This window comes from Hemibagrus wyckioides, linkage group LG14 (genome assembly GCF_019097595.1).
Source record: "Hemibagrus wyckioides isolate EC202008001 linkage group LG14, SWU_Hwy_1.0, whole genome shotgun sequence".
Lineage (NCBI taxonomy): Eukaryota > Metazoa > Chordata > Actinopteri > Siluriformes > Bagridae > Hemibagrus > Hemibagrus wyckioides.
In genome coordinates this window covers 17034435-17106523 of record NC_080723.1, presented here as the reverse complement: position 1 = coordinate 17106523, position 72089 = coordinate 17034435, and the positions used below count along the sequence as shown (strand labels likewise).

At 37.4% G+C, this 72089-nt stretch overlaps 1 protein-coding gene across 2 annotated transcripts; it reads left to right on the top strand.

The window, feature by feature from the left end:
- Nucleotides 1–36003: 36003 nt before the first annotated feature.
- On the top strand, nt 36004–52199 carry LOC131364395 (kyphoscoliosis peptidase-like). Of its 2 annotated transcripts, none has more exons than XM_058407539.1 (9): nt 36004–38953; nt 39850–39972; nt 41871–42042; nt 44164–44823; nt 44952–45066; nt 45834–45951; nt 46858–47049; nt 48311–48501; nt 50323–52199. In XM_058407539.1, the coding sequence occupies exons 4-9, from the start codon at nt 44188–44190 to the stop codon at nt 51624–51626; spliced, it is 2556 nt and encodes an 851-aa protein (XP_058263522.1). In that variant the 5' UTR covers nt 36004–38953; nt 39850–39972; nt 41871–42042; nt 44164–44187; the 3' UTR covers nt 51627–52199. The 2 variants fall into 2 exon arrangements, with proteins under 2 accessions (XP_058263522.1, XP_058263521.1); XM_058407538.1 differs by having other exon boundaries at nt 36004–39654.
- The last annotated feature ends 19890 nt before the right edge of the window (nt 52200–72089 follow it).

Here is a 72089-nt window from a genome sequence, read left to right as displayed (position 1 = left end):
AAGTATTATTTGATGACCTGAACGGTTTAGCTATATTTCATATCCCAAACTCCATCCTTCTAGAGGACAGTCCCCGCTCCAGTGCACCATCATGCTGCTTATGCAATGAACATCAGTAGACCAATTAGACTCCACCGCTCACGCTGAAGATGACAGGAGGTGTTATTCTTCACAGAGAGACATTCTTTGCCTGCATTTGAAAAGCTATAAAAGCAAATTATTAGGCTTTCAAGTCTTATGAAGAGCAAACTTCAGAGAGGGGAGGGGGGAAAAAAAATGAGACCACAGATCACTTTGAGCATCTATTGATTTTGGAGCTGGCTTTATGTTTCCCTTTAAACAGATTGCTTACAGCAGGAAACCAAGCTCACCGAGTCAAACAGAAACAAAAAAAAAAAAAACAGGCTAAATATTCCAACAGCTGTCGTTTATATTCCACAGAGATTTGGGATGCTGAGCAGTGATGGACAGAATCAGACTACAAAAAAGCCCAGCAATGTGGTGGAGGTAAAAAAAAAATACATCTAATTTACATGTTATCTTCATCATCCTACTGCTCTTACTAATTTATTACAAAAATGTCATTCTTTAATCAAACAACACATATGGCGTCCCATAGTCCTGCAACATTTCAACTTGGCTTTACATTTTTAATAAAAAAACAACAACAGACTTTTTTTGTACTGTGAGCTCTGACCAACTGCTGATGGTGGCATGGTGGAATCGATAAACACTTCATTGCAGTTTATTGACTCAAAAGCAGAACAGAAATAACCTCTGTGATATCTTACAGAAAACCAGGAGCTCAAGAACCGCCGGTGCTACCTACTACGAAGACCATGAGTAAAATGATGTATGGATGCATTCATGACATGTTCTGTTACATCCATACTTACATACTTTGCTATAATTATTTATGGGAAGACGTTCGAAATTGATGGCAGTGTTTAAAATGCATTTGTAGACTGTAATTATGCATTGTACTCTAAAATGCAACAACACTAATACTACAGAAATTGAGCTTCGGTTTGCATAGTGTCATCATTTCTAGCATTATTTCCTGATAAACACACTGGTATAAGTCATTTATTAAAGAAAAATATTGCAGACTGGGTTTCTTTGATTGCATAAATGTGTCAGCTTATCATTCAAGTTAAAGATTCATCACGCATAATATGGAGCTTGTCGTGAAGCAGGCACTGAGGGTTGGATTCATGTGCAGGGCTTTAATGACAGAAGTCACAAAATTAGGAATGGGAACAGTGAACAATCCACAATTGTCAGGCAATAATTAGGTATGAAGGGGCGCAGGTCAACACATCCATAAGGGATAAGCAAAGTCAAGGTCGAGATCAAAACAAAATAATAATATAAACAGAGTAATAATCAACAGGCTTAGTAGCGTCACAAATACAGATGGAACAGTGCGTATACCAAGCAATAAGGAACTGAAAGCATGGTGCTTATAAAGAGTCCAAACCAAACATACATAATTAAACATAGATCTGAAGGATGGTGTACGGAGCGTGGAAGTCTTGGTGGTTGCTTGGAGATTAAGTCTATGGATGTCTATTTTTCTTAAAATGATTACAACAATATACACGATACATTATGGATCCTTTACTGAAGGTGTTAAATCTTATTTTTCTCATCAACCAAGAGTTCATCTTTCAACAGGTTGTACAATAGAGCCTGGGAAATCATATTATGTTTTTAATATTTTTTCTAATAATTTTTTAATATTGTTTCTATTTAGTTATCTATTTTTTTTTATATAACTATGAGTTTTAAATGTTTTCTAATAAGTGTTTATTCAAGTATTCAGTGAAGAGGTATGTTTTCATTCATGTTGTGTATAATAAACACCAAAAAAACATATACCAAAAAAGAAAATAGAAAGCAAATATTTCCGCTCATCAATGTGAAAGAGTTTTATATGACATGGCCCCGGAATGTAGATTTCACAGCATCCCCATTCATTAAGATTTCATTAACTCAAGCAGCACTGATTGCTGCTTTAATTTAAAGCTGCTACTGATGGAGTGTGAGTTCAATTCAAAAGCAGTCCAAAGCTTCAGTCACATTCAGCTTGTGTTAGTGCCATACTGTGGCAGGTTTATGTCATTTATTTGAATATAATACATAATGCAATATTTAGTGTTGAGCAACAGCTAAGAATTGACATAAACTAAACATAACCACAGATGGTCATATGATAAGTAGAACCATAACCATCGCCACCATTTCCTTCAGCATTTGACAAGACACAAGAAAAATGGTCATGGATTCCTGTCTTAGTGTTCATTGATCATGAAGCTTCATCCCTCATCCCTCCCTGCTTTCCAACAGAGATCCTGAGTAGTATTAATCATCTCACTTCTCATGAGTCCAGCACTGAGATATAGTATGACTCGATAGAAGAACCAAGACCTAGTATGTGCCTAGCATGGAGATACTCATTCACCCGGCAGTTACAGCAGGTTTTTTTGATGTCCTTATTAGTGAAAGGCATGAATGCATGTAAAATAAACAAATTATACCAAGATCCAAAATGGTGTCATATTATTAAGCAGCATTCTGAATCCTAACAGCGGAAAGCTGAAAGAATCAGAAATACCTTGATAACAGATAAAGTTAAGGATGAACTGGCAAGTCTCAACTGATTCTTACTCACAATATACACACCGTACACCTTCAACCATCTTGTACTGTGACATACATTAGAAGAAGACAGTAGAATAACAACATAGTGTCTTTCCTTCTCAGCTTTTCATTCTAGTGTAAAACTGAGAAGGAAAGACATTTGATGAGTAGTGTAAGGTCCCAGAAGACCCCCTGCTCAACTCTAATGCCGTGATACTTTGTCCTGCGGGAAAATTTCAATCGCTGTCCTTTATGGGAATTTGGAGCAGTGGTAAATCTCATGGACATTGCACAAGCGCAGCACCTGAGCTTTGCTGGGGATCCAAGTTTGCATACCTTTAATGACCAAGCCTTTAAATGTCACCTCAAGATGCTTTCAGGAAAGACTGGGTTTTTAAACCATGTCTCTGCAATTTATCATTATTTGCTAAAATCTCCCAGTGATCTTGTATAAATATGCTTGTTCTTTCTTCAGGACCTGAAAGGATAAATAATTAAAGATATCTTATATGCTAAAAGACATGGTTCACAATTCTAGCGCTCCTGAAAATACAGTATTGTACAGGGGTTCAATTACTCTTTAAAATCTGGAAGTCTGGGCATTGTTTAATACATCTATCATGATTTGGTGAAAGTATAACCAAGAGGTTAAATCATAAGTCAAAAAAAAACAAAAAAACAAACATACAACAACAAAGCAGACTGAATTATTCAGTCTCACAATCATGTGGAGATGGAAAAGTCCAGTTGGCATTAACCAGTACAATTTTGTTTTCATTTTTAACAATAGTCTTTGTCATGAAGCAGCTTTACAAAATGTGCATTACAAATGACATGCTACAATCTACACACATACACTAGAACTACGTAGTACTCAATCATGTAGTGTATGAAGGAAATTTAGAAGGGTAATATTATGTCATATGGAAATCTAACAGTTTTTTATTATCCAGATATATAAGCCATCACCCAGTCGATGCCATATGACATCAAATGCCGCTATCTTTAGCAGAATATGGTGAATTTTTTAAATAAATCGCACAACATTTGTAAGATGTCTTGTGTCGTCAGCCATCTTGAAAATGTTCTCATCCAGTGTTCTCATCCAGTGTCAGCTCCTGATAGCCCCACCCCTCTTCCTGTAAGCAGGAAAACCTGCAGAAAGTATCCAACATTCCACACTTTGTTTTATTTTCCTGCAACATACTGGTACTTTTGGGAATTTTCAGTTGAACACATTCACACCCACAATATTTATACTACAAAATGGCTTAGAATAGTGCATAGAGTATTCAATTTGGGACACACTTAAAGAAATCTCGATAGGAACCAGACTCAAAAGGGACCCAATCTTCATTTAGAGACAAGGCAAAGTGTGTAATAGGATATGATCTTACAGTGAATAGGAGTCCAGGGATATGTATAGGGATCTTTATGATTATAGTAGCAATTGTGAGACGGTAGAAGGCTATAGTATCCACGTGAGATTATCCCAGTTGGCATAAACTAGAACATCCTACCATGTTACTATCTTGTCTTTTTCCTAGATAATACAGTAATTTATTTCTCTCCTGTCACTTTAGGAGGATCAGTATATCCTTTCCAGAGCCTGTTAGTCTCTTGGGGACCTGGACAGGAATTTCAGCATCATAGTGGAACAGACCTGAGTGCCTTCTCATCACATTTTGTATAATCAGAAAGTTTCACCTGTCGGGTTCAAATTAATGTCACACCCAAAATGCCCACTGGGGACTGTCTGTCTAGGGCGATATGGATCCCCATAGCAATGTCAGAGAGCTGATCACTACAATGAGAAAAGATGACAAATGCATGCTGCTTATTCAAACTCTGATGCCTTTACTCAAGTTTTAACTACTGGTTGTTTTCTTCTTGTTGATAAAGTCATGGACACTCACTTTTTTTTTTAGCTTGCTGCAGTCATGCTCATCCTCGCTCTGTAACCACTCAAATCTAGAGTTTTATCTCATTTACAGTGCAAAATGTCCAGCGATGTCTTGTCATGGACCTAGTAGCTGAGCCTTCACAGACAGACTAATGAGCTGGTGAGAAGGACAGCCATGTGAAAACACAGACAAGGTCAATACACTAATGTATTACTCAATATGGCCATTGTAGTGTCCCTAACCCTGACAATAAGTCCAGTTTCACAAAGAAATAAATTAGAAATAGACATGCTTTTAAATACTGGAGTTTTAGTACCTTTTTTTTCTATCACAAACCTGGCAGATTGGTCCTACTGAAAATTTAATTATTATAGCTACAGTCTATTTCATGCTCTTTCATCTCTTACTGGCAACACACAACAATGAAACATTATTCCAGTCCAAAGCTGAAAAGGGAAATCCATAAATGAAACAACAGAAGAATGTTGGCAGTAATAGAGAGTTGAATACAATGACAACCAGCGCTAAAAACTCTCTATTACCGAAGTGATGAATAGGAATCTTACAATATTGTATTATATTATAATCCATCCATCCATTTCTTTACAACACTTATCCTACTCGGTCACAGGGAACCTGGAGCCTATCCCAGGAGACTCAGGGCACAAGGCAGGATACACCCTGGACAGGATGCTGGTCTATCGCAGGGTACAACCCCCACCACACCCCCCAACACACACACATACACACACTCATTCACACAATACGAGATTTGAGAGATGCCAACAACACATGTCTTTGGTCTGTGGAAGTAAACCGAAGTACCTAGAGGACACCCCTGAGGCACAGGAACATACAAACTCCTCACACACATGGAAGAGGGGGGAATCATACGCCTTCTGTTTACTATTTATACAATATTAAACCTGTTCAAAATTCATGTCCATAACATAGATCGAAAGACAAAGGCATAGATAGAAAGACAAACAGAATGCTTTACCTCCATATTATATATACATGCCTTTCGAATGTAAGGAAATTATTTTAATTAATAAATTAACATCATATGGAATTATAGAACATCTACAGCTTGATAAAATGAGATGAACATTAAGAACAAGATCAGTTAAGACTCATGGCTAATTTGGACACACATTATGCCTATGATAGCACCCCAAAAGGTTCTTCTGCGTTCCTTCATCCCTTGATAAGAACACAGAACAGGGCATGAAATCTAGCTCTAGCTAAAAACATTAATACGATTGTAAGCTTTATGATTGTGAAGCTTCTTAGTCAGGCTATTAAAAAAAGAAAGAAAAAAAAATATGAATGCAATAATTCTGACCTTGAAGTAAATGTCATTTAATACACTAGTAAAACAGAAAGTAATAAATGAGCAGCATCTCTGAGGAGATAAGCAATCACATATTGTCTCTTTCTTCCTACTATGAACTTTATGTAGGCTTCATTTAGGTTGAGATAAAGCTGAATTTTTGTGTTTTCTAACCTCTGCAGTAGCACTAACACAGTGAATGTGCTATAATCTTTTAAATTAGGATACAATATGCTTCTGCGAGAGTTAACCTGACATCTGCGTTCATGAAACACTGTAAAATGAGCCATTATAAAACATGAATCTCTCTCCATCTCTGTCAAACATTGGGCACAACATTACACTTATTCACACCAACACTTAATTTAGACAACACAGACAAAATGGAAAGTAATTAAAGCCGGTATTCATCACAGAAAGAGAGGTTAGAAAGGGCACTGACCTTCTGCTGCGCTACTGTGTAATTAGAAAAAAAACACAAAATAACCTCTGATTACATATAAACAGCTATTCATCAGCTCCTTCTGTGTGAGCCTCTTAACTCTCAGGCTCTAAAACAAGCCTGCTTTTTAATTTAGCATGCGCTGCTAGGTTGCGAAAGGTTTCAGGTGAATCAGTGTTGATGTGATGTTTCATAAATCCTGGAATTTACAGACTCTGAATCAATGCGTATACCTAAAAAAATTAAGTAATGAATGTGCGATCTTAAAATCCTTTCACAAAAATGGAAGTCAGGAGAGTTTCATTTATCATTTATTTGTGGATATGTCAGTAAGTTACGCAATATATACACTATATTGCCAAAAGTATTCGCTCACCCATCCAAATAATCAGAATCAGGTGTTCCAATCACTTCCATGGCCACAGGTGTATAAAATCAAGCACCTAGGCATGCAGACTGTTTTTACAAACATTTGTGAAAGAATGGGTCGCTGTCAGGAGCTCAGTGAATTCCAGCGTGGAACTGTGATAGGATGCCACCTGTGCAACAAATCCAGTCGTGAAATTTCCTCGCTCCTAAATATTCCACAGTCAACTGTCAGCTGTATTATAAGAATGTGGAAGTGTTTGGGAACGACAGCAACTCAGCCACAAAGTGGTAGGCCACGTAAACTGACGGAGCGGGGTCAGCGGATGCTGAGGCGCATAGTGCGAAGAGGTCGCCAACTTTCTGCAGAGTCAATCGCTACAGACCTCCAAACTTCATGTGGCCTTCAGATTAGCTCAAGAACAGTGCGCAGAGAGCTTCATGGAATGGGTTTCCATGGCCGAGCAGCTGCATCCAAGCCATACATCACCAAGTGCAATGCATACATCACCAAGTGCAATGCCAGGAGAACGGTACTTGTCTGACTGCATTGTGCCAAGTGTAAAGTTTGGTGGAGGGGGGATTATGGTGTGGGGTTGTTTTTCAGGAGCTGGGCTTGGCCCCTCAGTTCCAGTGAAAGGAACTCTGAATGCTTCAGCATACCAAGACATTTTGGACAATTCCATGCTCCCAACTTTGTGGGAACAGTTTGGAGCTGGCCCCTTCCTCTTCCAACATGACTGTGCACCAGTGCACAAAGCAAGGTCCATAAAGACATGGATGACAGAGTCTGGTGTGGATGAACTTGACTGGCCTGCACAGAGTCCTGACCTCAACCCGATAGAACACCTTTGGGATGAATTAGAGCGGAGACTGAGAGCCAGGCCTTCTCGTCCAACATCAGTGTGTGACCTCACAAATGTGCTTCTGGAAGAATGGTCAAAAATTCCCATAAACACACTCCTAAACCTTGTGGACAGCCTTCCCAGAAGAGTTGAAGCTGTTATAGCTGCAAAGGGTGGACCGACGTCATATTGAACCCTATGGATTAGGAATGGGATGTCACTTAAGTTCATATGCGAGTCAAGGCAGGTGAGCGAATACTTTTGGCAATATAGTGTATGTAAGTACATTTTTCTCAAGATTGATCCAAACTTTATGTTTTTGAACTCTTTTTTTCAAAAGGAGGTGTAAACACAGGCTACCGGAGGCTATATACAAAGCACCCCCTTCAATTTCTCCAAGAATATTTAAATAATTGACATGTCTTTAAAGACTGTGGACTGTGGAAGTATCAATCTCTACTTTCTGGCTGAAGGACATAGGAGGAGCGGAGGATCAATCATTGCAAGGATCGAGGTAAAACCAAATAAATTTCAATGTCAGAATGTACATGAAAGAGTCTTTGATAGTTGCTTGATAAGGTAAGCATTCTAAGCTCACCTGTTCCTTCTTGCTTCTTGCTAATGCAGCAGACTTTAGCAATTTTGTGTCTCTGTCTGCTTTGCTGGCTACGGTTGATCCATTCAGATTTTTACTGCCAATACCTATTGTTAGCTCTCTTTTGCATGAATGAATGTGGTGGCACACAGCTGTCCAAGAAACAAATCAGCAGCCAGATGTCCAGTTATTTTTAGCCCCTAAATGTCGAGTGTAGAAAAGGCTGTAAATTATATTGTATTAAATAAATAAAAAAAATCAAAAAGTTTTAAGCACATCCAGGATTTCGCTCTCACAGAAATTAACACAGAATCAAAGCAAACTCCACAATAATACTGCAGAGTTTCCACAGTTATGGGCCAAAATGTGTCTTATGATGTCTTCACAACAACAGATACTGTACAGCCATAACTCTTTTTGATTCACGTGCATCTAACACAAGTAAGTCATTACATGTGAGTTTTCACTGGTAGGAGTTTAAATTAAGAATCCCGTGCTTGCAATTTCATAAGTTCAAGAAGTTTTCTGCGGAGAAAGGCACAAAACTTCTGCAAGTTGCATCACAAAGTTTGAAACAATGGATTTTGCAGCAAAATCAAGCATTGTAGTGACAATAACAACAAAATCAAACATCGGCATTCTATAGCAGACCAAAAAATGTAAAAGGTAATTTTGAGCACCACAAACACTTTAATATCTAAAGCCATGACCTATGTTTTAAATATTCTCAAATAAATGTATAATCTGAGCACTAGAATACTTGATTGTGATTGGTCCAGTGGTGGAAAAATCACATCTATCTATCTATCTATCTATCTATCTATCTATCTATCTATCTATCTATCTATCTATCTATCTATCTATCTATCTATCTATCTATCTATCTATATTATATTATTATTATTTCTATTATTTTTTTCAAGAAAGCTCATTTCCGTTTGATTAACTTACAGAAAGAAGCTTCTCAGGGAACCATTATTTAAGTGATGAATCTAACAATATTTCATTTAAGTGATAAAAGGTAGGTGTTGCAAATTCAGATGCAAATGCAGGTAGGACATTTTTATTAAACAGTACAAATCTCAGAATAAAAGAAACAGGTAACTGACAAGCTGGCAAAGACACGGGAACCATAGGGAAAAAAAACATTGTTAAATCAGATAAACAACTTCATTTCAGTAGGAATGAAAAATATGTCATTTCATTATCAAATTATTTAATTAAAATATTATTTAATTCCATCAAGTTATTTTTAATTACCCTTTTTTTTAAAAAATGAAAACACAAAATGATTTTAAACCAAAGACAAACCTCCAGCACACATTTCGGCCCCCCTGAGTATTCACATGTTATAAGCATAATATCATTTCCCTGCATTGTTGATTTCAGTCCAGTGGTTCGAAGAAATAGATCATCATTTACTCGTGAGGCATTCGAGTCAACCAATGCAAGGCCATCGATTTGTATAAACTCAGCTAATTGCATTTTGCAGCATGAAACAGATCATTTGAGGAGGAAATAAATCAACCTGTCAGCTTATTATATGAATCAATTGCACAGAAATATAGAAGAGAATATAACTGACGCAATGCTAATGGCATTGAAAAATCCAGAAATGATACAGGAGATTTATAAGCAGCGCCATTGTTACCGGTTTCGTGTCACGCTTACAGGTACAGCGTTTTTGTTGTTGTTGTTGTTTTTCTTTTAAACTCTCAATTAGTCTTCACATACATTGAGTGTATTTGATGTCTAAGTAATAGGCTTCAATAATTTTGGCAAGAAGCTCTTCTTAAAAAGACAAGTGTCATAACAAATCCTCATCTCCCTGCTACTGAACACAGTGAGTCACAACACAAAATGAAATATCGCACCTTTGCTTTCCTGTGAATATGCTGTCCTGTCAAGAATTATTACTTACACATATTTCCTGGGCATCATAATACAGCTCTAATATAAAGGGTGACTCCGGGAGTCTTGTAAATAATAAACCAGCTAATAAGAAGAGCTGGCTGGAACCTGACAGGATTGAGGCGAATTATTTTCCTCTAAGGTAAAAGAAACTTTCCAAAGGCATATAAAATGATAAGCTGGATCAGCTGTAAGCCGGTGCAGTAGTGAACTTTCCTTCTGTGGCCCTTAGCAGATGTTGTGTGTGGGTGGATATGACGTCTAGGGAACAAACCAAGGACGGAGCGAGACATGAGATTCCTTGTGTACATAGATGATGGCAAATAAAGCCTTTTAGATTACACATGTAATGAGCTGTGTTGGGATTGAAAACAGACAGCGAGAGCAAGATCGTCTTTACACGGTAAATATAATTCAGTTACTTCTGACAAACTATAATGATGGAAGAAGAATAGTGAAACATCTTGCACTCGGGAAAGTGAATAAGCTCAAGGTTGGACAAGTTGAAATATTGCTTTATTTTATTACTTTACTTTCATCTGTTGCTTTAAGCTTTATAGGCCCTGCGAGAATAGTGTCCATTTGCTGTTTAAAGAATGTACAGTAGGAGATAATACAGATTACAAACAAGGGCACAGAAATTCTTAGTAGTGGGAAAAGGATTCGGACATTATAAATGCTGAATCAACAGGCATGAAGACTGGATTTCTTATAACAGTTTCTTATAATAGTTCATTCTGTGTAGACAAATTTATGGGTTTCTGATCCTCCACCTGATCCTCAGATAACTGCAGGTTAACTTGTAGTCACATGGGTTTCTCTCAGAAGATATTTTAATGTACAATGCTACACTGAACACACTTTATTAATGTTTTGAATGAATTTTAAGGCATAGGTTAAAGCTACATCCAGCAAAATAAGCCATACTGTAAATAAATACTCTAAATACTGTAAAATTTCTATTGTAAGATTTTCTATTAATGTTTAAAAATGGATGATAACTCGAAAAGTACAGTGTTACAGCTGATACCAACACTGTCTAATATCTTCTCTAATGTCTTATAATCACTTAGTATTAAGTATTTAGAGTCACAATAAAGTCTGAAACTGGGAAATGATTATAAATTGGTATTTTATTTTATTTTATTTTATTTTATTTTATTTTATTTTATTTTATTTTATTTTATTTTATTTTATTTTATTTTTTTATTTTCTCTTTGTGTCAAGGTTTCTGTCTTGGAAAACAGCTAAATAAATAACTATCTATTATAATAGATATCTATTATAATTCTATAATCATTTTTATAATTAGAATCAAATTCCACCCATCTATCTATTTCCTGTCTCTCACAGGGCCCCATGCACACACATTTACACATTCGCTCACATCTGGAAGTAATGATACACTAACCAATCCAATCATGACTGTGTAATCTGCACATGACCCAATTAAGCTCAGGATCCAGTCAGAGAACATGAAGCTGTCATTTCTGAACATGAAAATTAAAATAGTTTAAAATATGACAATTTATTCAACAATATAAATGTATTTTAATGTTGATATATATATATATATATATATATATATATATATATATATATATATATATATATATATATAATATATATATATTTTGTATTTATTTAATGCATTTTAATATTGATTATGTAATTACATACAGGTTACTGTTTGCTCTCTGGTGGTTTCTATCTTATAACTGCTACACATATCTTACATTTGGCAGATACCCTGATCCAGAGCAACATACAGTTTATCTCATTTTATACAACTGAGGGTTAAGGGCCTTGCTCTGGGGACCAGTGGTGGATTGGTGGACGTGGAATTTATACTCACATCCTTCTGATCAGTAGTCTAACACCTTAACCACTAAGCTACCACATTTTTAGTAGCTCACATTCCACTGAAGGGTCCAAAGCCCGAATAAAAAGGGAGGGCTGCATTATAAAATCTGTGCCAAAATCAAATAGGTGATCTGCTGTGGTGGCCCCAAACAGGGCAGTTCAACAACAACATATACAAATTACTATTTGTTTATTTATCTATTTACCTATTAGGAATATGGAGTATTGTGGTAATTAAACACTGCAGCTGTGAGTTGTTAGAGAGGAGGTGTGGATAACAGATATATGTAAAGTCTTATTATTTCATAGCACAAGTTCAGATTCTCTAATGGCTCATAGAAGCAGAATGATTTAATAATATGTTTATAATATTAGTTTGGGGAATTAGACCGGAGCAGTCAACCTCACCGAATGCATTAATGGAGACTGAAAAATAAAGAGACATTTAATCAAGTGCCTCTTATGTAATAAGTAAGTGCTCAGGATTTGATATAAACACAAACACAAGAGCTCACAAATGAGTCAAGAACCACAGAGAGGGGCAAAGCGCAGCATGACCCTCTCATGCCTTTCTTATGTTATTAATCCCACAATTTTATAGCAGGGCAATTAAAGTGTATTTATGGAAACTGGGGCAGGACATGATTGAGAATCTAATAAATAACAGATGGAGAGAATATGATGAAAGGCATGAAGATGGCATTTATTTTCACTATATTGCTCTAAAACATTTTTAATGATTTATAATTCTGCATTCTGCTCATTAGAAAACTCTCAAGATAAAAATGTGATCAGTCTTTTAAAGATAATTTGAAATGGAAACCACAATGCATTCATTTCGTCCATGGAGTAACACAAACCTGGATGATAACAGGAAGCAGGGATAGGAGAAGATATGGGTCAGAAGGTATTGAGTAATTATTATAATAGCAATAAACAGAAGATCTGGCCTTAAGGTTTTATGTATATTAGTGCACTCATTTGAATGGATTATGATTTCCATAGAATCATTTTAAACAGGACCTTGTATTGGAAAATTGAGTGATTTTAAAACACTTTTATGCGTGGAGATTTTTGAAAGTAGTCTCGACTGTCGGTCTTTTGCAACAGTCAGAAATAAAAACTGATCCCATAAGTTTTCTTAAGGACCCTGCACTTTCTTTTTTATACCATACCAAGCTGCATTTTATTTTTTTGGAGTTTTTCTTCTTCAAAAGAAAGAAAAAGGAGAAGGTGTAAAGGGAATGACACTGATAATAAGAAATGAATTGTTTAATTTAATTAATGTTTTTGATCGATTAAATTAATTTAAATATATTGCCCACATTACATGGAACTAGAAATGGACAAAATGTACCATGTCTTGTTGTTCATAAATCATTAGTGTTGTCATAAATTGCTGTGCTGTCATTGATTGTTTTTCACACCATGCTCTGTCATAGTTTATTCCTTACATATAGTATTATCCTCTGTATTGATTTAGTGAAATATCACAATACAGTGACATGTATTGATTTAAGTTATGGAAAAATCAGTTCACCCTATGTGTCCCTGATAGATAGATAGATAGATAGATAGATAGATAGATAGATAGATAGATAGATAGATAGATAGATAGATAGATAGATAGATAGATAGATAGATAGATAGATGCATGAATAGATGTCCCACGGTCACACTGCCATGATGAAAGAATAGTGGGTATAGTTGTCATATTTGTGCCCAACATGACCAATGAGATGAACTAACAGTTAGATTAGTTCTGATTTCATCTTGAACAGAACATGCCATGCTCTGATGAAACAAGACACGAGGGTATACATTTTTAATGAGAATGGCAGTTTCCAGGAACTGTTGGTGATGAGAAACTGTAAATGGGTCTGAAGAACAGAGTTTTATTTGTCAACGAATGAACAAATTCTGACCTAGTCAATGACAATGATGCACTACACCGTTGAAATCGACCTAAAATCAGTGTTAATAACACTTGTTTTGGTCAACCAGGTGGATTACGTCGCAAGTTACGTCATTTATCATTGACGCATCACAAGTAACTTGAAATTTTGGCAGCTTGGGGGTAAAAGATAAAATTGCTGAATGTAAGGTGAGGTTTAAACCTACAGTACAAAGCTAGAGAAATTAGAAATCTAACACAGTCTACGGCATTGAGAACCTGTCTCAATAAACCTGTCTCTATATTATTTTGATATGTTTCATTTTTTTTAATCATGTGGAAATCAAGATATTCATTTAATTTCAAGTGTTTCTATCAACTGAGATTACAAAGCAGCTTAACAGAAGTCCAGATGTGGACCTCCAACTTCACTATACTTTAATCTTGAAGTATCAAGAAATACCTCTTTACTTTAGAATTAAGATTCTTAATCTCAGACGTTTTTAAACGTATTTATTAACATCTCACTGTAAACCAGCAGTCTGACAAAATGCTGACCTTTGCGGAAACATCTGCAATAAACTTAAATTACCATGAGATAATGAATGCTATGGTTAAGTGCCCTTGGAGTTACCTCTTGTTGATGAGGGGGGAAAATGGCTATTAAACAGAGTTGCCGGCATGAAAAGCTGGGTAGAGAAAAGGATAAGGCGCTCCCTGGTGCACAGATTCGGTACTGCAAGTCCAAATAAGTGAGAAAGAAAGAAATATAGAACACGTCTTGCAAGGCAGGTGCACACAACTGATAAGACCCAAAGCAGTGTTAAAGTGAATATGTGGTGCTCTCATTCCAGAAATATAGTGTATTAATTGTGATGTGCGTTTAAGAAAACATTATTATCTAGTAGCAACAAGTATGAAGTAGCTGTAGTAGGTGGCTAGACTTGATTTAATCCGAAACTAATTTTAATTTCAGTCACTACACAGTAAATAAATCACGACTGAGTGAGTGAATGTGTCTAATACTTCTCATTATACGATTATCATAAAAGAAATATAATGTGATAACATTATAAACCTGTTCGAAGACATTGTTATACATTTCAAGCTGGAAAAGGGTATTCCATTAGCAGATTGCTTTGCTGCTAATTCTTCCAAATCATTCGTTTCTAGAAAACAAAATGATTTTCAAATGGAATAAGAGGAAGAGTTATCTGGTCAAGTTCCAGCTATATATATATTGAATGGCTCCTTATAAAAAATCCTGCATACTGTTTCAGACCTAAAGTGTCTGTGCTTCAGTTCAAGGCTGTGAAACTTGAACAGTGTTCAGAAGTTCAGTTTTTATCAATCCATTAAAGAAGATAGCCAACCATCAGAAAACCATCTGAATGATTTGGACTCACTTTTGATGGTTCCTTTTACATTGCGCACAAAAGCAAATGAAAAAAAAAAGGCACTTCCACTATAGAGCTAAATGCTTATAGCACATAACTGGTTATTTTCTTTTATCCAAGCTTTGAGTCACATGAATACATAACAAGGCACCCAGAAAGCTGACTGAGAGCAGAGATGACGTGAATGATAGAACAGAGTGGACAAAGCACTTCACATGGTCAAACTGACATTTTCGTTTATATACATTTACATTTAAGGCGCTTGGCAGACACTCTCATCCAGGGAGATTTACAGAAGTGTTTTAAAGTCTCTATTAATGAATATATCCTGGTGATATACTGGTTCAGAAGGTCAGATACTAAGAATACCATCAGTATCCATCAGTAACTCTTTTGTCGAGGTAATATAGCAACAAAAGCACACTTTTTTCAATTAATTACTCATTTTATTTTTAAAAGTAATTACTTAAGAAGGGCAGCATGGTGGCTTAGTGGTTAGCATGTTCGACCTCACACCTCCAGCGTCCTGGGTTCGAGTTGCGCTCCCGCTCACTGTGTGTGTGGAGTTTGCATGTTCTCCCCATGCTTGATGGGTTTCTGATTGCTCCGGTTTCCTCCCACAGCCCAAAGACATGCTTCTAGGCTGATTGGAGTCTCTAAATTGCCCGTAGTGAGTGACTGTGTATGTGTGCGCCCTGCGATGGGTTGGCACTTCGTCTAGGGTGTATCCTGCCTTGATGCCCGATGACACCTGAGATAGACTCCCCATGACCTGAGGATAGATTGGAAAAGTGGTACAGACAGTGAAATGAAATTAAAATGACTTCAGAAAGAGGTCTTTAGACATTGTTTGAAGACAGCCAGTGACTCAGCTGTTGGGACATTTAGGAGAAGTTTATATTCTCCCACCATGGAGACAGTCTTGATGTATATCTTCCTTGGACCCTGACAGATGGTGGGACCAGTTGAGTGGATGCTGAAGATCACACAGAGCATGAGGCAGAGCAGACTGTGATACATGCTTTAAGGTAAGAGGGTGCCGGTCTGTTTTTGGCAGTTTTTGCCACGAAAAAACAACTGTATTGAAAGATTTAACTGAAGCATAGAAGTAGAAAACATATCAAATTACAAACTGAAATGGTTAGGCTTATTTCTTATATTTCAAATATCTTATATTCGCTCTGGCATTCATCCAACACTTAATCGAAGCCTGATATGGACCTTGTGAGCAAGTCTTATCTTAATGCAGGTGAATTCTTTCAATCATCTGTAGGATTCACTCTTTCATAAAGCTAATATTGAAAAATAAACCTAAACATATTCAGTGAAAAGAAACCACTTGATCAATAACTACATCATTTCTAGCTCTCTTTGTATGTATTCCTATTCACCATCATAAATACAATGACACTGAAGACGTCTTCCTGTTTAAGGAACAAGTTGTTCCAGACACTGATAAAATGCAAGCGTAAAACAGAAAACAAGTAGAGAGAGCTAACTTGATCAATTCGAAATTGATCACACTTCCTACACCCCAGCCCCACAACCACACCTCCTCTACCCCAGCCCTATGATGGTCTTCTGGACATCTGTGATACATGCCACGTTCGAATGAAAATGTTATGTAATAGGTGTCTTCAGTCCTGAAGGGCCACAGCACCGCATAGGGATCGAACATTTCAGCTTATTACCAAGACCTTCTTGAGTTGAATTTGGCTTATTAGAAGAGAGAAAACATTCATCAGTGGTTGGCCTGTAGCCCTACAGGACTTTGAATGAATACCTTTGCTATAGACAAATACACACTCAGTGAGCTTCACAGATAAACACAGCAGATGGGGTTAGGGATTTTTAAGGTCATGAACTTCTTGTAATAAAGTTGAGTGCAAAACTTTGGATACCCTTAGGACAAAAATGAAGACATACTACTTCTCAGGAACACATATCTTTTCAGAAACAGAAAAATTTCAGTTTCAGACACATTTCAGCTTTTTTTGTTCTTTACAAAAATTGTACTTAAAATAAAAAAGAGGCAAGAATGTTATTGTACATTTAAAATAAACTAACACAGATCAAGGTTTTTTTTTTTTTTACAACGGATTCATCATGATTAACACAAGCGACGATAGTGACAATAAAAATCTATTTTCCTTTCCTGGTTATGTGTACAATAAAAGTCATATAGTAAGTTTTTTTGTGTACATATAGAAATATAAAAATGTTTCTCCGGTAATTATTGAAACATTTGTTCCTGTGGATAGCTGAATTACTTTGTAAATCCTTAACACTTAACTGTATCTTAAAACAATGGAAACACTTGTATCTTATATAGGTGGTTCAGGAAACCAGCTCTGCTCTCACAGGAGAAAGATGGATGTATTGAAATAGAGTTTTTCATACTAAAAGAATGCATCTATGCAATAGGCAGGGGGTTTGAGAATGAAGAGCAAACCAGCAGACTCGGCTGACTTGTTGCAGAGGTGCTTTTAAAAAATGCAGCTGCTTGCTATTTCTCTCTCTCTCTCTCTCTCTCTCTCTCTCTCTCGCTCTCTCTCGCTCTCTCTCTTTTTTTTAATATGGGTACGAAACATTCTGGATTCCAAGGTGCTGTGGAGTAGCTCCTTTTAGATGCTATATATATAACATTATGGCCACCTGCCTAATATAGTGTTGCTCCCCCTTTTGCTGCCAAAACAGCCCCCACCTGGGGAATTTGAAGGCCAAGTCAACACCTTAAATTCCTGAACCATTTTTGCTTTGTGGCACAGCGCATTATCCTGCTGAAAGAGCCCACAGCCATCAGGGAATACCGTTTCCATGAAAGAGTGTACATGGTCTGCAATAATGCTTAGGTAGGTGGTACGTGTCAAAGTAACATCCACATGGATGGCAGTACCCAAGGTTTCCCAGCAGAATATTGCCCAAAGCATAACACTGCCTCTACCGGCTTGCCTTCTTCCCATAGTGAATCCTGGTGCCATGTGTTAAGGTAAGTAACGCACACGCACCCAGCCATCCACGTGTTGTAAAAGAAAACGGGATTTATCAGACCAGGCCAACTTCTTCCATTGCTCGATGGTCCAGTTCTAATACTAACATGGCCATAGTTGCCTCTTTGAGTGGTGTACAGGGGTCAGCATGGACACCCTGACTGGTCTGCTGATGTTCAGCCCCATATGCAACAAACTGTGATGCACTGTGTATTCTGACACTTTTCTATAAGAACCTTCATTAACTTTTTTAGCAATTTGAGCAACAGTATCTCGTCTGTTGGATCGGATCACACTGGTCAGTCTTTGGTCCCTACGTGCATCAGTGAGACTTGGCCGTCCATGACCCTGTCGCCAGTTCACCACTGTTCCTTCCTTGGACCACTTTTGATAGATACTGATCCAGTGGTCTAGCCATCACAATTTGGTCCTTGTCAAACTCGCTCGAATTCTTACACTTGCCCATTTTTCCTGCTTCTAACACATCAACTTTGAGGACAAAATGTTCACTTGCTGCCTAATATATCCCACCCACTAACAGGTGCCATGATGAGGAGATCATCAGTGTTATTCACTTCACCTGCCAGTGCTCATAACGTTATGGCTGATTGGTGTAGATGTACAGTATATTATGCAGAGGACAATATAAGTATTAGTACCATATTTTTTTTTTTTTTAATGAGTGCTAGAGGAGCAAAGAGCATACAGTAAAGGAGTAAAAGCTAGCATGTTATTTATTTATTCTAAAGTTAGGAGTTAGTGAAATGTTCAAGGAAGAGGTGGGTCTTTAACTGTTCTCTAAAGATAGTTACGGACTCTGCTGCCTAGATGGAGGTTGGAAGTTCATTTTATCACTGAGGGACAGTCAGGTGGAAGGTTCTGGAAAGGAAGCTCATGCCTCGCTGAGGTCTTTCAAATCAGTTCTGATGGATGAATCATGAATATGTTTGCAAATCTTCAGCTATGAGTGTGTAGGTCTCCCATCACATGGAGAATATGAATATGCTCCTCAAATCTGTCTAGCATCTTTATATTTCTCTTAATACTCTGGATATTTTTGTATGTGAGGTGAAGGTGTGAAGTATGGTAAGAAACTGGGGGTAGTCTAGGGTTTGGAAGTTAATTCCACCAAAAAAGCAAACATTTTCAGGCAATTTTTTCCCTTTTAGTAAGAGCTCTAAGTAGAATACTTTTAGGAAGCAAAGAAACTCTACCCATAAAAAATATCTCTAAAAGTACCTTTATGGGTCCTTTTTTTGAAAGCGTGTATGATTGTCATCCATTAGTGTAATGACAGTACAGTAATGATACTCATTACACCAACATGAGGAAGCCTGAATAAGCCAGAATATGCTGTTTATTCTTTGTTCCAATGTCTCAGACCTTGTTTGAGGTCTACTGTGTAGGTGTATTGTTGTACATATAGACATCAGTTTGCTATATTCCTGCCGGAATACAGAAGGTGATATGGAATTTATGGTGTCTTGCTTAAACCTCATACCCATTTCTAGGTGAAATCATGGAACCAGAAAGTTACATCCACAGCACAAATCCTTATTATAATTCTATATTCTACTTAGCTAAATATTTCATTAAAGCTTGGAAGATTCCAACTTAAAACCACATAATCAGCAAAGTATATAATTGAACCCATTTCAGATTAAAGCTGGCTGCCAGAGGTGACCAAACACAGGTAGTCACTCACAGCACACAAAGCCAGGACTGCAGAGGATGTGACAGCTCCCTGAATGGTCTTGCTTAGATATGCATGAGCTATAGATGGAGTGTAAAACAGGAAGCACACACAAGCCACTGTGGAGTTCGCAAGAAATAACAATCCCTTTAAAAAGAAATATCCCCTTAATAAAATCAATTTAACCCATGAGTGATCCTTAATTGAAATCCGGTTAATTCTTTTACAAGCCTGTCTGAGCTTCCATTAACAAACCTCAAATCAAATGGTGAGAGGTAATAGTAGGCTTTGGCACCGATTTCTTTTTTTCAGCCATTGCTTAATATGGCAGGCTGCTTGACCTCCTCCCCCAGCACTGGTGAACAAACCACCCGTGACCTCATCCTGATTGCAGATACCTGGCCTGTTCTAGGAAGCTGTCCATATCCACATGAACTGCCTACTCAAAATGCATCAGCTTTCTTTAGTATATTGAAGCGAGAGCATTTACAGAAGAAAAAAAAGTGCCTGAATTTGATAAGTAACTAGATATATATAAAAATATTTATAAATATAAAAATATGGATAAAAAAAAAATGTACATGAAAAAATCATTGATATAAATACTGATAAACTTTTTTTATTTAGAAAGAGGACTAGGATAGTTCAAGTTGACAGAAACCAAAAAATTTAATTACCCACTCATATAACCATTCCTGAGCGGTTATTTCAGGTGGTGAGCAGTAAAGCATCATATAATGCATATCAAACCTGGAGATATATAGTTCTGTCAGCCAAGAACTGGAACATGGGGCTACAGTGGGCACAGAAACTGAACAGATGATATATTTACATAAAACAGATTGTTGAACCATAGCATATTCAGTTGAAGTGATATATTTCTATATTTCTCACATTTGCCAAATGCTAGGAGTGCCCTTTACTATGCTTTCCTGGTTATAAATAGGCAGTGGCTCATCAAGTGCCAGAGATATATAAAAAAACAAAAAAAACAAAAGCTCACTGGAGTCCCTCACCTCTGCCCCGTCTTTTTTCTTTTCTTTGCTAGTGCGCTCCAAGTGTACCCAGCGACAGGCTGCACTCCAATTACTGTAAACATACCTTCCTAAATATGAGAACAATCACATTGTTTCTAAGGGCTGAATCTAAAACAGTGTATTTCTGGCAGATCCTGAGAGTTCAGAGAAGGTTTGGGTGTTGTGTGTGTCAGGAAAGAAAGTGTTGCCAGGATGAGTGATGTGTGGGTGGTATACTATTGGGGTTCCCTGAATACTTCAGGCGATATTCACAACTTCACACTCCTGTAATGTTGAACTGTGTGGGTGGGAGGCTTATAGACGTGCCTGTCTTCTGTGTTTGTTGTGGGTGAGTATGGCGGTGTCTCCTACATGCCCTTCTCTCCTTGTTCCCTGTCCTGCATCTCTGAAACAATGCCACAGAGGCTTTCACATAGATTTTATTCCAGGTTCCGGCAGTTATTCAGTTATTCTAATTTCATTCCAGCTGCCTGTGTTTGCTTCATGACATTTCATGACTTTTCATATCGAAATTCGAGGCAAACGCAACACCATCATAACCACTTCAGGAGATCGGAGATCACAAGTGAATCATAGATATTTTTCATCTCAAGGCTAGATATTGTATGTGAATGTCACAAATGTTGTGAGAGCAATATGTGCCATCTGGTTGAGAGTGCACAGCCATGCTCAGAAGCCAATAAAAAATCCATTCAAAACCAGACACTGGGCAATATAAGAGTAGACAGTCCTAATAAATTCTTTCTTTGCATGAACGAGCATAGGCATGAAGTGAGGTTATGTACTAGTGATAAGTCAAGGCATCTGGCCATGCGGAATAATTCTGCGTTAGCGATTATTGATAGAGTTGCTCTTACAGGAAATGAATCAACACCTACTGAGTAATTAGATTTGACAATGTTGTGCCAAATTTTCTATGACGTCAAACACTTTTGTTCACCTACCAACTGCATTTCTGATTTGGGTCTTGTATTGACTCCATTACTACTGGATAAACATCCCTGCCTAAGCAGTCAGCATTTGCTCAAATTAAAGCACTCCATGACTGACATTTTGGTGGTGTGCCTCTCTGTGAGTCTCTGAAATTATGTTTACCCATAAACCCCTTTTCAAAGAATCCAAATCTTCAAAAAAAATGTCCAGGAACATAATAAAAACATTAAAGAACTTCCAGATTGGCAGTCCCTAAACCTATCAGCATTAATGTTCAATAATAGACCAGTTTTAATAGGGGTACCAAAACAAATGGATATACACAGATGGTATCTTCTTTATGTCAATTCTCTGAGAAAGGTAAAAGCTAAAAATATTATCAGCTTAAGATGATCACAAATATAGTTTTCATTTTCTCAGCAGGCTACAAGATGAAATCCAATTTGCAATGTTTAGCATGTATTTAGCAAAACTTAATATCATTTGTGTTTAATATCTTCATTTGAGAGCTAACTAATTCTTACACAGTTAATACAGGTGCAGTTATGTAGGAATTTATGGTAAATGGTAGCGACAATCCCTTGAGATGGAGAAAATCGGCCTTGATGGTCAGCCTGGAGCGTCTAATAACAATTCACAATTCCTCATAAAACCACAAGCTCAGCTGCAAATCCAGTGCCATCAAAGGGACAAGGGTTTAATGGAAAATTTTCATCTCTGCAATTTATACAGTCCACGTATATACTGACATTTCCAAGCCTGAAAGTCTTAAAGGCCTTAAATATTCTTCACGGTGGAAGAAAATGATTGAAAGCCACTGAAATATTACCTATCCAATATTCACCAGCATTCCCCTCTTCCAAAGTCCAAAGTCCATTTTTAATCTTTGAGGATCTTGAGAACTACAGAAGCCCTAGCAAGTGATAGAGCATGTCATTGTTTCTACTTAATGTCTTATTTTCTCAACTTAATATCTTATTAGTTAGTCTTAATAACTCATAATGTCTAGTTAATACCATGCAATTTCAAGTTCTCATTACTGTGACTGAATATTTAACACCCCAGTATTCAGACTAATTTATTTAATATCAGCTCATAATTCTGATTCATCATGCTGTTTCTCAGATAGCAAGTAAATCAGACATTGCTTCAGCGGAAATGAGTTGACATGTATATTGTACGTTTAATGACTGTAAATTCTGCTATATGCATTCAGGAACAGTCATGGTTTTGACGGTTTGAATATGATATACTATATAATATATATATATATATATGTATGTATGTATATATATATTATATGTCTAAACTGTTTTCAACAAAAGTGAGTACACCCCTATGTGGAAATGTCCAAATTGGGCCCAAAGTGTCAATATTTTGTGTAGCCACCATTATTTTCCAGCACTGCCTTAACCCTCTTGGGCATGGAGTTCACCAGAGCTTCACAGGTTGCCACTGGAGTCCTCTTCCACTCCTCCATGATGACATCACAGACTTGGTGGATGTTAGAGACCTTGTGCTCCCCCACCTTAGGGTTTAGGTCTGGAGACACGCTTGGCCAGTGCATCACCTTTACCCTCAGTTTCTTTAGCAAGGCAGTGGTCGTCTTGGAGGTGTGTTTGGGGTCGTTATCATGTTGGAATACTGCCCTGCGGCCCAGTCTCCGAAGGGAGGGGATCATGCTCTGCTTCACTATGTCACAGTACATGTTGGCATTCATGGTTCCCTTAATAAACTCCCCAGTGCCGGCAGCACTCATGCAGGCCCAGACCATGACACTCCCACCACCATGCTTGACTGTAGGCAAGGCACACTTGTCTTTCAACTCCTCACTTGGTTGCCGCTACACACGCTTGACACCATCTGAACCAAATAAGTTTATCTTGGTCTCATCAGACCACAGGACATGGTTCCAGTAATGTCCTTAGTCTGCTAGTCTTCAGCAAACTGTATGCGGGCTTTTTAGTAAAGGCTTCCTTCTGGGATGACAGCCATGCAGACCAATTTGATGCAGTGTGCGGCGTATGGTCTGAGCACTGACAGGCTGACCCCCCACCCCTTCAACCTCTGCAGCAATGCTGGCAGCACTCATACATCTATTTCCCAAAGACAACCTCCGGATATGATGCTGAGCACGTGCACTCAACTTCTTTGGTCAACCATGACAAGGCCTGTTCTGAGAGGAACCTGTCCTGTAAAACCACTGTATGGTCTTGCCCACCATGTTGCAGCTTAGTTTCAGGGTCTTGGCAATCTTCTTATAGCCTAGGCCATCTTTATGTAGAGCAACAATTCTTTTTTTCAGATCCCCAGAGAGTTCTTTGCTATGAGGTGCCATGTTGAACTTCCAGTGACCAGTGTTACAACCTGCCACATGTTCGTCGCTGTATGTGTTTTGTATGTGCATGTGTTGCTGTGCTTTGTTGCGCGCGTGTGTGTATTGTGTCCAGGTCGTGCGCCGCTCCAGACTCCACTCCAGGTTTTCCAACTGTCGCTACACCGGCATCTACCTCACCTTCCACACGGTCGCTTCTGCCCTGCGAGTGACGTCATCAATCAGTGACCATTCATAAACCGGAGAGAGACGCGGGAAGGCGGAGGCGTGTAGGCGAGGTGTTGGTTGTGCTGGAGAGAGAATTTGTGATTGTGATTTTGACCTTTTGATCTTGGACTGTGTTATCTGGTTCTGACTCCGATTATTGCTTTGTCCCTTTGTTTGGTTGCTTGGCTCTTTGTATACATATATGTAGATAATCCCATTATAAATAACTTCACTATAGGTTTGTGCACTCACCAGTAGTAGGGGTGTGGCTGCCATTTATTTTGGGGAAGAGGGAATTTCTTCACTGTTTTGGTTTAGGGAGTTAGGGAAGGTACCTGTATTTTTGTTTGTGTTTTTTTTGGTAGGTAAGCTAGTTTCTAAAATACAGACACCTTTTGTTTATTATTTTGGCCTGGGTCCACCCTGAAGCCGATCCCGGTGTTGTGTGTGTGTGTGTGAATTTTTTTGTTCATGTGTATATTTTGTAAAGCAATACAAACCTCACTATTTTGTAAGCTAACGTTTCAGTCTAGTTCTTCCTGCTATATAACACCATTGTGTTCCACCTTTTCCATACAGTTTAAAATAGAACCCCGATCCATTCTTTTGCTGTACAGCCCAAACCTAGACTGGGACGTAATACCAGTATGAGAGAGTGTGAGAGCGATAACACCAAATTGAACACACCTGCTCCCCATTCACACCTGAGACACTGAAACACTAACAAGTCACATGACACCGGGGAGGGTAAATGGCTAATTGGGCCCAATTTGGACATTTCCACTGTTATTTTGAGGGGACATCAAATTGACATGTCATTTCTTCATGTTGTCACATGAAAAGATATAATAAAATATTTACAAAAATGTGAGGGGTGTACTCACTTTTGTGAGATACTGTATATACAATAGCACAGTAAGAAACGCTCTATTATTTAAATGGCAAAAATGGACTATTTGACCATATCAGTAAATTATATACTGCTTTACATTAAATGATATGTTATGTTTCAAGCTATGAGAGGCTAAAGGCTACTATCCAGTGAATTTCAACTATTAGCCCCATAATAGGCTTCATATTAGTTAACATAAATATTTACATATGACTTCACTCACCTGTGTTCAATACAGCAGGTTTGTTTCCTGTCAAAGGATTTAGAGCTGCAGCTTATCTCAAAATTCAAACATAGATAGATAGATAGATAGATAGATAGATAGATAGATAGATAGATAGATAGATAGATAGATAGATAGATAGATAGAACTTCATTGTCATTGCAAAGTACAGGTACATAGCAACAAAATGTTGTTTAGCATCTACCAGAAGTGCAAATAATTGAAATTGTGCAAATGAACAAGTGTAAATATGTACAACAATGAGATATGAGATAAGGCTATGTCAGAGTGTGCATAGAGAGGTATGTGCAAGTTGTATTTACAGCAGATAAAGTGTAAAGTATAATTATAAATTGTGCAAAAATGTGTGCATTATGTACATTGTATGTACAACATTAACAGATAATATACAGTGTTTATACAGATAGTATATAGCATATATAAATATAGTATATATAAATGTATATAAATAGATAGACAGATAAACTAGGTGTAATCTATGACGTGGACAATATGTACATTAATTTTATTACACAGAGAAAATATTATATTATAACAGAATGTACAGGGTGGAGCAGAACTGCAAGGTGGTAAGTGAAGTAAGACATGAGTGTCCTAGCGGTGTAGTGTAGAGTTCAGTATATTGATGGTTGAAGGAAAAAAACCGGCCCTAAACCTGCTGGTTCTGGTGCGGATGGACCTGTATCTCCTTCTGGATGGAAGGAGGTTGAACAGTTATAATTTGGTTGAACAGTTATAATTTCTTTTCATGAGACTGTACATGCGATCAAAGTCACCATGGTGCACATGTATTTCTGATGTATGGACATAATTTGACTCCATAATCCCGCCTTTCACTGCAATACACTGTATTGTGCTTGTAAGTCTGCACTTATGCATTCTATTTAATTTATGGAGATTTCTTAGTTTAACTCCAGGTTTTTAGGTATTTGGTGTTGACACAGTATTTCCACTAAAATCTACTGAAAATGTTATTAAAATGAGAGTGGTGCAGTGTGATTCTTTCCCCAGTGGGACTCTGTTGGTGCCTGAAGTGTGAATAAACATATGCATTGTGGTAAGACGTGTACTCACCTGTGTTTACTCACTGCTGTTCACTTCACTTACAGACATTGTAATACTGCAAGTTACAGCCTAAAGAAACATGGAATTACCGTTAATGGTGCCACGTAGAAACCATGAAGATGGCTTGGGAGTGCAATTGATATGAACAGTTTTGCTATGGCGGTTTAGGCTATGATAACGTTAGGATGGCACTCAAGACTCCATCAATGAACAGTTGCTAACTTCAACAAAATAGACATCATATTAAAACTACAATGAATTTCCAAGTTACGTAATTTGACCATATAGTTAGGGATAAAAGGGAAATGATTAAATAATCACACTCTCTGCTGTCACCCAGATGAGGATGAGTTCCTTTTCAACCTCTCAGGGAATTTTTTCTGGCCGCAGTTGCCTTTAGGCTTGCTCATAGGAATGAAGTAAAACATCTCAAATTTATACATTTCTGTAAAGCTGCTTTGTGACACTGTCTCCAGATAAAAGGCTATACAAATAAAATTGAATTAAACTGATCCTGAATTCTAATCCTTAACCTCCATTCAGAAGACCAGCGGACTTTCTGTTGCTGTTTGTGGTACACAGTGCTACTTAAAATATTTGATCTTATCTGGATATCACAAGCCTGGCAGGAGATAGTGTTGGTACCTCACAGCTTTGGCGCTTGATCATAAGCTTAGTTTACTGTGTATACAGAGTTTGGCATGATATCCTGTATGTGTGTGTGTGTATGTGTGTGTGTGTGTGTGTGTGTGTTTCCTCCATATCCTCTATCTACCTCTCAAAAGAAACTGGCCCTTAGGTATGAGTCAGTTTTTAAATATAATGTATGTGCGATGACATGCAATAGACTTCAGTGGTGTATGCCTGCTTTGTGACCAGTGTTGTGTATACTGAAAATAATATGAAATGAATGTTATGCTTTGCTAAGCAAATTTCACACTCACACACCAACCTATTACTCCAACTGAACATCCGACAACTGGGAGCTGTATTATAATTATGTTAATATGGAATATGATTCTGCCAAGCCTTCATTAGCATTGGGATTCTTCAGCCACTGCATGGCTGCTATATGATCCTGAATTTATCACCTTGGAGCTCCAATAATGCCTAATATTCATTCAAGGGGCACACTGATGCCTTTTTTGCTTAAAAGGATTAAGATCTGTTATTGCCAAAGCAGCAGATAACATCTGTGTTGTAAGACACAGATGTGGCTGGATTAATGTAATCACATTTAACACACATGCACACTATGATTAGCCTAAAAATACTATAATGTTGTTTCTATAGCAACAACACATTTGCAGGTTGACGGATGTTCCAAATAATTTAATAGTAAATAGAAAGCATGTTGTTATTTAATAATTCAAAAAAAAGTATAATTCTATATAGTGAAGTTTTCTGTTTGATGTTTAGGTAACATTTATGGAAGGAGTCTCCAGTTTCAGCACTTTGTAACAAGTCAGTAGTTTTCAGACATATGAAAGTCTGCATGCTTTCCTATTTCTCAGTAGCTGCACACTTTCTCCTATTCCTATTCACGACAAATAAAATAGCCTAAGCCCTCACCAGCACAGAGACTCCCATCCAACCCTGAATTTATCACCTCGGGATTCCCAAAAGCCTTGTAATCTTTGAAAGGCCACACTGATGTTTTATGATTAGAAAGGATCAGGATCTGTTATTTCCCAAGCAGCTGTTAATATCTGTTTTACAGCACAGACAGGTCAGATAGCTGTAATTACATTACACACACATTCACTCTATTTTTATCCCTACGCTCTGTAAAGCCTCTTGAGGAGAAATAATTAGAAAGTTCTGCATGTTCGACAAGAGGTTGTAGTTGACACAGACTTTCACGCTTCCACTTCAAGTGTCCTCAAACCCCAAAAAACAAGTCTTCCATTCAAAGGCTTATTAAGACTTCACTGACTTCTTTTCATAATCTACCTGCAGTCGCTAGATAATTCCTTCACTAGGACGTCATTAGCTGTAATAATTGAAGGACACTGAGAGACATTTAAACCAAAAGAATACAATATTATTCAATTTAAGTCTTTTCATCCAAAGCCAAATAAATCTGATGGATATTTACTGTGTATTCATGCATCTAGCAAAATAGTCAAGCCATAGATGTACAACATTGTATCATAACTGCTATTTTATATTAATCCATAATTGAAAAAAAGGTTTAGTTCCTGGCTTCCAAATCAGGTGTTATTTTTGGATTTTCTTTGTAAACCAAGTGCAACAGCACCACCAAAGGTAATAAAGAATACACTGAATGGTATGAAGAAGTGAGGCAATAAGAAGCAAGATTAAAGGAGATGTGAGCTCCATTTGGGCTTATTTTTCCATCCCATTTCATTGGCACATGATTTGTAAAACAGTGATTGAGAAGACATCTGAAAAACACTGCAATCAACATGAAAAATTTAGATTATTTACACTAGCATGCTGCCAAATTCCCACAGATCGGAAAGGCCTAGGGTGAGTGCAAGAACGATATTAATTTAAGATTGTGGTTAGGTTGAATGATAGTGATGGTGGATGTAAGTAGGACGGGAGATATGGTTATAGCTTTTAAGTCCAACATGCAACAGCAGGACCGGCATTTAATAACAGTAAGAATAGGACAACCAGGAAGACAGGGAATCTAATTTCACCTAGAACAAAGAAGGTGAAAAGTCCATACGAAGAATTACTGTAGCAAAAATGATGATTCTAGGCTGTATTTTAGGTAGCTAATCTGACTGCCAAAAACAAACAAAAAATACAATAGGCTAAGCTAAAATAGATAGCACTCACCCTCTAACCTAACACGTCTAGACATTCACGTTAAGTCCTACACCATGGGATGTAGGTGTACACAATCTTACCTTACTTCTCAAACCAAGGTATCCAACAACCAAAACAACTGAGTAACAGGAAGCCAAGAAGTAACAGCTGCTTTGAGACAATGTCTGTTGTAAAAGGCACTATACAAATAAAACTGAATTGAATTGAATTGAATTGAACAAGAGGGCTACAATGTGCTGCTTTTAAACCGATAGATCTGTTCTTATAAGTTGGGCTCTTGTCTTCCCATTGGTCAAGTCCTGCCACTGAATTAATGGTGACTGCCACAGGGATCCACTTATAAGAGGAAAAACACACAGTGGAAATAGGAACAGACACAAATGCAACACAATGAAATGGTTTTTTTTTTAGAATTCTACCATATATTTAGCCATTTTTAATGTGAATTAAAGAGCCACCGCAGTTTATAATATTTGTTATGCAAAGAAAACATGACATAAGCCTCCTAGTCGGGAATTACATGATGTGAAATCATCAATGCTACTGTCTGTCAATCTTTACATGCATAATTATTGCACCATTAAAGAGACCTTGTCATAAAAGTCATAATTATTTTGTGATATTCATTTTTTATAATCTTCTTTTAACACACCCTACAGATCTTACTAAAGTTGGTACAGCAATAAAAATTTCTTTATATTATCAATATTTGCTGATTTATATCACACCAATTAGTCTATCCATCTATTCAAAATTAGTATTCTCGTATTATAAAGTCTTTAATACCTTTATGTCTAACAGAGTTGAACAGCATCATGTCTAGCAAGGACAATTACATGTGACCAGTATTCCGGTCTGCTTTAAAAGACAAAAGCAAATCTGTGAGGTCACTTATGAGCCGAACTCATGAGCTTATAGCAGTAAACCTAATGGTTGGTGAAATAGCTGAACTTCACAACCAACTTCTTTCCACAAGACAGCAGCAAGTGAAACCCTTCATCATACTTGCCTGGTTTTTAGTAGTTTTTGTTTTGTTATGTTTAGTTTTTTTTCTAAAATGAAAGCAAATATTCCTTCACACAGCTGCATTTGACAGTCTTGATTGATGCTTTAAAGTTTTCTTTACTCTACATCATATTTTGCTGTAGGAATGACACGGCACACCCGAAACATAGCTTGAAATAAATGAGAAAAACAAAAACACATGCAGAAAATAAGGTCGTCTCTCAAGGGCTTTCATTTGAATGAAAGACAAGAAAAATGAAAGGGAAGAGGAAAAAAAAGTAAGTCTGAAATGAATAGCAAACAAACTTTCTTTGCACATCCCACATGCGAGCATATGGCAGGAGCACACCCTTCACACCAGGTCTCAAAAACTCCATCACACACACACACACACACACAGCCACAAATTTAACTTTAGAGCTTCCCATTGTTTTCTCAGTTTTTCAAGTGTGAGATGTTCTGGGATCAACCCATTATGTTTTTGCATACTTGCACCATCACCTAGCAGCTTGCATTCACACAAGCGACACACAAGGTCTACACACGTTAGCATGCAGCGCAGCATGTGGCTAACCAAACTCTGGCACATAGGGGAAGAGTGCAAAGAGCGGCTGGGACACTGTGAAGATCTCGAAAAGCGCCACAACTTAAACTAGTAACGTGAAGGAGCCAACTTTTTGTCCAGCTTATTGTCCAGTTCATCATAAAGCATGTTATTAAATAACTACAGTGAATCATTCAGTAGTTTTCTTGCACCTTATGTCAGAAGGTATTAAGCTAAGGGAGTTGTACTGCATGTTTAATAGATGGATCTTACACTGATTTTTCACATCTCAGTTCTGATTCATCAGAACAAAGGTGTTGATTATTATGTTGTTATTATCACCAGCCAAAATATTGAGTTTCCGCCTGTTTTGTTGCGCTCTTGTTCAGCACCGAATGTCTTGTCACACAATGATTCATATGAAAACAGACACTCAGGATTTTTAAGAATTTGTAGTTTTTATAGGTATTTCTGTTTTTATCCAGCCTACTAGAGGAAAATATTTTCATAGAAAAGTTCTAGAGTAAAAAATCTCTGTAATATTATCCACCAGAGGGAAAATCACACATCTCACACTGAATGGCAACAGAGTCCTGACTCATTTTATATCAAAATTGTGGTGATAAAATAACTCATTTGTTTATACTGATTGAAAATTTCTGAGAAGTCGATCTATCCTGCTGACAGAATGTAACGCCACTGTACTGATAAAAACCGTTAAGATAGATAGATAGATAGATAGATAGATAGATAGATAGATAGATAGATAGATAGATAGATAGATAGATAGATAGATACTTTATTGATCACAAAGGAAATTCCATATATCCAGCAGCAGTAGAGACATTAACACAAAGACAGGCTCTAGATTGCACACTATATATCTTACAAATAGTCAGTATACACAGGGTAATGTGATAACTGACCAGAAGTTACTATAGTGCAATGCTAAGAACAAAAACTACAAGATATATAAGAAGCATATAAATACAGCATATGAATCACAGCCCAATCTATGTCTAATCTATCTAATTTAATATCACCACAATCCAGAGTAATAAACGCAGTTCTTATGGACAGAGATTTTATGAACACTAAATACACTAATAATTTGGTGCATGCTTTGTAAGTAAGAGATGGAAACTGGAAAACTCTTTAACCTTGTTAATCCCAGGTCCAGTCTGATCTCATGAACATTTTTTTTAACAGTGTAAGATATGATGGGAATTCATTCATAATAGGGAAAGGAATGAATCTTAATTCTGCCCCTAACCTTAATCTTAATATCTTTCAGAAAAGTAGCTTACCATAATCTGATTTTTTTAAAATTTTTTTCCAAATGCATCACTGAGATCGGAGTATGTCTGAGCCAAAAGGAAATTGTTAATAAATTTATTAAGCAGCTGTTTAGCTGGTAGACAGGCGTTCTTGTCCAACATCTGTCAGATCTGTAATGTAAAAGTAGTATAAAATGCCAAAGCTGCTGACGTACAGATCCAAAGTGAAAACTGTGCGAGAAAAATAAATAAATAAATAAACAATCACTACTGAGTCATTAAATAATCTCCTTGCCTCTGAGCAGATTTTAAAGAGCAATAATATGAATATGAAATTAATTAATGCCGAATAAGTCACAGTAAAGTCAAATGCTAATTAAATTATGCTGTTGGGTTAATGTCACTGATCCACAGAGAGTTACGCACGCATGAATATATAATAATAATAATTCAAACCTGCTCAAATTGACAAATCTACTCTAAGGGACATGTAAATATTTCACACAATATGTTTCAGTGTTCTGCCCTTTAACCCACGATTAACTATTCAACACACGTCATTAAGAAATATGAGCCAGTTCATTAAAATGATTCATCACTCACCCACATTTGGAATGAACATTAATTGAATTAGACAAAAGATGATTTTATCGAATATTTTTACGTACATGTGTTGGTTTTACTCATGTACAGAAGTGCTCAATGGAAATAAAATCAAATCGCTGAGTCAAGAAAGGAAATAAATATCAATTCAATTCATTTGTATAGTGCTTTTAACAATGGCCCGAAGCAACTTTTTACAGAAATATAAAAATTCTGAATAAAAATGAAGCCTTTTCAAATTAAAATTTCAATTTATCTCTAATGAGCAAGCCAGGGGCAAAAACTCCCTGAGACAATATGAGGAAGAAACTTTGAGAGGAAACCCATCCTCAACTGGTTGACACTGGAGTATGTGATATAAAAATAATAACATAAAATAATTTCCTTCTATAACTATTTAAACAGGAAATTCATTCTAGTTTAAACATTGCTGCTCAATTATTTTTGTTCTAAAATGGATATTAACATAACATACAACACAAATTGCCAGTAGTGTGTGATTGCGTGAGTGAATGAGTGTGTGTGTGTGCCCTGTGATGGGTTGGCACTCCATCCAGGGTGTATTCTGCCTTGGTGCCCGATGACACCTGAGATAGGCACAGGCTCCCCGTGACCCGAGAATAAGCGATAAGTGGTACAGACAATGAAAAAATGAAAGTATAACATACAACACACACACACACACACACCAGCAAAGGTCGACACTCTACTGAGTTGTTAACAGACACGTCCTAGTTACACCTGCATAACGCTATTGTTTAGCCTTTGCCTTGTCTCTTTGTAATATCTTGTTATCTTACGTTTAAACTTATTCTGCCTATAGTTCATGTTTTGCTTCTGTCAGTAAGCCTCCTTCACATGGATCATCAATCTTGTGTATCCTGTATGTGAAATGTAGACGCCATCTACTATATATGAAAGTTCTGAAAATGACACACTCTGAGCTATATTTCTCTATTGCATGTATAACAACCATAAAAGTTCTAGTATTAAACAGTTTGTTTGCCCAAAGACAGTGTGGCTCTGGAGCATTACAGACATTTGAACAGTCAGTATGCATGTTGATTTTTTTTAGTAAGATTCAAGATTCTGCACTGTTCCAAGGAAGCTATTTTAATGTAAGCAAATATCGATCATTTCACCTGCTTTGTGCAAAATGTCAGGATTGGATTGGATTGAGATCTGGGGAATTTGGAGGCCAAGTCAACACCTCAATCTTCTTGTTGTGTGCATCAAACCATTCCTGAACCATTTTTGCTTTGTGGCACGGCGCATTATGCTGGTGAAAGAGGCCACAGCCATCAGAGAATACCGTTTCCATAAAAAGGTGTACATGGTCTGCAACAATGCTTAGGTAGGTGATACGTGTCAAAGTAACATCCACATGGATGGCAGGACCCAAGGTTTCCCAGCAGAACATTGCCCAAAGCATGACACTGCCCCTGTCAGCTTGCCTTCTTCCCATAGTCCATCCTGGTGCCATGTGTTCCCCAAAGTAAATTTTCCAAAAATTCAGCTTCAGTCATATCTAACAGATTTTTCCAGGATACTACACAAATGTCCAATATAATCAACGTTCTGTGATTAATTACAAAGATTAAGTTTATAAAATAAAAATGGCATTTCCAGCCCTTAAGCACTGATCAACATCGAAAACTCTCAGGAGGTACGCACTCCTGACTCCTTTTCACTCCTTATGTTTTGATAATATCTACATTGTAGATAATCATTTATACTAATTACTGAACGCTGTGCAAATATTGCCATATAAAACATTCTCTATACCCACAACACTTTTTAAAATGTTGTCTTATTGTGCTACTGCCTGTTATTCACTTTTCTCCTTAGGCTACTCATTTGTTTTCCTCCTCCTCATGCCTTATAGATATCTCCAACAGAATTCCTGCATAATAAAAACAAAGATTCAAGGGTATTTCTGCTAATTGTTTTTTCTAGAATAGACGCCTAGTAAAACTTTGCAACACCAAAATGTGCTTTCATTAAACACTCCAGGCACTCTCTTAGATTTTCATTCTAATTTGTCCAAGTCACGTTCAAAAGCTGCTGGATGATCTTAGGAAAACAAGACATGTTGAAGTAAAACTTCAGGCTTCTTGTAATTAGGCAATCTGGTGTTCAGCAGAGAGTGATATACCTCACATCAGCACTAGAGGGCAGCAGATGCAAAGTTCCAGCATAATGATCCTGTATCTAGTGCTTGATCAGATGTGGAGTTGAATGCAATGCATTGTGTAGCGGCTAACTACGTTTGCTGAATTTCTGGGCCACCAAACTCTAAATGTATACTTAAAGGTCAATGGAGAAAGGAACAGAAAAGAACACATCATCAGGATAAAATCCATCAGGTCTGAATAAAGTCCATGACTTAATAATATAATAACAAAGGCATATGGTACTTAATCCCACTAATATTTGATCATAAGCTTTTTGTAAATCATTATTACTTCATAGATAATACATTCATTGCATGCTTATGGATGTATAATGAAGGACCAGTGGTCATAGGTCAAATAAAGTAATGCTGAATTACAATGTCAGCTACATAAACCCTTCATGACTTCACATAAACAAGAAACAAGTGGGTTTTTATTATTTTTTTATTATTATTATTATTATTATTATTATTATTATTATTATTATTATTATTATTATTATTAAATCAGCCACTTTTAATACCTTAGTAACACACTGATGTTTTTATATCAACTGATATTAATCTTTATTTATTTGTTCATGGGCCCTTATTAATTTTACAGTTTTTTCAATACACATAGAAAGCCATAACATGGAAAGTTATAACCACTGTCCGGGCAGAGTGCCCATGCTGACCCCTGTCTAACACTGAAAGCACCTATAATGGACACGTGAGCATCAGAACTGGACCAGGGGAGATGGTGGCCTGGACTGAAGGTGGTAAGGTTGCTTATCTGAGGAAGAGATGGCACGAGGATGCAATATGGAAAGATGGGAAGATGGCATGCTGGCGAAGGCAATGTTCTGCCTGGAAACCTTTGGTCCTGTGACATGCATCACCTACCTAAACATTGCTGAAGATCAAGTATACACCTACCTGGATCCCTAATTCTAGTAGTCTCTTTCAGCATGGTAATGCTCCCTGCCACACTGCAAACATTGTTCAGGAATGGTTTGAGGAACATGACAAAGAGTTCACGGTGTTGACTTGGCCTCTAGATCTGATCAAGCTTCTCAAACAAGTCTGATTCATGGAGGTCCCACCACCTCGCAACTTACAAGATCTGCTGCTAACATCTTGGTGCCAGATATTACAACACACCTTCAGATGTCTTGAGGAGTCCGTGCCTTGAAGGTAAAAGTGCTGTTTTAGGGGCACAATGGGAGACCTCCACAATATCAGGTGGTTTTATTGTTATGGCTAATCAGTGTATACTGTCTATTTTATGGTTTAAAAATGCTCACATGGAATCATTACCAAGTTAAAAAGAAGCAACATTTTGCACATTTGTGCTTGTAAGATTTTTAATAGATACTTTATGACACAGTTCTTCTTTGACCATGAATTGGTGTGATGTTGATGCCTGATCTGTTACTTCATCACCCACTATACGAATCTGGTATATTAAAAGAGCTCCAAGTCAAACAAGTAAAACTGAAAATGTCATGTCAAAAGGAATTCATATTTTTTTTAAACTCAATATCACATCTTCGGAATGAGTACATCAGAGGGACGTCTCATGTTGGACGTTTGGGGGACAAAGTTAGGGAGGCCAGATTAAGATGGTTTGGACATGTCCAGAGGTGGGAGAGTGAGTATATTGGTAGGAGAATGTTGGACATGGAGCTGCCAGGCAGGAGGCAAAGAGGAAGGCCAAAGAGGAGGTATATGGATGAAATAAATGAGGATATGATGCTAGTGGGTGTAAGTGTTGAGGATGCAGAAGATAGGGATAGGTGGAGAGAGATGATTTGCTGTGGCGACCCCTGAAGGGAAAAGCCGAAAGAAGAAGAAGAATATCACATCTTCATCACTATTCTGAATAGTTTATGGGAATGAAACACAGTATGTCACTTCAGGTGTTACATCAAGTCGATATCAGATTATTAATAACACCTGATGCCTGTTTTAAAATATGTTTCTGAATGGTTATGTCTTTTTAAGTCAGAAGAGGCTAATGTAAGTCTTATGAACACTGTTCTTATATAAAGGGTTATTCCCTAACATGCCACAAATACCAATAATATGAATTCATTCACATTAGAGCAAACGGAAATATAAAATTATATCAAACTAGAAGAGTTGCTTTGCATCCAAGTTATTATAATCTATACAAATATATCATAACATAACCTAACGTAAAGATCTGGCACAAGCTGCTTCCTTCTAGACTGTTCTATCCAATAACAACAGTGCCCCCTACTGATCCGTGAGATAAGTGCAGCATATCGAGCACCAGCATGCTTAGCATATCTTAACAAGGTAATTTAGATGTGCCTTGTTGTAATTTGCAGTCACGTCTTTCTGGATGGTTTTGTCTGGGTTTAAATACAGTGCTCAGATGTAATCCCATCAGCCACGACACTACAGGCTGAATGATAAGCTTAAGCACATCTTTTCCCATTGCTCCAGGTGCAATTGTTGATTGGATTGCTGTCAAATGGGGATGCATACTGAGGGGGAAAAAAATGAAAAGGAAAAAAAATCACTGTGAAAAAAGTGAACACATCCCCTTCTCTTTTTTTTCTTCAGCTATAAATGACCATGACCTTAAGTAGAAAAGGTTAATTGAATGTATTGAGTGTAATTAACAGTGATATAAAAAAGTGCTGTTATAATGAGTGGGTAAGGATTTTTGAGATATTTACAGAAAATATTGATTCCTTCTGAAAAAGGACCACAGATGCAGTGCGTTTTCAACTTAAACATTATGACCATTAAAGATAATAAGTCTAAAGCTTAGGTTCAGGGGGAATAGTTGAATTTATAAACAAATGTCAATATATTTCTCACATAGGAATATCATCACAAATTCTGATCGAGTCTTTTTTCTTTCTTTCTTTTTTTTAACTTTTTTTCCCACAGAAAATTATTAAAAGTGAATTGATCCTGGAGTCTCAAATATTTCTCTAGTTGAACATAAACAGATTTATGTAGTGTTACACATGGATTATATCAGTATATAATCATCTATCATAAACATATCACTCGACAGTAAGTGGAAAGTTTTGATTCATTATTACTGTATGTAAGTAGTGAAGGAGCGAAAAAAGCGAATAAAAATATCCTTACCTTTATCTGTATTTGGATCTGAGCCCAAAGGTGGTGTCGCCTAAATTGGGGGAATAAACACAGAGGCAGAAATGGCAGCACTGTCTGTGAATTCTGGCTCGGACACTACCTCATTACTCACATTTATAATTAGGCTCAGCTAGAGATGAGCACAGGGCTGGGTTTTAAAATGGATTTTTGTATGATACTTTCATGAATTTACATAAATTGAATTGGTTCTGTTTTCTAAAATATAAGCAAAGGACAAACTAATATGTTTATAGCTCACACATATGAATAGTAAAGTAAAAACTTACCCCAACTTCGAATATCAATCCTTTGAATCTCTCTGGGAAGCTCTGTATCTTTTCATATCTGTAATTGTTTAGCATACATTATCTATTCAATTTGAATAACGAATTTGTAATCAGTACTGAGAAATTTAAGGTGTAAATCCATTAGATTGTTGAGGTAGCATGTTACAGCAAATACGACACATGAATTATGTACATTCTATGTTTTAATATAAGTTTAGCTGCTCGGTGTCAGGTCTACTGAAACTTTGAACTCAAACACTGACACAGTGTCCCACAATGCACACTTCCACGTTAACAGTTATTAGACACGCACACACACACACACACACACACACGTTTAAAAGACCCTTTCTTAAAGTATACATTTGCTTACCCTGCCTTCTGTTTGTATGTTTGATTATCTGGTTTTGACCTTGTGTACTTGTATTGACATGTTTACTGTTTTTATGCTCTGTCTTATCTTAGACAGCCTGTTTGCTGATCGCCTGAACATTGCCTGTTTATTCACTTTTGAGACGTCTTGGATTTGTCAAAAGTCGCTAACATGCAAGTTTCCATCTCAGCGACTTTGTTAAAGATGACACTTTAAGGCTGATACACATGTATTTACATGAGATCTACTACATAGTACAAATCCTTATATAGAATTGATCGTATTTTATCAGTGGCCAAGTATTTCTGTTTTTATCTAGCCTATTATAGACCATATTTTAATAGAAACGTCTCAAAAACACTCATTTGTTTTCTGTGTTCAAAGTAAATGGTGATATCTGCTTTCTGAGATGCCCCAAGTGCATCTAAAATTCTTCAGCGTAAGGTGTAAGGTTATCCCAACAGAGGGAAAAACATCTCAAATTGAAAGCCAACAGAGTCCTGACTAAATTTATATCAGAATAATTCATTTGTTTATACTGATTGAAAATGCCTGATGAGTCAATTTCCATTCTGCCGGCTCAATACTTAATAATAAAGCTGGAGTGCGCAGTTTTGTTTAATTTCTCACCACTGGACTAAGGACAAAAGGGCTAAAGACTTTATAGTCTTTGAAAATCAGGCCAGGTTTTCACAAAGCATCCTGAACATTTTGAAGGTCATTTCATGTTGATTGTTATAAAAAAAAATCTTAAGTGTGTATGTAGAATACATACAATACATGGTTTATGTTTGGCTTTTTTTGTGATTGTGTGTCTCTCTCTTTTTTTATGTCTGTTTCACTGCATAAAATACCGATAAATACTTCACTACAGGCAGGTAAGTGTTGTTTTGTCTTTCCAAACTTTAAGCGCTACTGAAAACCCTTTGTTCCCTGTGCACTTTAAGCCTTCTGCAAATCAATATAAGTGTCTTGCAAAAAAGAAAATGTATCTTACTCTCTGTAAAGTGGCTCACAGTGACTCATACCATCTCATCTCTCACCTCCTGCCTGGTCTTTATGCTCGATTACAGGACTCTGGTGCCATTTAGTCACAAATTGCTCAGAGCAGTGGCTGAGAATGAGGGCATGAAATGGATTCAGGGTGGCGAGTGAGACTAGGGTAGCTATCTGAAGGACACCAAAACATCCCACAGGTGAATACAGTGCATTCTGAAGTCCATAACACAGGCTAACAACACACACACACAGACGTTCTGAGGAAAGATAGGTAGAGACAGTTGAGCAGTAGGCTGGATACTTAAGTCATGCTAAAAAAGGCAATTAAGAAGGCACTGGCAATTAAATCATAAGGACAGATCAGTAATACTATATGTACAGACACTGATTATATGGCTACGTGAACTACATAAAAACTAAGCCTATTCCAGGAACACTGGGCATGACGCCAGTCCATTTCAGGACACCGTGCACACATATATTGATACTCATTCATGCCTAGGGGCAATTTAGAGTGATCGATCCATCTAGCTGCGCGATTTTGGAAGGGGTCAAACCCGGCCTCCTGGAGCTGTGAGGCAGCAATGCTGTGACAACTGAAATAAATCTACAGAAACATTTATAAAGCTCTATTTCAACACATATTTCCTGTCAGAGATGCTAATCTTTATATATAAAACCTTAGCTAAGCTATATATGACAAATTCCTGGCGAAATGTTATTACAACCGACATCATATACTTCTAGTAGGATCTGATATACAGTAATTATCTTTCTAATATATTTATGAATATCTCCTTGAATTGTATGCTCTGCTTCTTGTGTAAAGATCATTTGAATAGCTGTCCTGTTTATACATCATTATGTGACTCTGATATACAGTGTCAAAGTCATTTGTCGTGGTGTTCTAATGAAAGTCTGTCAGGTCTAACCCTGCAAATATGGCTGCACCAGAACCAAACACCGATCGCACTTCCACGCTCACGGTCACCCTCATTCTGATCACACACATACAGACACAATATACTCCCTCTCCCTCCTCTGGACATGTCCAAACCATCTTAATCTGGCCTCCCTAACTTTGTCCCCCAAACGTCCAACATGAGCCGTCCCTCTGATGTACTTGTTCCTAATCCTGTCCAACCGTGTCACTCCCAAAGAGAACCTCAACATCTTCAGCTCTGCCACCTCCAGCTCTGACTCCTGTCTCTTCCTCAGTGAAACCGTCTCTAAACCATACCGCATGGCCGGTCTCACCACTGCCTTGTACAACTTCCCCTTGATTCTTGTTGATATTTTTCTATCACTGCGCAGGTAACAATAACAAATAGAATTGTGCCATATAACAGATCACTTGAAAATGACCATCGAGATAAAAAGATCAAAGATCAATATGATAAGTTAAGTACTGTTGTATAAGGAATAGAATAGTCTGCATTTTCAGTTATTTGGAAATCAGCTTGGTTGGTGTCAGGCTCGTATAGTGAAAGGGTTAACACCTTTTGTGGTAAAATTAGAAACATGAAAAAGTGCCAAGTAGTCATGGATGCTGTGTTTAGTGTTCTTGCTTAGTATACTTGCTTGCTTGGGCTCGTTCGACCAGGACTGAACCTTTGATTGACCCACTACATTTTTATGGGTTCTTACATACAGCACAGCGTGTTATTCTAAGTAGCAAAACATTACAAGTGGTTGGAACTCAATGTGCTTGAGTCTGCTTTTGTATATGATTCCCAAAATTTATATCACAACAAAACTTTCTAGTACGTCTCTGGCCAAAAAAGACAATATGACCACAATTAGTTTGGTGCCTAAAAGAGAAAAAGCATAATGCCAGCCTTGTAATACAATCCGATCTAAAAGGGCTTGTGACCTCCTTATGGTGCACATATGCTTGTTTTAGGTCATGCACAGTATTAGTGCACTGGAAGCAATGCTTTTTATTCATGCATGGAAACCTGCATTGTGATAGTTCCAAAAACAAGTTTGAAATTCAAGTTCATGGAGAGCTCCGATGGCCTCCTGGTGTCCCCCAGTGCTATAACTTTCCCCTCATGTTCCAGTATCTGTTGGAAAGTCCTGATTTGCTTTGTAGTATTTTTAGGGCTGTCATCCCCTGGATCTGTCAGAGTTACACACCCCAGCCCAGAGCATAGAGGATATATAACAGTCAGTCTCCAGGAGGTTGGGACTAAATGATCAGCCTAATGACAAAGAAGACCAGCAGACACATAAGCATGCCATCAAAGAAAAAGATGTCCCATGAGGTAAGAACTTAATCTCCTATGCAAAGCAAGACATGGAATTATACAGGTGGCACAAATGAGTCAGGCATTTCCACTGCTTTGCCTCTAGCTCTTTGGCTGCATTTTTAATGCTGAGAGACAAACCAGAGATGTGCTGGCTTTTCTTTTCAGCTGTGAGTCTTCCAGAGATTTTCAAAATCCAGTAATTCAAAGAATTAAATTAGCTGTGCAAATGTGTTTGGAAGGATGTTAGACAACTAGGTCTGCTTCCTGAATAATAATAGTAATGTTTCAGAGATGGAATAAATGTAGAATTATATGATATGTGCTATTTTGGTCAATTTTTGGCCAACAACCTTCTACCCATCTGGCTCTGGTAAATACGTTATTTAGCACTAATTGAAACAGAATTACTTACGTTCTCATGTGTAAAGCCGTAATGGCCCAGTGCTGAGAAAGTAATATGAGTGTAATTGGCGAAAATGTTGGATCAAATCTGTATATGCACTTTTTTTTTTTCCAGACTCTTAAAATGAACTGCAGTCAGAAAATAAATGGCACGTGTGAAAAATTATTTTTGTTGCGGTAGATTTTATTTTAGAGCTTTAAGAATCTAAAGCTAATTGGTTAATTACCTGGTTATGTAAAATGCTTGATTACAACATGAAAACACCATCAATGTAGATCCATGTAAAAAAAAAAAAAAAAAATAGAATCACGGGTATAAATCAGTGCACTTCATTATATTAAAAGCCACTGGAATGTAACACTGACAATGATAATAAATAATAGGATAGGATTGGCTTTGATTATGGCTAATCAACAATAAGGAAAAGAAATCACATTGTCATTAACATTAGTGTTAATTCATTCGGACATCACAAAGCTCTGGAGGAATGGGAAGCCAACAGGGTTAGTACTAAAGAATTCTGACAGACTCTCCATTTGAATCACTCTGTACATGCAGGGAAAAAAAGAACTCTTCTCCAGGGAAAGTAGGCGAGACATAAGAATGTGTTTTCTATTTTCATGTCAGTCAGTTATGACTAAGCAGAACATACAAAAGCTCAGTTTTGAAGAATGTTAAGTGTTCACACTATAAGCAGAAAAGTCATTCAAAGTGTCCTGACTAAAGACCCTATTGGAAAGTTTCTTTTTTTTTTTGAAACATAGTCTTGATTGACACATCTGGAGAAAAGGATGCAAAGCTTCTCCCTCAATTTCTTTTAAAAAATAATCCACTCTTAAGCGTTCACCCCATGACCTGGTGATTGTGAGTTCAAATCCTGACAATGCCATAGCCATCTGTGGCTGGGAGCCCAGGAAGCAAAACTTGTTGTGCTCTGTGTGAGGGAGGGTTTGTCATTTTTTCATTTCTCCCCTGTTAATCATAGCAAAACTAGCCAATAACGGGTGTCTGTGAGTTCATGTATATGGAAGAGGGCTGAGTGTGTTCTGCTGCTCCGTGAAGCTGTTAGAAATGGATGTGTTAGCATTCACCCTCTGTGGTGTCACACCACTGAGAAGGATGAGAATTTAAGCAGTTTAAACAGCTTAATAATCAAGGCAGACAGTTCCAAAATGCAAGACTGGATCAAAGTAAAAAAAAAACAGGCAAAGGGGTCAGGCCATCAGCAAACAGTACAACGTAGTAATAGCAAAAATACAAAAAAACAGGAAGCAAAAAGAGTCCGGATAGCAATCAACAGACAAAAGGTTTGGTAAGTTCAGGTAAGGCACACTAAGCAATACTTCATACTGATTGAATGCCCAAGGTCTGTTTATATATGGTGTGAGTATCATGACAAACAGGTGTGTGTGATAAAAGCTCAGGATATGATGAACGTACTGGTTGAGTGTTAGGGATTAGTGATTGTAGTCAGTCTATAGCAGCTGCAGTATGTTCAGGGAAGCTGAGTTTGAAAAAAGGTGTTGGATGGTAACTTGTCATATGTGACTGGGGAAAGCTGGCTGGTTGGTGGGAAATAGCAGGTGACCAAACTGGGGATAAAATGTCGGAAAAGCACAAAGTCTAAAAAGTCACGTTACACTAGTGGCAGACCAGACAAATATTTATTTTCATACAATTTTGTTACTATTCGTAATTTCTTTCTTACACTTTCCTACACACTCACCCTACAGATTTCACAAATATAAGTGACCGTGATGGCTGCCGACCTACACATTTCACATATTCTACAAGAGCTCTGTCAGCCCCACTCTAATGGTAATCAAATATGCTGTAAAAATGAGGACAACAACAACAACATCAATAATACAGGGATAGCAGAGGAGCCATGGCTTCCCCCCAGTATGGTGACACAGAGCCAAGAACAAGAGTGCACACATGAACACAGAAGTGAGAGGAGTTTCAAGACTCAGGGTAAAGAAGATGAAATGAAAGAGCCCCAAGGAGATCCATGTAACGCACCAGTCTCTCCTAAAAACTCAAACAATAAGAAGCAGACAGTACAGGCAACACCAAAGCCTGCTGTTTCCACTAAGAGTTCAGTGTTTGAAAAGTGGGCCGCTATGGATAAGGCCAATCAGAGACCCCTTGCCAAGAGGCAGCTTTCAGACTTCAGCCAAGCTTCCAATTCCAGAGCTGTGAAGAAAACTTTGGTAAAAGAGGAAGATCAGACAAAAGAGAAGGTGCAGAGTTGTGCTACTCAGCAGGACATGAGAGATGATCAGATGGTCTTGAACGAGCGTGGGTCTAGAAGAAAACTGCAGAAGGAGCTGATCTCCAACATAGAGGATTTCTACAGAGTGGATTCACACGCAATCAGTGCTGGCCAAGAGGTGAGAAATATGTGTCATCTGATATGCCAGCTATTTGAGGTGTTAAGGATTTGATCTGTTTAGATGCTTGCAAAGTAAATTATGGTGCTCTTTATTTAATCAGCAATGTGGTCACGTATGTTGTGCAGCTAAAGAGTAAGAAGATCTTCTCAGTACAGACTATTGCCAGAACCATCACCAAGGGAACATCTACTGATTTAGAAAGGCTTCGTGCAATCTGGATCTGGCTCTGTCATAACATAGGTCAGTCTCCATCACAATCTCTACTGCAACAATATCTTGGTGAACTTTCTGACAGTTATGAAGCACTGATATCCTTCCATAAATGCTAAATAAACACCTAATCGAAGAAAACCTCACGATTTAGAAACGCAGTTTATTTGGAAGGTCAACCATACATTCCACAGGTTGTTACTATGGAAATGAAAACATAGCACAAACAAACCTACGATTTGTCTTGCAGTCACATTCTGAACAGAATTAGGATATGAAAAACTATGATATAAGAGAGTTAAGCAAGATATTAAAAACCAATCTGAAATAGATCCTAATTAGAAGGATTACATTTTAAGATAAATAGGCATTATCTGATTTTGCCTTAGGAATTATTAATGAATTATGCTGTTTACGTACATGCATTTTCACTACATGCAGAACATGACAGTGTTTACATTTGCAGTTCTAGACTGCGAGACATTGGATATGTTTGCGATTTGGTTTGAAAATTATTGGTATCAGTTTACAGCTTATTTTTAAAACCTGGCCAGAGGGAGAGCTTGTGTATGTGTATGAGTTTGTGTATCTTTGGAGTGCAGTCAGATTTTCTTGTGTCAGTTAGGATCACAAATGTGATTTATTCTTCCATTATATATGAATTACTAATGTGTTTCTGAAAACACACAACCCAGCCCAAATGTGTGGTATGCAGTTGTACAGATCTGATAACAGATCTTTTGACAGACAGAAACTGAAATATATGCTGCTATTGATAACAGTGTTGTTCTGTACAGAGTATGATTTGAACGGGTACCTGGGTCTGACCGAGAAAGCGTCTTCTCCTGAGCAGGTTATTGAAACAGGTCGAGGAGTTTGCTGTGGATTCTCTAGCGTCTGCTTACAACTGTGCAAGTAAGAGCATCATGTAGTCCTTTAACCTTTGATTGTGACCTTAGATTACAAGCAGCATTATATTGTTTGGTTTTTCTTCAATTTTTCTTCAATTTTAATAAGATTTTGAACACTGTTGATTCCAAAACAATACAGCATTGAAATGCCTACTATCTTCTCCTAATTATCTACATTTGTTATTAATATGTACAGTAATTTAAGTAATATCAAAGTAATATTTGGTGAGGAAATAAGTGATTAAGCAAATGTGATAAGTAATAAAATATTGTTTTGTTTTATATAGCTGCTGAGGTTTTCCACACAATTTGGCAAGTTTTAGTAAAATATTTGCTCCAAAGCAAAAAAAGGTCTCTGGAGATGTGCCAGTATCTACAAACAGGAGAAAAACAAATAATATAGAGCACTATGTGGGAGAAATCTTTAGTATAGCTGATTTGTGCAGGATAACATCCATCCCTTCGTGCTGAAATTTCTTTGTTTTTTCCCAATGGTAATAAATGACAGCGGGATTTTACTTGTATGCAGCCTCATGTTTATACAGCAGGGGAATGGGGCACAACAGCAGAAGTAGCTGGGAACTGAAAACAAATGATAAATAATATTGATCTTTCAAGGACGACAAAGTATATTTTTGGAAAGCATTATAGTATTTTTAGTATATTAATATACTGTAATTTGGTTAAGTAACGTAAGAATGTTAAATATTGACATTTTAAGAGTGAAACAGTCCTTTGTGTTAGATTGGGGACATTCAGTTTATTATTTTTTTTAATTATTATTATTATTTTATAAATTAGTTAGTTTATTTATTTAATAATTTATTTTATTTATTATTTTTATTTTAATATATCCTGACATTTATTATATCCTATATCTTGAGTAGAACAAGCTCTGGTCTTTCTGCAGGGAGGTTGGCATTGAGTGCAGGGAGGTGGGTGGACATGGCAAAGGTGTTGGATACAAATTGGGTCAGAGCTACCAGAACACCAAGTCAAATCATATGTGGAACGCAGTGCGTTTGGAGGATCACTGGTATCTGCTGGATGCCTGCTGGGGAGCTGGGAGAGTGGATATGAATGCCAAAGCCTTTATAAAGAGGTACCACATATACAGTGATGTACAGTTTCAGCATATTCACTATAAGGCCAAAGATATATAAAGATACCATCTGACCATAATACACATATGTGCGTGTTGAATATCTAGTTTCAAAACCATTGGCATTAATATTGAGTTGGCCTCCTCGACTCTCCTGGGAAGGCTTTCCAATAAGTTTTGGAACGTGGATGCGGGGATTTGTGTTTCTTTAGCCAGAAGAGCATTAGTGTCAGAGACTAGCGTCAAGCGAGACTGTCTAATTAGCAACTGAGCATTCTATTTCCAATTAAGGGAAACCGTAATGCTACAGAATTCAAGGGCATTCTAAGACAAATGTGTGTTTGTACAACACAATTTGCAGCAACAGTTTGGGGAAATTCTGCAAGTGGGTGTGATCATCAGGTGTTTCAATTCACCTATAAGGCCAAAGGTTTGTGGACAAATGCTTATAACACTCATATGTCCTAGTCCAGATTAAGTCCGCCTTTGGCCAGGAAGGCTTCCCACTACATTAGGAGTGTGGCTATTGGGATTTGTGTTCATTCAACCACTAGAGGATTAATTGAAGTCCGGCACTGATGTCAGGGTAAGGAGGCTGTTCCAGGATTCATCAGCGTTCCAGTTTATCCCAAAGGTGTTTAGTTGGGTTGAGGTCACTTCTCTATGCAGAACCCTGGAATTCTTACACTTCAACCTTGGTGTATTATGTTTTAATGGCATTGTCAGGGCATTGTCAGGCTGGAACAGGTTTGAGCTTTTTAGTGTTAGTGAAAAGAAGTGCCATTGCTACAGCAAACAAAGACATTCTATACAATTGCATGCTTCCAACTTTGTGTGCAGTATGGGTGTGATGGTCAGGTGTTCACATACTTTTGGCCATGATGTGTATAGTCTATAGGGTCATGTTGTAATACTAAATTATTGCTAATTTAATTTCCCTCTATGTAACTTTGGTTCTATTTTTATAGTCATCTGCCCTGACATGGGTTGTGAGATACCATAAGGGGTGTAAGTTTCAAAAATTCACCACTGCAGTATGTTTTCCCCCTTAAATCATAATTAAGTCAAACAGCAGTACATTAATTCAGTACAGAATTTTTCCAGACTTGTATTTGACAAACTGATGACATGCTTTTAGTTCATTTTCAACTATTCAATTTCTTCCAAAACTAAACAAACCCACCGCAAAAAACAATCAACACTGAAAACACAGCCACCCAAACACTGTCAAAAATTCATGATTCTTCTCTCACACTGCTAGATACAATGAATTCTACTTCCTGACTGATCCAGAAGACTTCATCAGCTCACACTGGCCCGATGAGGAGGAATGGCAGCTGCTGGACAGCCCCATTAAGCTGGAGGAGTTTGAGAAGGGTGTGCTGAAAACCTCAGAGTTTAACAAGCTCGGGTTAACACTTATCCACCCTAAACAATACTTACTCATTACAGGTTGGTCTCTGAACTATCCTCTGACTCTTGCACAGTTTTAAATGTCTATCTCTTATTGAGTTCTATATTATATTGTTCTCCCAACATCTCTGTTGGAAAAGCAAGCATATATGGAAGTCAGGAATCCATTACAGACCCCTAATGTTCCCTGTTTGGTGTTTTATGTCCAAATTGATTGATACTTGTGCTGGGAAGGGAAATAAAATAACATGACCTAATATAATCTTCAAGTTTATATAATTTAAAGTCATTTACAGACATAGATTGTATTTTGTGTGTTATTAATTTAATACAAATATTAACCAGTTCTAGACATCAATGAATAATATTAAATGATGTTTCAGTATTTGTTTCCCTATCATTTTAGAAGATATTATAAATAGTGTAAATATAAATACATGCCATAAGATATTTTAAGCATATATATTAAAATATGCTATTATAAGGAAAAACATGGTGGTCTAATACAACTTGTTATAAATCCAACTTCTGTTGCTGTATTTTGTTGCTCTTTTATACTACAGCAATCTGCCAATACTAACAATGCAACACTTTTTTGTACCAGTACACTGGTTTTCTATTCTGCCAGCAGAATGGACATTGACTTACCTGACATTTTCATTTTTAGTATAAACAAATGAATTATTTTATCACCGCAAGCCTGATATAAAACGAATCAGGACACTGTTGACTTTTAGTGTGAGATTCTTCCCTCTGTTGGATAACCTTACACAGAATATTAGTGGTGGGAGATAAAGACTTAAAATTTTAGATTCTTATAAACAAGCACTTGAGGCATCTCAGAGAGCAGAACTGGGTTTGATATCATCAATATATCAATATGTTGCCTATACAGTATGTAGGCTAGGTAAAGAGTGTCTACTTTCAGATGAGCCATTATCCAGTACTGTGAAGTGTGACATGACAAGGAAATTCAATGCTAACAACAAAACATTCACAAAATCCATTTGTTTAGCCTCTGGTAAAAATAATATGCCTTTTTATTTGTTTATTCTGTAGTTACATTTAATGATGTGGAACCTCATCAAAACATGCAGCATCATAGCAGCTTGAAAGTTATTCCATCTTTTGAAGCTGTTTTTGTCTCTCTCTTGAAATTACTAAGACAAAAATTATTAGCTTTGTAGTGGAAAGTGCAAAGTCCATCTTCCAGAAGACTCTCCAGTGGTGGAAAACCTTAAGTTACATCATAATGTTTTACTGTTACAAAGCACAGAAACTGGAAACTCATTTCAAAGATCTAAAATAAAGGCCTTTTTACAAGAAAAGATATCAACATATCAACAATTTTGATCAAGCATCCATCTTTTATTTGTCTTGCAGCCTGAAACACAACCTAACCTGCTGTTACAGACAGTTAATCAACACTCTCTGACTAAACAAAATTGAGAATTGAACATTGATGTGATTTACATAACCATGAAACCACAGCTTATTGGCATGAGTCGACCATCAGACACCACCAGATTCCTAAAGGACAACTTTGAAGACAATAGATAATCATTAAATATGTCCATCTACAATCAATATTGTGTATCCGTTTAACCTAAAACATCTTATTAACCATTAAAAAAAATTGATTGTTTCCTAATGGGATTAAAATATGTGCTGGCGGTGAATAGTGGTCTCTGATGGTGACCTTGCAGTAACAGGCTGTGATTGAATGGACCTAATTGATATTCACATCTGCCTTCCTTTTTCATTTCTGTCATAAAGGAAATAAAAATTGAATCATATAATGTATAGTATTAAAAAAAATCTTACACTATATTATAATCATTATCCTATATTTCTGTCCAGAGGATGGTGAGGCTTCCATATCAATGAGATTCTCTCAGCCTGTGGAATTCACATACGAGATTTCCCAGCAGCACAATGGGGAACAGAAGGAGCTGAGCACCTCTATGGGTCTACTCACCGTCACACATAACAGCATGAAGCTCCAGCTGATGCCGCCGACTTCAGGAACATTTGAGATCATGCTGTTTGCACGGCCAGGACATACTTCTGGACAGTACACCTGGGTGTGTTCTTTTCTGCTGGAGTGCAATAAGCCTAAATCATCAGAGAATCTCCCTGAGAACCCGTACCTTTACTGGGGAATGACACAAGATGCTGAAGATCTGGGATTGAAACCATGCATATATAGTAGTGAGGCAATTTTAATGAAATCAGGGTCATATGAACTTGTGCTGCAGACTAGAAGGCCTCTCATAATGCTGTGTGAAATAAGTCATAAGGATTTGGATGACACGCTGGCTAAGAGATGTCTGGCAACCCAAATTGAAGCAGATAAACTTACCTGTAGAATTCTTTGTCCATACGTTGGCTTTTACAGACTGTCTGTATTTGTCAAGGACTATGAAAGTGATTGGAACAGATTCCAGAACGTGGGGAACTTCCTTCTTCACTGCATCGCCAACCCAGTCAACTTGAATCAACTTTTCCCTCCAGATCTCAGCTACTTCTGTGGGCCTGGAATTAGGACGGATGATGCTGGCCTATCAAAGTTCAGCCACACAGCACCGATAGTGAGCACACATCAGGGAAAATGTAACATCACCTTCCAGAACCAGCAAGATCTGGACCTTCTTGCAATTTTAAAACATAGCAAAGAACATTCTGGACACCCCCTTACTCAGCATGTCTTCTTCACCCACAATGGCAGTAAGGTCACTCTCAGTGTGGTCTTGCCCGAGTCAGGAGTTTACAAACTGAGTCTTTATGGAAAGACTCCATCCAGCCAGGAATTTAATCTTCTGTGTGATTTCATCATTCAGAACAGCTCAGAGAGTTCATGGCCCCCATTTCCATACACATACGCAGCATGGAGGAAGGGCAGCGTGCTGTTTGAGCCACGCTCAGGCCTGCTTGAGCCTCTGTGCTGGGTTCAGTTCCGTGTCCGTGTTCCTGGGGCTCGCAGAGTCATTGTGCTGGGTGAGGAACAAGTGGATCTGCAGATAAATAAAAGCCACATTTGGGAAGGAGAGGTGTTCACAGGTAAGACGGAACAGATCAAACTCGCAGCCAGCCAGGAGGAAACATCTAATCAGATGGAGATACTGATGTGCTTCGATGTGCTGAAGACACAAAATGAGATGTAAAAAAAAAGAAACAAGGACAATCTAGGACATGGTGCATGGTGAGGCATGTCCAGGGTCTAAGGTTCGATCCTGATCTCTCATCCGGGATGTATTCCCACCTCACACCCAGATTCCCAGGACAGCCGTTAACCAACTCAGGATGAAGTAATTACAGAAAATCAATGAATGCTGTAAAGTTCTGCATTCTGCATCAGAAATTCAATACAGGCTTAATTAAAGAATATACTGTACAAATCATCACTGATAAGCACAAATTGTAAGAATTCACAAATTCCTCTGGCAGCTTTCATGTTTGTTTTGAATTTCTATGAATTCTTTGTCATACTGTAGATTATTTCTTTGTGGATCACATTTTTTCTCCGATGCGCTAAAGTGCACCGTGAACTGTACCTTTCAATGTGTGAATGTGTTTTTTCCAGAATTAGCACAATTGAAAAAAGAGCTAGATTTCCACTTATTAGAAGTCTAAGTGTGTTATGACATTTCAAAGGAAGTCGTGTAAAATGTATGTGCTTTGGTACGCTGGAGTCAGAATGAAGCTTTTAAAACTATTCATTGTTAGAAATTCCAAATAAAGAGCATATTTAAATTTCAAGTGTCATCATCGTGTTTTACTCACTTTAAGTGCTTTCCCAATAAAAGTATTTAATCCTTAGAATAATGGTGTGAAAATCTGTGTACCAAACTAGGCTTTTAATTAGCTAGCATAATTCATAGTTTGTTTGTTTTTTTCGTTTTAGCATCAAGGTTTTTTTTTTAGCATATAAATACAAAAGCTCTGCATCAGCATTCAGCACTTCAGCTCTCAGTCGGTCTGGTAATCAGTTTAAGAGCCACAGTACAGGAGCAAGGCCATGCTCTCATACACACTATATATCAAATGTCACAGCAACACATTAACCTAGCTGCTTATGCAAGCCAGCAAATGCTGTGTGTTCTCTCTGTCTTTGACACACACACACTATTTTTACACTGCCAAGAACGATAACGATTGTTTAGTCCCCCTGAAGTTACAAAGACCACACATCCAGGTTTCTGTTTGGCTAAAACATTGACATTAGCCCTGTTGTTTATTTCTTGACACTCTTTCTTGGCTGATTAGCATCATTCCTGTCTCACTCTGTGGGGGGCTGATAATGAGGGGGAACCTTATGCTGGTGAATGTCAGGGTTGCCATGTCTCAGTGAAATAGCCAGCACACCAAAATCTAAAAATAAAACAAACAAAAAAAATGATGGTGGTATATAGCAGAACAGTGATAATATAAAGTCTGTTCATTCTTAGTTATTTGCCTTGAAATAAAATCTTAGCAGCTGTCATTTTGGTGTAAATAAACACCCTGGCAACCCACAATGAATGTATAGTATGTTTGCACTATATCATGCATAGATCACTTGATAACAGTTCAGACTCCCAACTAAGATATTTTTAGCACTGACCTGAAAACTTTTCTTGTTTTTTTATGTGGCTAGGTCATAAGGACACTGGAGGTTCATTCATTTCGCTTTTTCTCAAATAAACAGACAACCTGAGCACTAAAGCATGAATCATCTTCGTGGAAAATTGATTTACAATGCAAATCCAGCACACCTGACTCTAATATTCAAATGCTGCTAGAGAGCTTGATTAGCTGGATCAGACACGCGCAGATGTCACGTCGCCTGTGGACTACTGAAATTGTTCAGCTGCTTCCAGTAAGTGCCACGCCTGCTGAACACAAACAGCAAAATTCACACTGCGGTGTGTCTGCATCCCTTCCAATCTCTTCACATACTTTGTACGGGTGAAAAAGTTGATAAGTTGCAGAGGCGGATGTTTGGTGAAGGTTGATGTTTATTTAAATAATCTGGCAGTCAGTCTAACAGAATCCAAAAAGTCAGGGTAGAGAAAAACAGGCATATGCAGATAAATCCAGTAAAACAAAAAACACAAGCACAAGCAGAATAGCAACTTGGAAATAATACTAGGATTAATAACACTAGACATCACAGTGTGAGTGTGTGTGTGTGTGTGTGTGTGTGTGTGTGAGAGAGAGAGAGAGAGAGAGAGAGAGAGAGAGAGTTTAATGACAGGTGAGTGCAGTCAGAAGTGTGCTGATGAAGAGCAGATGACCGAGTCAGGTGACTGAGTTGCCTTAATGTTTAGCAGCAGTGGATTCTGGGAGTTTGTGGCTGCAACTGGCTGGGACATGACAGTACTACAGAATGAAATGTCTAATAATTGCTTGAAACATGAAAGGAAATCTAAATAAAAATCTAATTAGTCTAAAAGACCCAATAATAAGCCAGTCTAATTAAGTTAACTGTATATTTGGAAATTTGGTGAGTTAAATATTATTAGAAATCGAAACTTCTTACATACTTTAGGTCACAAGTTACGTTCTGTAAATTAGCTCTTTAGTCAAGTTTTGTTTTCATCAGTAATGTGCCTTAGCAAAGATTCCGAAAAGATTAGCTAACCAGCGAGCTAAATATTCAGTTTGTCTGGAAAGAAACAAAAAAAATTCTCAAGAGTTGCAATATATCATCTCATCATTCCTCGAATATAATAAGGAAAACAAAATATATGATGGACTTTTAAATGAGCGTGACTCCTGTGTAAACAGTCTGGCTGTAGATCTTAGGTCTGAATATCAATGTGTGCAATTTATTAAATCTGGGCCATAGTCCAACTGTACTCAATGAACCAGGACAATGCATGTCATTTCTACTGAGTGTGAGCTGACACTAGAGGTCACTTCCTGTTCTAGTGTAAGGACAAGCCATATGGCAGGCTCTGTATTGAGCATCCAGCATGTAATATGCAAACAAAGCATATTAAATCTTTCAGTAAGGTATAAATCTACACCATGTTTTACCCGGGGTCGTTCTGGCAGGATGGAGACAGAGGGCTAAAGCAGGGTCGCTTTGCGCTTTTGTGTACAGTTCAAACTTTTTATATTTGATTGAACTTTGAATAATGTATTTATATATACAGTATATAATTTTGACTTTGCTGTGCAGGTGCTTCAGGACTTTTTTATGGACCTGAGAAACTTTTTAGAATGGTGTATGAGCTATACACTGAAATCTTGGAAGAAAAAAAAATCAATAAAATAAATAAATAAATAAATAAATAAATAAATAAATAAATAAATAAATAGATAAATAAATAAATATCAAATTGAAACAAGTAGACTTAAGTACTTATGTACTTTTTACTTATTATTATTATTGTTGTTGTTGTTGTTTTTGTTATTATTATTATTATTGTTGTTGTTGTTGTTGTTGTTATTATTATTATTATTATTATTATTATTATTATTATTATTATTATATTGTCATATTTTTGACATTTAACATTGTTTATTTTTCTTTTTAAACATTAATTTCTGCTATATGTAGTATATACATTTGAGGTTTTTATTACAAATGTTGCTTTATTTCTTCCTGGTAGTATATCAAGGTGAATGAGTGTTATAGAAAATACTATCAGTATTGTTTTCAGTACAGAACAAGGGTCTTTTAGTCAAGGTTTGTCTTTTCCCAAAAAGAATAAGAAGAGTCTAAAGGCTTATAGAAAATATACTTTGTTCCTCTAAAGATACTCAGACGACACTAGACACTACACAATACACAGGAAAGGGTTTTTTTCACCGTGCTGTTCTTCTCTCGGAACAACAGACAAAATTGCCGAAAAATATATCATTACAGTGTCTAAATATTGAAAGATTTAAGAGCTGTTTATAACCCAGTTTTCGTGATTCCCATCTTCCCCTACAACATACAGGTTGAAGCAGGCAGGCTGAGAAAAGGTCAGGGCATTATAAATAGCCGTGCTTCCTCATTGTCAGCTCAGGAACAGAGATTACCCATCAAGCCATCACTTTGACAGAGCTGATTACTGCAGAACACTATCAGTTACTGCTTCTCTATTCTGGGTCAGTGTACAAGGGCGACAGGGGCGATGTGTATAGATCATACGTTCAGGGACATACGGGACATTTCCTCAGACTGTGTGTACCCACAGCAACACTTCTGTTATGTATTCCTACTTCTCTGGTGGACGATATTTAATAATAACGCAGGAGCTAGAAATTCATGCATATGTCACGTTTACATTTCACAGCATTGTGTTTCTGTTGATAGTTTCATAATCAGACCTTCGTCGGGAAACCATTACAAGATATGAGCTTATTTTATTTTCCTTCATGACGTGCCAAAGTGGAGAGAAAAAGCAATATCTGAAAGAACAAAAAGTGCATTGTACTTCAGAGAAACAATAAAAACCCCAATGGACTCCATGAACAGCCAGTCTAGACCTATAAATCTAGAGTTTCCACAGACGAGTACTACTAGACTATCTCTCTTCTTGCAAATGCAATTCATTTGATTTCACACAATCTATAAAAACAGGCTGGCTATTCTATTCTAACATAGATGAACAGATCATAAAATGTTCTTTATTCTTTTTTTACATTTACTGCTGCTCTCCTTAAGCAGGCATGTACACACCTTAAAGATTATGTGTCCTGGAGAAACTAGGATTACTGTCACAATGTGCTCTTCAAATCAGTCAACACTTACCTACTCAAGGCTAAGCACATTAAGGTATAGTCCATCACACTACCACTGGTGAATCTGAAATTTTCTCTGATCCGTTTTGCCTTTCCATCCTCATTAATATGATGTTTTCAAATCCAGTCTCAAAAGTGGATCAGTCTGAAATGTTGGATGATGGAAATGTATTTTTTTCAACACTGACCTATGATTGTCATGTAATCTTCACAATTCCAATGAGCCAGACGTTTCTGTGATCCAATTTTCTGTTCATAATTTCATGTTTAACTGCTTCATATACTACAGTATAAAATACTATAATTATACATTATATAGAGTGTTAAATTCCTGGCAAATGTGAGCCTATGTGAACATAGGCTTTTGCTTATATACTGTATACATTCTTGCCCATTCAAGTGTAAGACTATCTGAGAAGCAAAAGAAGGAGGTCAAAAAACAATAATAACAACAATAATATTAACAACCAAGCTGCAGATATATATATATATATATATATATATATATATATATATATATATATATATATATATATATGATACATATAGACAGGTTACAAGGCAAACAGACAAGATTTAAAAACAAGACGGAAGACAAAATATCGGTAATGCCTCGCCAAGATTCACCCCCTGCACCCTGTGACAAATAATTTATCATTTCATTTTATAAATCTATAAGATATTATCTTTATGTATGTCTTGTAGTTTATTGTACTGTCTGTTTGCACTGTCTCTTGTCTCAAACTGTCTTTTGTCTTGCACTGTTTGCACAAGCACTTTATGTCAATAGGTTATTATTATTATGATTTATTCTTTTGTCCTTAGCTCTAGCCTCCTGTTGGTCCAGAGGCAAAATCCTGTGCTCTTATTGGCATGGCTCGGGTTTGATTCCCAGGCAGGGAGCTAAACCACTCTCAGTGCCAGTCACAAGCCCGGGAGGGTTGTGTCAGGAAGGGCATCCGATCCTGCGTAAAACCTGTGCCAAATCAAAATATGCAGACCAAATGATCCGACGTGGCGACACAGAACAGGGAGCAGCCAAAAGAAGAACAGCAACCTCCTTAGTTCTATGTTGTCTTATGTAGCTTTGTGTCTTTTATGTAGCACCAGAGTCCTGGAGGGATGTTGTTTTATTTCAGTGTATTGTTTCAGCTATCTATGGACCAAATGACAGTGAAAGCTTCTTGATTTGACTTGACTAAGTATGCGTGGTGTGTTACACAGTATATACATTGTTGGATCATACAAGCATCACTGTGTTGTTCATGTCATCAAAACAAGCAAAAATGGCGGAAATTAAATGAGTCAGACATCCACTTCACATGCCCAGCATGCTGTTTTCCATCTTTCTTTTCACATTTTATTGTAGGCACAGATGCTTTTGGGGAAACAGACCTGAAAATGCTGAAACATAACAATAGCCCTTTCAAATTTCCTCATGCTAGCGCACACTGGGACTTATTAAATATGGGTTTCATTCAATCTTGAATCCGAGGCAAATATGTTTCACCATTTCAACTGAAAGATTTTAGAAAGGCCTAATCACTAGGACAAATTTATCACCAATTACATTTACAAAAGAGGATTTTTAAAGCTGGAGAGCTTTCATTATTGCCCTATAGAATAACTCAACGGGTTGTCAATCACACAGTTTCATTCAAGAATAAAAATGTGTTTCTATTTCTGGCTCTAAAAACAGAAGTGTATTGCATGGGGGGGGGGTGTTCTATAAAGCACAGCCTTAAAACTGGCTGTCAGATGCTGCTTCAGGTGACAGTCATGAAAGTACCCATGCATATGGTGACATCATGGGAAATAAATGAAATTAAGTCTATAATCTCATCGTGTAAGATTAACAAGCAGCCACACACTCATCTACACTGACTGCTGATTTTTTTCCAATAAAGCTTGGGCTGATTCTCAGATAACTGAATATTCATACCATGAACCTTTATCATTAGAATTATTTAAAGGTAAATTATGATTGCATAAATGATTATTAACCCATGATTCCAGTAATGGGGTTTTGCATTAACATAACTTTTAGAACCTTTAGAGAAATTATAGAAATACACTATTTTTAAAAATACACTATATTGCCAAAAGTATTCGCTCACCTGCCTTGACTCGCATATGAACTTAAGTGACATCCCATTCCTAATCCATAGGGTTCAATATGACGTCAGTCCACCCTTTGCAGCTATAACAGCTTCAACTCTTCTGGGAAGGCTGTCCACAAGGTTTAGGAGTGTGTTTATGGGAATTTTTGACCATTATTCCAGAAGCGCATTTGTGAGGTCACACAATGATGTTGGACGAGAAGGCCTGGCTCTCAGTCTCCGCTCTAATTCATCCCAAAGGTGTTCTATCAGGTTGAGGTCAGGACGAGTTCATCCACACCAGACTCTGTCATCCATGTCTTTTTGGACCTTGCTTTGTGCACTGGTGCACAGTCATGTTGGAAGAGGAAGGGGCCAGCTCCAAACTGTTCCCACAAAGTTGGGAGCATGGAATTGTCCAAAATGTCTTGGTATGCTGAAGCATTCAGAGTTCCTTTCACTGGAACTAAGGGGCCAAGCCCAGCTCCTGAAAAACAACCCCACACCATAATCCCCCCTCCACCAAACTTTACACTTGGCACAATGCAGTCAGACAAGTACCGTTCTCCTGGCAACCGCCAAACCCAGACTCGTCCATCAGATTGCCAGATGGAGAAGCGCGATTCGTCACTCCAGAGAACGCGTCTCCACTGCTCTAGAGTCCAGTGGCGGCGTGCTTTACACCACTGCATCCGACGCTTTGCATTGCACTTGGTGATGTATGGCTTGGATGCAGCTGCTCGGCCATGGAAACCCATTCCATGAAGCTCTCTGCGCACTGTTCTTGAGCTAATCTGAAGGCCACATAAAGTTTGGAGGTCTGTTAGCGATTGACTCTGCAGAAAGTTGGCAACCTCTTCGCACTATGCGCCTCAGCATCCGCTGACCCCACTCCGTCAGTTTACGTGGCCTACCACTTTGTGGCTGAGTTGCTGTCGTTCCCAAACACTTCCATGTTCTTATTCCACAGTCAACTGTCAGCTGTATTATATTTAGGAGCGAGGAAATTTCACGACTGGATTTGTTGCACAGGTGGCATCCTATCACAGTTCCACGCTGGAATTCACTGAGCTCCTGAGAGCGACCCATTCTTTCACAAATGTTTGTAAAAACAGTCTGCATGCCTAGGTGCTTGATTTTATACACCTGTGGCCATGGAAGTGATTGGAACACCTGATTCTGATTATTTGGATGGGTGAGCGAATACTTTTGGCAATATAGTGTATATATATTTTTAAATATTTATTGGCTGTCCTATTGATCTGTAGCATTATGTCATGATGAATATTGATTTTTCCCCCTCTCCTCAATTTTATAATACTTAAAATCTCTTTTTAATCAGAAAAAGTACAAATTATAAATGTTTAGAGCCTAAATTTGAAATACTAAAGAGTTCATGAAAGTGTTTGACTAAAATATTCTTTGCATAATTGACTGGCCTTAGACTTCCTCTATAATGAGTTCTTATTCCTACTGAATAAGAAACTCCTACTGGGAAATAATTTGAAAATCTTCCCACACACACACACACACACACACACACACACACAGCCTATGCTACAAACAACAGGAAGATCAAATCAGGTATGAATGACGTATAAAGACATAAGGAATGGAATCTCTGGAAACTTCTGCACATAGTTGAACAAAAACCACTGAATCCTGAGAAATCAAGACCTCATTTAACATTTAAATGAGTTTTAACATCTGTTAAAATTTACTTCCTGCATAAACCAAATTCAGCATACGAACGCACTATACAATGAGGGTCAGTTCTTCACTAGCCGCAAACATAGCTGATGAACTTCAGAGCACTGCTAATCTGCCGTGTTCTCTGAAAGAGGGTCAAAGTGTTTTTGCCACCCTACTGTGATTTCATTATCATTAACCCAGTGTCAGGAGGCTGATTTCGGTCAAGGACTGGCCCTCTGCCTTGGTCTGCTTCTGTAATGACCTCTCTACTCGTGAATGTGATCTTTGAGCAAAAAACTTCCAGCAGTATCATTAGTAAACAGATGGAGACTAGCATATGATGAGCCTCTTCGACACCCAGATAGCTGGATTATGATACCAAAGTAGCACATCTTTTTTAGTAAATCATTACAGTGTTGTTGCCCAACTACCAAATGACTGAAATGCCTTTCATTTTAGATGGTTGGTGAGCACAAGTAATTATGGAAGGGCCATAACTATTTAAGGTAAGATGAAATAAAATGAAACAGTTATAGCTAGAGATGCAGTCATGTTTCCTAAATAGTCTATGACCTTGCTAGAATAAGGACTCTCGGTTGGACCACATTCACTTGAGCACAGAGGCAGAAGTACCTTGGTGCAGCCAGTACATGTTATACCTAATGAATTACAACTTTAAATTCAGCTGAGACTTCACCTGATAAAATATTGACTTTTTTTTTTTTTTGCTAATGTTGTGGAAAGGTAATGCTAGGTTTTGTAGGTTTTACTAATGATCAGGTTCATTGTATTTCATTGCATTACTTATTTGAAGTTATTTATTTCTAATAGTAAAGCAGCATACAAGTGTAGCAAATAGATTGCTTATCATAATGCATTTATCATTTTAATTTGCTAAATTGAGAAATTAATTGAAGGCCAATGTATTTATATGCTAACTGTTGCTTACTAGCCATGTTTAATTTACACTTTGCTATGATGATTGAGTTTTGTTAAGCAGGTGTGGACAACATCAGTTCAGCATGCTTAACAGCAGTGCACCACTGACTTATGTATTGTTCAACACCAGTGCACCAATGACTAACCCAGTGTTTAACACCAGTGCACCACTGATTTACCTATTGTATAACACCAAAGCACAAGTGGCTTACCCAGTGCTTAACACCAGAGGCATTACCATTGCTTAACACCAACTCACATGAGGCATAGTCAGAATGTAATATCAGTGCACAAGATACGAGCCAGGAATTAATTTCAGTGGGAGGGGGATGGAGAAATATGCTAAATAAAATCACAGAATTAATAAGTGAGACATGCTCATACATGTTATAGTGGCTTAGCCAGTGCTTAACAACGATATATCAGTGATGCAGCTAGTGTTTAACATCAAAGCACCAGAGGTGTAGCTAGTGTGTGGCTTACCCAGTGCTTAACACCAGTGCACCAGTGGCTTAGCCAATACTTAACACCAAAGCACCAATGGAGTTGCCAGTGCATCAGTTAAATTCTCTAGTGTTATAGCCAGTGCAAGTGAGATATGCTCATATTTGTCATCCAGTGGCTTAGCCAGTGCTTAGCACCAATGAATCAGTGGTGTATCCAACTAGATTGCTGAAAGAAGTGATACATGCAGCTGGAGAGCCTCTTCTTAATATTATTAACTCTTCGTTATTTCTAGGTCATGTCCCAAAATCTCTTAAGTTAGCAGTTATTAAGCCTCTTCTTAAGAAACCGAAACTGGACCCTGATGAAATATCAAATCAAAATATCAAAAACCGATTTCAAACCTTCCGTTTATATCTAAAATATTAGAAAAGGTGGTGTCAGCTCAATTATCTTCCTACAGGAAAACAATATCCTTGAAGAATTTCAGTCAGGTTTTAGGCCCCATCATAGTACAGAAACTGCACTAGTTAAAATCACTAATGACTTGCTTTTAGCTTCGGACCAAGGCTGCATCTCCATTTTAGTCCTGCTTGATCTTAGTGCTGCATTCGACACTATAGATCATAATATCCTCATAGATCGCTTACAAAATCACATAGGCATGCAGGGACAGGCATTAAAATGGTTTAGATCCTACCTGTCTGATCGATACCATTTTGTAGATTTAAATGGAGAACTGTCCAGTGTAGTGCCAGTGAAATATGGGGTCCCACAAGGGTCAGTTTTAGGACCTCTGCTTTTCTCAGTATACATGCTTCCATTGAGTGACATCATTAAAAAGCATGGGATTAGTTTCCATTGTTATGCCAATGATACCCAGTTATATATCTCATCAAAACCAGATGAGTGTGTTAAAGATATTAGAGATTGGATGACCGATAATTTCCTATTATTAAATTCTGACAAGACAGAGATACTTACTTATTGGCCCAAAAACTAGTACAGTGAAGCTCTCACAATTCAGCTTGCACCTAGAAGGATGCACTGTTACTACTAGCTCAACAGTGAAAGACCTGGGCGTAATATTAGACAGCAACTTATCCTTTGAAAATCATATTTCCAATATCACAAAAACAGCCTTCTTCCATCTTAGAAATATTGCCAAGCTTAGGAACATTTTATCTGTATCTGATGCAGAAAAACTAGTTCATGCATTCATGACCTCCAGACTGGACTATTGTAATGCATTACTAGGTGGTTGTCCTGCATCTTCAATAAACAAGCTACAGTTAGTCCAGAATGCAGCCGCCAGAGTTCTTACCAGATCAAGAAAATTTGATCATATAACCCCAATATTATCATCCCTGCACTGGCTACCTGTGAAGTTTAGAATTGACTATAAACTAGCTCTACTCACATACAAGGCTCTAATTGGTTTAGCTCCCACCTATCTCTCCAGTCTCCTAACACGTTACAATCCACCACGCTCTTTAAGATCACAAAATTCCGGACTTCTAGTAGTTCCCAGAATATCAAAGTCCACAAAAGGGGGTAGAGCGTTTTCGTATTTAGCTCCAAAACTTTGGAATAGTCTTCCTGACAGTGTTCGGGGTTCAGACACAGTCTCCCAGTTTAAATGTAGACTAAAGACTTATCTCTTCAGCCTGGCATACATCTAACACTTCCCATAACCTTGTGCCCAAGCACATCTGATTAAATGCACATTCAGCTAGTACTGCTAATATTATGAACAGCAGCTACGCTAATGCTGTTCCATTGTTTCCCTTCTTCTACCCATCCCGAGGCATACAGAGACTGTGCCGGCTCCAGTGTCATCCAGAGATGGACCAGCTCCAGCCGGGTTCTGCTTGTGAGGATTGGGATATTCAAGCAGCGCCATGGACAACAACCTCCTTATTGATTTACATAACACTATACACATGCTGTATCTGCATCACACAATTGTCACCCAAATGAGGATGGGTTCCCTCTTGAGTCTGGTTCCTCTCAAGGTTTCTTCTTCCTACCATCTAAGGGAGTTTTTCCTTGCCACAATCGCCTCAGTCAGTCTCAGGCTTGCTCACTTGGGATAACATCTAGGACTGTCTGTCTGTTTGTCTGTTCATATGTTTATTGTTTTCTTATGTCGTTTCTCATGTAAAGCTGCTTTGAGACAATGCTCTTTGTTAAAAGCGCTATACAAATAAAACTGAATTGAATTGAATTGTGTAACACCAATTTACCAGTAGCATAGCCAGTGTTAACTTTGTTAACAGTGTTAACCAGTAACTTAATATCAATGCACCAAAAAAGCCAGTGATATAGCCAGTGCTTAACACTAATACACCAGAGACATTGTCAGAATGTAAAACCTGTGCACAAGAGTCAAGCCAAGAATGAATTTCAGGGGAGGATGAAGAAATATGCAAAAATCACTGCATTATGTGTACAATTGAATTGATAAGTGTGACATGCTCATGCATTAATTAAACTTTTGGGTGAATTGCCAGACAGTAATGGTATTCACAGTTTGTCATTTAATTATGTAAGGCACAATCTATCATCAGTCTTATTAATGTTAATAATAGGAAATAAAATACTTTTATGACAGCTTCACTTTCAGCTTATTAGGTGCATCATATTCTATGCTAATCGTATTCAAAGGCTTGGAACTTTCCAGAGAAAGGCAATGAAAACTTAGAAGTATTCATTCGTCTGTCTGTGTATTAAGGATCCAATGAATTTGGGGTTCAATAACATTCAGGAGATCATGTTAACCCCCAGAAATGTGGGGTCAATTTAACCCGCTAGTTTCTGCAATTTTTCCATTGGGTGCAAATTAATTAAATATTTCCAACAAATACAGTTGTGTTCAAACACTAAATTATCTTCTTACTCCAAGGAGTTTTTATAACATGAGCTTTGAATTTTATTTATATATTATTTTTTTTATCCCAAATCTCTAATTGCTTTTTAGTTTGAAGTTTTGTTAGTGAAACATGTAAGGCATGATCACACTGCATTTTCATTAAGAGTTAATACTTGTTCATTATATTAATGCTATTTGTTATGTTCTAATTGGCTTCAATTACATTAATCTTTTATATCCCCTCACCTGATATAATCTGTGCAAAATGATTTAGCAGACATGCAAGAGAGGTGTGGAAATGTGGTGTTAAGGAGGTTTATAAATAAATTACCTTGATTTGAAAAAGCAAAAAAATTTCCACCTTTATCACAGGTATTTCGAGATGTTATAGTCAGGATTGTTTTTTTTGCATCAGGTTGCCATTTCTCTCACAATTTAAAGTTTGATTTCATGGCATGTATTGATATTGATTCTTTCAGATTAAAGAATAACGATGAATGCTGTGGATGCACTAATGTTCAAGTCAGAGAATCATTTCCATTTCACAGGTTTTAATTAAGTGTATTCATTTGGTCTTGAATTTCCGTTTCACTAATAAAAAAAAAAGGAAAAACACATTCATGTGTAGTTTAATAATATGAGTAAATGAATAACAACTTTTTTTTTGTCGCACAGTGGATTAGCCTTATTTTAAAAATCAGTAATTCTGACATTAATAATAATTGCTGAACGTGTAATACTAATAACAAGTAACACTAAAAAGAAATGAAACAAGTCAAGTAATCAACAAGGCAGTCAGGAGTAACAATGATCCAAATGTACACAAACTGTCTAGTTGACTCGGAGTAGGATGCAAGTTCAGGTCGGTGTGTAGATTATTAAAGCAAGCAGACAATTCCGAAACGTTCAGCAAAATCAGCATGATAAAAAGTCCAAAGAGGAGCGATCACAACTGACCACAAAGGAAACCGAGCAGTGGGGCTGTAACAAAAAGAGGCTTATGAAGTTGCACAGAGTGTGTAATCGTAAACAGGTGAGTGTAAGCTTGGAAGCCTGGTAACTGTGAGCTTGGAAGGAACCAGTGTAACCAGTGTTTTCCCCTAATGTGTAGTTTAGTACTAGAAATAATTCAGTAACAGTATTATCTAAATTAAAGTAAACTTTAAAAAGTTTGCAAGTATTTAAATGCACATATAGTCCAAGATAAATGTAATGACAGAATTTCTGTACTGCACTACAGATAACACTAAGCAGATTTCTTCTCTGCTCATAGTCTATTAAAGGAATAGAGGGAGAAGTAAAACAAAAATAATGACATGATTTATGTTTGTCTAGTGTCTCTACACATCATGGCGATGGTGAAATGGAGACTTTTCTTCTAGACAGAAGAGGTAAAAAGGTTCTCCATGGACTTCATGTAAATAGGTAAAGCTTTAGCTTATTATTTTCCCCATGCAGGTTCTACTCACAGACATGGAACTAATGAAGAGAGCAGAGCAAACGTATGGTGTTTCTCTCATACTCCTCTACCCTAAAAGCACTCAAGGTGCAACTGAAAAGCCATTAAACTCCGTTGATGAATGAAAGGACGAGTGGTTTCCTGTTGGCATAACCTCATTGACCCTGATTTTTTTGTTTTGTTTTTTGAGAAATGTTAACATTTTGAGCTTGTGAACTCCTTAAAGTCATCTTTCTGTACACTGTCCCCATGGCACGAATGGACTGAATGTTAATCTAAATACCGAGGGGTTCATCATGTTGAGATATTTATCAGCAGACATTCGAGAAGTAACCCTGAGGCTCAGTGAGATTATGAGTGAATCCCATGTGGTTACTCTCAGTCCCTGTGCGGAGCTGATAGAAGTGTCTCCGGTATGTTGAGCAGGCATGTACCAGTACACAGAGGCCTCTTAAACCTCGACCCTGTTCTGTCCAGCACTTTAGGATGGATGTGACTGGCCGTGAGAGCAGCTGGAACAGAGAACACTCATGATGAAAGTTACCCAGCGATAAAGAAGGTGTGCTGACATGTGAACTCTGTCTCCTCGGCCAGATTATTCCCTAGGCACTGACTAAGTGTGTTCATCATGCTTTAGAGCACACCAGGCATGAATCATTTGTTTTTGTGGGTTAAGCATTTCTCTAAGGGCTAATATTTATCTCACTACAAATATATATAAAGTCTAGAGTCGAGATAATGCTGTTTATGTTAAACTAAATTTCCTTTCATCATTAAATGTTCACGGATTCATTAGCATCTATTACCTGTGGTAAAAATACACTAAATGCTTATGTAAATAAAACTGCAAATGTTCATCTGTAAGAAAGTTTCAAGTAATTTATTTAAGTATAAATAAATTATTTCTAAAGTAAAATGTAAACGGGATTGTTTAAAAAATACTGTACACTATATGATGTTTTTCAGCTTCTGACACTTATGTAATAGTAATTCACATTAAATATCATCAAGCCCCAATTTTAGACATGAAATAGTTTGACTTCACGGTGACCGGCACCTTACAATATCTTAAAAGCAAGCTCTTGTTTAACATAAGAAGTTTTGATCATTGAACACAGCAAATTGACATTTATGTGTAGAATAATGTTATTTTTATTCTCACAGCGCATACTGAGAAACCAGCAGTAACTCAATTACACATCATACCATGTGTTTGTTATGCTTTAGATTCCATTTGAACTGTTGATAACATGCCATTTTCACGTCACAAGCACTTTACATTGTACACTTTAATGACACGCTGTTTTGCACTTGTAGTTAAATGCTAACTCCACTTCATCGCCTTTGTACTTGTACTCCACTCTAACAATAAAGTTTAATCAAATCTAAATCTAATCTAATCAAATAACAACCTAAAAGAATTATATCCTTACGATCAAGAAAACCTGTCCCAATCTCTATACCACCAAACACAACAGCTACACCTTTGGTGCTTGTAAAGAAGAAGAAGAAGTTTTTATTTTGTCACATATACAGTGATATTTTTTTTTCTTCACATATCCCAGCTTGTCAGGAAGGTGGGGTCAGGGCACAGGGTCGGCCATGATACAGTGCCCCTTGAGCAAAGACGTTTAAGAGTCAACAGTGGCAGCTTGGTGGTGTACGTTGGAGCTTGAATCCCTGACCTTTTGATCAGTAGTACAAAGCTTTATTCCTTGATCTACCACTGGCTCTTACTACACCACCAGAGTGCACAATATCTAATTTAGGATAGAGCCCTGAATTCTCATTGAAGTCTATTACTTGGCAGGGAAGCTAGTAAATGAAACTGCAAGGTCACTAAACTTCAGCGAAAGCTATCATATACTAGAAACAGATAGCATTTTCTATGGTCTAGCTGAGGGTAGCAGAGTGAAAGGGATACATGTAGGGTAACAATGGACAGCTGACCGGCTCTATGGATTGTGTCTGTGTTTTTGAGTGAAATGTTTTCCACTGAAGCTCTGCTGTCAGGTTTCCAGAGTTTGTTAAAACACGTTCACTGGAGCCTTGTTCACTACAGTGGTGTTGTTAAAGCTAGCATGTCACATAACTAGCAAGCAGAGGATGGTGTGTTTAAATGTGACTAATACAGTATATATTGAACATATCTCAACACACTCTGCCCTGGGCTGACTTTGTGATACTATTTGTTTATGATATCATCTTATGACCGTGATATACTTTGTTTTGTCCTGGAAATTCTTTATGTTCTGTTTTGTTGAACATGTGCCACAGACACAGACACTCGCTGTCAGGTACTTCTTCTGTAATTTAGATAACCATTTTCATAAAACCGCCAGTGAATACGTCAACCACCATGTCTGTTTCTGCTAACGTCTTTTGTTTACCTATAAATAACACTGAATATTGCACCTTTCTTCTGTATAAATACTCCCTGTTCATCTCAGTAAACTTCGAAGAGTTTTGCTATTCAATCACTGTCTCTGTGTGGTTCTTTGACAAAAAGCTTCCCTGATATCAGCAGAGGCAGAGGCAGAGGCAACAGCGCGACTCAGGAGTGAACCCGAAAACACTGACCTTCTTCTACAAATAAGAGATGCAGTGCTTCTGAGTGAGATAAATAATCTTCTGTACGATATATAAAGAATAAAACCAATTTTTTAATGTGTTATGGGAAAATAATCAGTGACAGATGCAACCCAACCCTATGGTTTATTATTTTCCACTAACGACATGTCCCTACACATTTTACTTTTATTTTGCCACAGCAATTTGACTACTACTACTACTACACATTTTTCATTTTAACAGTTTATTGTTATATTTAATGTTGCACAACGTCATATCACTTACATTCTAGCAGCTCTAAACGGTCATTCCAAATTGTTTTTCCAATTCAGAAAGACAAAAAACAACTTGTTATTCACTCCTCCGTTCTGAAGAATTTCTCATGTCAGAAAACTTTTATTTTATATTTTTAAACATTTATTTTTACAGCTGATGAAGAAGCTATTAACAATTGCATGACTTATTAAATCCATGTTTGTGTATTGTCAACCATACAGTTCGTTCTCTTTGTCAGTTACCATAGGAACAATAACATTTTATATTAAGCCTGTTAACATAATTAATTGGAATGGATTAAATGATCGTTTATAGAAATTTACTGAACACTGATCCGATTCAACAGTGCGGTGGTATAATACATATTTATATATGCGTGTTAAACTTTAATTTTTCTTGACCATCGTTTAGTTTTTTCACATTATAGTCTTCTACTTGAGTGAATAGATTGGCTACTTTATACAGAGCTAAGAACAAAAACTTCAAAGTGTTAAAACTGCTCATCTCATCTCATTAAACAAGGAAATTATAACATTGTAATGTAGATATAATGATGCACTTCTCTCCACACAACTGCTTAGTACAACAAAGTCTAACTCCCTGGAGTCTGAAGTATTTTAAGTTTGGCCATTGATTTAGTTTTATATTAATATTCCATTGTCTCAGAGCTATTTATAGTAATATGACGCGTTTGGGATGCAGGGATGCATCCACCAACTCTGTATGATCAAATTGCAGTCTCAGAGAATCTGTTTATGATTATTTGATAATTATTCGCATTTTATTCAAGTGTAATTAGCTAACTTTTCTTAACTAATCTCCAGGATTGTAAGTGCTGAGATCGATCTAAGACCAAATTTCACTAATTGGGTTTCTTTCTTCTTTGTTATTGAAAAAAAAAAAGGCTTGTTAGTGTAAATCAGGTTGAGACTGCAGTCTTGAATATTAACATACTGTTTCTCTTAGACTTTCCAATCCCAATGAGGGTTTCCTTCCTCTTTTCTTTAGGCTTGAGTTATCTACAAAGAAAGTGGGGGGGGAAATGATATATAGGAAGAAAAAAAATCATGGCTTTTTTTTTTTTTGGTCTTCCTCCAGTTTCTCTGTCAGTTTGTCAAGGGCGGTATAAACAGTGGGATTTAATGCTGTTTATTCAGAGAGATCAGCAGATGGTCTGTGGCATATCAGAGTTATAGTGTCCAATGTCAAGGAGGCAAGTTATGCTAAAGCTGTTAGTGTAATTGGATGTTCAGTACTGTGCAGGTTTACCCATCTGTGCTTTATGAAATGATCAAATATATAACATTTAACCATGGGGAATTATTCAGAATTTAAATAATCGCAACTGTGATTGGATAAACAGGGTCGTAAAGATGAATGAATGAATGAATGAATGAATGAATGAATGACTGGCAATGCAGTAACATTGATGTACAGTAGGGGGTAGTATATCTACAAAAGAAAGCTGGCTTAGGGGAAAACTTTTTCCCCCAATACATACACTTGCACGCGCACACACACACACACACACACACACACTCTAAACAGATGTAACTGTTGTGACTCATCAAAATTTTTGTATATACCCCATTGTTTTTCTTCTTCTCCTCTGCATCCTCTTCATCCTCTGCATCTCCTCAACTCATTTCATTAGCAAATAGACATAATGAACTCCTTTCTATTAGCAAATGTGATTTTGGGTGCTCAGCTGTGTCTGGATCCAATTTGACCAAAGTTAGTGTTTCTAAACCTTGATGAGAATAGCAGTGATCGAAGAAGAAAAAAAAAAGACAATAAAAAAAAAAAAAAGAAGAAGAAAACTCTGGGCTTGGTATCACAGTCAGCATTTTTAGAAGAATACCTATTAGACTGTTAACAACTAATAACTCTGTCTGATTGCGTCTGAAGAACTAAGATGATTGCCTTCGCGCAAGCTCTGATTGCAACCCACAGTTAAAGGTTCAGTGCAGTTCACAGGTAATATATTTCTCTCCACTCACCCCTCGCTCTGTAGCAGTAAGCCACTGAAACTTTCATCTCACGTCCTCTTCTAAGGTCAACTCCTAAAGAAATATTTAACAAATGAAAGCAGATCAAGAGATCGGATGTTAATATCGGAGCAGTCTCCATGTTTTTTGCCGTCCACTGACAAATTGTGGGCCAACAGCAATCCTATACATCAACATGCAGCTGACAGAATGTCATTGCCAGTTCTGGGGAAGTTTGGAAAGATGACATGCTCTGTGTGTCAGGAAATGCTAGATCAGGGCTTCTGTCTGTTTTAGCCCAAGGTCTGGCTGGCCACTCGGAGATGATGGACGGGAGCTGATAGATATACAGCTGGAGCCATTACGCTGGAAATATGCTTTAACTGCATCGCAATCCCAGACAGAAAGAAAGCGAGACAGGAAAGAGAAAAAAGAAAGAAAATACGCCAGTACGACAGCTAATCCTCAGCCTCAGTGGCCATGCAGAGGATCTCCCTACAGACAGAGTTTTCCTTGCTCCAGTCAACACAGACGCCAAAACCCGTGCCAGTCACTCAGTGAGATGTGAGGCACAGCGAGTCTGAGAGCTTAGAGCCAAACTTACAGATCATCCCAGTCTGTTTCAAATCTCTGCTTCACCATACGGCCGTGAATATTATGAAAACTGCCCAAGCTTCCTCATAGTTCAGGGCAAAATGATCATATTCATGTCACAAATGTTATATTACAATGTCACACAGCCTATAAATATCACATGTATTATGTTTGGGTCATTTGAGCGCACCAAGGTGAAATACTGGTATGGCTGGTGTGTTTAACTCTGAAACAAAATGGCTCATGTTCCTTCTCATTTCTAAATTCAAATATTATTGGTCACATATACATCATGGTACGAAAGGGTCAAAGGGGGGATTAAACAAATATATGCAATAAAATGCAATAAAATATTTTTAAAAAATCAAAATAGAATAAGATCGAAATAAATTAGTAATTAAAAAAAAATGTATACAATACAATAAAAAAAAATAATAAAATAAAAGTGAGGAAAAACTGTGGTATAAATGTAGGATGACTTATGAATAAAGTGTAATTACGTGCATAAAAAGGTTAAAGAAATGTAAAGTGTGCTGTGCAAAAGAGTCAGTTGAGGTAGTGGGTGTTGAACAAAGAGTCATGCTGTGTCTCTGTTCAGGTTAAGAATTATATAAAGAGATTAGAGTGTCAGTGCTTTGTAACTGTCAGTGACTTTGCGCTTTTTTGGCACCGTAGCTTGGCGGTTAGGACATTTGCCTCTCACCTTCAGGGTTTGGGGTTCAAACCGTGTGTGTGTGTGTGTGTGTTGAGTTTGCATGTTCTCCCTGTACCTTAGGGGTTTTCTCCAGTTTCCTCCTCCAGTCCAAAGACGTTTTGTAGGTTGATTGGCACTATTGGGTGTGTGTGTGTGTGTGTGTGTGTGCACAAAGTGCACATAAGTGGTGTAGAGAACAGATAGATGAACTTCCAGACATTAAGTAAAGAACTGTGTGCTGAAAGAGTGATTGGTTTCAGCTACAATAACATAAAAGTTA

Bases quoted from the DNA above. Each gene is read 5' to 3' on its own strand.
- LOC131364395 (XM_058407539.1), top strand. From the start codon at position 44,188: ATGGCTGCCGACCTACACATTTCACATATTCTACAAGAGCTCTGTCAG. The intron at 47,050-48,310 runs GTACCACATATA...TCACACTGCTAG, and splicing joins GCCAAAGCCTTTATAAAGAG to ATACAATGAATTCTACTTCC. The intron at 48,502-50,322 runs GTTGGTCTCTGA...ATTTCTGTCCAG, and splicing joins ACAATACTTACTCATTACAG to AGGATGGTGAGGCTTCCATA.